Source organism: Saccostrea echinata, unplaced genomic scaffold, assembly GCF_033153115.1.
Source record: "Saccostrea echinata isolate AGI-Se365-2 ecotype Australia unplaced genomic scaffold, CSIRO_AGI_Sech_v1 ptg000029l, whole genome shotgun sequence".
Taxonomy (NCBI): domain Eukaryota; kingdom Metazoa; phylum Mollusca; class Bivalvia; order Ostreida; family Ostreidae; genus Saccostrea; species Saccostrea echinata.
Window position 1 is genome coordinate 16,863,362 of NW_026889778.1, and position 72,089 is coordinate 16,935,450.

Consider the following 72,089-nt stretch of genomic DNA (forward strand, 5'->3'; position numbering starts at 1 on the left):
CAGTTTTATCTAATGTTTTGATCCATGTTTGTGACGTCACAATGTGAAAAAGACGTCATTATGTAGGTTACTTGTGACAAAAAATGATTGACTCAGTCGTACTCTAGCAACGAGCTGCTGTAAAGTTTAACCCTTTCTACCCCGAATATAGTTACGTCTATAACGTCATGGATGCCGTACTATGACGTCAACTGAGACGTAAAATAATTTGCTTCAGAAAAAAAGCGTCAAATTGATAGTGAAACAAGCACCTGTTTAACCAATGTAATAGGATGTTCATAGTTTTAAAGGAAAATTCGTATAATAAAGTCATACTCATTCCAGTAGTTTTTAATCCCCATAAAGTAAATTTAGCCAATATTTATCCTGTAGCTAGCATATGCAAGGAAAGTCTTTAAATATAACAAAAGAGAGTTTAATCTTAAGCTTTTTCAAAAAAATAAATTAAATGTCATAAATATATGACTGCCGTCACGAGAAAAGCGTCCTTAAATAGCCTGGCCCTTTCTGAATGCAAATACATGTATAAATAACTTTTTTTAAAATATCTGATTTTTTTTTCAGTATTTTATAAGCATTTTAGTAAGGCACTTCAAAATTACGTTGACATTACTGACTAAAAACCTAATTATGTTGCGTGCGTCAAATTCAGTTTCTTAACATTCTTAGAATTATTTAAATAATTCTAATTGTTTTAACACATAAAAACTTGAGAAAATATTTTATTTTTTCTTCTAAGCTACTAGTATGTCCTAAGAAAAAGACGCCTTAGTTCGTACTTCTAGAGGCAGATGCAGTTATTTCGTAAGGGAGGAGGGGGGGGGGTTTCTAGAAATTTAGGATCTGGAATCGGTTTATTTTCAGTCGAAAAATAATAGAATTCAACAAAAGGTTTTTTTAATATTTAATACTCTAGCTCAATCAATAAAGTATATAAAGCACCTCTCCCCCCCCCCCCCCCCCCACACCAAAAAAAAAAAAAAGAATACACGGATGGCCCTTAGAGAAATAAGAAATCCAACCCAAACAAGGGCACCGCGCATAAAGCGGGTCATCCCCTCGCAAAAAAGCAAATTGATTCCGATATATATAAAAAAAAAATTAATTTCAGTTATAAGCATGCATCCACCCACCCACCACAAGCGTGTTTCTTTTTCCCCTCTAGCTTTGTTAAGAGAAGATAACAACACCCAAGTATCTCTGTATCACCGATGGGTTCTAACGGAAAAAAATAATTCAGATGAATTTATGATGCATGATTTTTTTTTTTCTTAAAGTTTATTCTGTTCATAAAAAGTCATAAATAAAAAATTAAATCTTTTTCTACTTCCAAGCGGATATTTTTTTTTAAATACGTTGATAAAATATTTTAAATAAGTTTCCATTGTTCATACAATTCAACTTCTTCGCCTGTCCTAGATATGGAATAAAAACATAAAAAAGAGGCGCATTTTGATGTCAAGACATTGTTTTGTGAAAGGTTATTCCATTCATGAAAATTGAAACTTTTAGTCAATTTCTTAGCTTTTTCCAAGTAAATCAAACTCTATCAAAAGTGGTCTTCTTTTCCTTTTACCTGTGCTCTCGACGCTTATCACTTGGACACAACTATCCTACATCATTTCTTAAAAGGGCCGAAACTGAAATCTCAGAAAGAAAACATGCAAATTGGTTTCTGTAAAATAGATTCCCTAGACCGCGGAACAGTTTCTGGAAAGATTGGAAATATATATCTTATGTCATTTCCATCTTATTTGATGATCGATAATGATACAATTCGACATGGACGTCTGAGAAAACAGTGGATTGAAATTCAAGTTTGAGGTTGGTTTTCAATCCACTTAAGCTGATTTCATAGACAAAGTATTAATGTATGCTTCAAAAGTCAAATAGGTTCAATTCCCGAATAGTTTGAAAATTATGTAGATAAGAATTTTCAATCCAATTTCAAACGTATAGATGTATTCTTTCATGGGGCGGCCATTTGATTATAAGGGGGGGGGGGGGGTAAATTTATTTATGTCCATGCCTTCAGAATACATCGTTTATTTATTTCAAGGATGTCAAGAGATTTTATCTTATTTCAGTCTTCTTCACAGAAAAACGGTTGACAAGCAAAAACGGGAAAAGGGGGAGGGGGCTTTCCAAGCTCAAAAACTTTTTGCTTATTTTTAAGGACTAGCTCCCCCCCCCCCCCCCCTTCGAAATCAAATGGTCGTCCTCTTATTATTTCTTAAATCAATTTCGAAATAGTTTGAAATTTATATAAATCAGAGTTTTCTGTCCAATGTTTTTTTATCATTGATTGATTATTATCGGCTTTAAACAATAATAATCAATCAATCATAAAACAAAAATATTGGACAGAAAACTCTACCTGATTTATATAAATGTCAAACTATTCCGAAATTGACATTATATGTCTTCTGGATCTATCATTAACACAGTGCGTACAAGAGTAGCTGAGGTGGATTGAAAATGAATTTCAATCCCATGTTTTCTCAGACCCATTCTCTATCATCAAAATGAATGTTTTGACGTACTCTAACAGATGGAAATGACGTAAGCAGCATATTTTCAATCTTGCCATTTAATGTTGTCGGAATGATTTGACCTTCGTGATCTAACTTCACCTGCTGGACATAGAAATATAGCCGTCAGTCACGTGTCATATTCAAGCTTTTTACAGCTCGTCATTTCAATCCTATGAGAAAAGGAATTCCTTGTAGCATTGCGCTTGATCCGATATTGACCTTTCTGCATGGATTCCTGGAATTAAAAAAATCTCGCGAGAGATTAATTACTAATATGTTTACAGCGATTGTCTGGTTTCCAACTCAGATTTACGAAAAGTTCTAAAATTAAAAAAAATTGATCAAAGAAATACTTGTACTGCTCTTGGTTCTTTCTATATAATTATGCACATTTAAAGGAGCTGGGCTTTTTTTGAGCAAAGTGAATTAATACAGTTGCATTAAATCTGAAATTGAAACTGAATATCTCGCGAGACTTGAATTTATGTTTACGCAATTATAGTCATCTATTCATCTTCCTCCGTGACATCAGCTAACCTGACATCTTAGCTTTTCATATTTCGATACAATAAAATGTACATATAATTAAATAATACGTCCAACACACGTTTATTTTTTTTTTATTTTTTTTGTATATGGCGACGCAGATAAGCAATATCCATTTAATGTTTGAAACCCCATCGGTGTACTCGACTCTCTTCATAGGCGACTTAGCCATTTTCATAGTTATTATTTTAAAAATATCACTTTCTCGGAATCTTGAAATTACAGAACATGAGTTGTATTTTTGGTTGTTACCACACGATTGGATTAGAAACGTTTTTTTTTTTTTCTCTAAAAGCAGAAAGGTGTGTGTGTAAGGGTGTGCGTGTGTCCTTTTCCCTAAAGGTCATGTACAAGTCAACGGAACTTTCAGAAAATGTCGAGATATCCGGGGTGTCGAGATATCAGAGTTGAAACTCGACGTCCAAGCGGGGCTAATTTATTACAAAAATCAGTTTAAAAAAAAAAAAAAAAAAAAAAAAAACTTTCTTACATATTATACGGTCATCAAAGTTTTGCACGAATCTTTTTCTCCTTTTTTTTTTTGTTTTTTTTTTTTTTTTTTGTTTTTTTGTTTTTTTGTTTTTTTTTGCTAAAAACATCACTGTTGCTTTAATTTTCATCTTTCCCATAATGTATAGATTTCTTGACTGACTTTGTGCCTTCCGATTGGTGTGACGTGGTTGTTGATTTTGAACATTTTTTTTTTATAATATCTGAATGACACCCATAACCACTTGTTACATGTAAAAGTATTTTTTTCCTTTTAGATCAGTGATTCATTCTCAAAAGATGTCGCATAAGAACTTTTATCAGAAGTTCAATCATACTTTCTTTACAGCGTAATCAATTGTTTCTTCTTTTTCATACATATTTTCAAGCATAATTAAAATCACTGACGATGTAAATGTTATTTTCTTATGCACACAGTATAATGCTCTTGAAGATCCATTATTCAAATTCTTTTATAGCAAAATTTATTTACTCATTTATTTATTTTTGCAAAAATTTGTGCCCCAATCCTCCGTTTAATTGTGTGTTAATTTAGTATAGAATTATTTATATAGGGGCTGTTTGTCCCATCCCCTCCTCATTTGTTGTTGTAGTAGCTTCAAATATCCCATGTTATCAGTATTTATATCCGAACAAAGTTGGGGTCTCTTTTTCAGGTTGAACCTTTCACGGTTGCTTTTTATTCGAATTTTTTTTGCTTGTCAATTATCTCTGCCCCCCCCCCTAAACAATCATTTGGAAATCGACGCTACACCTGAGCCTGTGTAATCGTGTATATCAATATGATTAACTAGGGAATGAAATGGCTCAATACATTTTATAAGTTGTTATTCAAAATAAAGAACCACTTATAATATAAAGAACACGTCTCTCCCCCCCCCCTCTCTCTCTCTCTCTCTCTCTCTCTCTCTCTCTCTCTCAAAAATATGTATGCAAGTAGGCACGGAGAAAATAAGTGTAAAACTTTCCGGCAACAATGAAACATAAACTTGCTAATTGAAAGTGCGCCATACTTTATTTACAATACTAGCGTACTACAAAACTGACGTCATTATTTAACGTCAACGTAAGAAATATGACGTCATATTTAGACCAGTACCTATGTAAAAATAAAGACCTATACTTGTGTCAAAATATAAATATCATTGTGTTTAATTACACGTAAGATATATGGTTAATAAAAGAAAATGTAAAACATCTATTAAAAACGACATTTTTGTCGGTTTGGCATTGACACAGTAAACGACATTTATGTCGCTTTGGCGTGGAAAGGGTTAATGTGTATCTTGGAAATCCCTTGGCAATAGCATATAATACTTTGTACAAAGTTTATGAAGACAAAACACTTGCCAGGAGTTTAATCAATAATTGGATTGATTGTTTTAGTGAAAGAAGGGAGATGGTTAAAAATGATGTTTGTTCTCTTGCCCAGTGAAAGCAAGCTGGGGAAGAGATGTGTCCACAGTTGAGCAATTTGATATGAAAGACCGCCAAGTTACAGTTAGAAAAAAAGTTGAATATCTTAACAATAATACAGTTATTAAATCCCTAAAATATCGTTTACTTTAGAATTTAATCATATCAGATATGATAAAAAGAAAGCGCCATGCCTTATATCCACATTGGATAAACGACGCTCCCAAGACGGAAAACTCGGGTTGCGATGGTCACCATGCTCATTCCGGGAAAGGATATCCTTATACACCCATCCTATTGCCGAGATTTGGCCATTTTTGACAAGTTGACTGTTCTTGTTATAAAAAATTACTTGCACGGTAAGAAATATAAGACTCGAAAAAATCTTTTACATCCTGTGAACGGAACGCTTCGGAGCATGTCACGTGACCGCCTGTATCACGTGATTTGCGCATGAGCAGAACTGTGGCAGATGTGCATTTAAATCGGAGAGGACTACTTTAAAAAATAATGAACACTAAAACCTAATTTCATTTCTTTTACGGAAGTTATTCAATTAGTTCGCGAACTTTTTGATCACCCCTCGTATATATGACCTAAGTCGATAAAAAATGGGTAGCAACTGTTCCTTCGCCATGCGCTCTGCACTTTGAAGTGAAAGTTGCGAGTCCTTCGGATGAGACCTTAAAAACCGATGCCCCGTGTCAGGGCATGCGTTGGCACGATAAAGATCCCTCACTGCTCAATGGCCCTGAGTGCCGAGTAAAGGTCAAAATTTGAAGCCCTTCACCGGTATATGGTGACGTCTCTATATGAGTGAAAAAATACTCGAATGGGGCGTAAAACAACATACAATCAATCGGAAGTTCGGTACGTAGGCACACCTCCATCATCGAGATCGTTGTCTAACAATGTAAGCTGTCGCCAGTGTCTCTGTGTTAAATCATAATAAATATGCCTTACTGAAACCGTAAATTTTATGTTTCGGATCAAATTTTATGCTTGACTTCAAGTTAACTGTTCCGGACAGGTGTTTCCATCCATCCCTTTCCGACCGAAATTCCTCCAATTTTTATTATCAAACATCAGACCTTGTTTCTTGTGCTTTTTAACATCGAATATGGGTTCGCATGAATAAAAAATTCCCAGACACCAATATCCTCACTATAATTCATCACAAGTAGCCTTTCACAGAATATTCCCTTAAAAACAAAATCCTTTGCCAGATGAATTTGAAGCGTAACCGCTTTTCAAGCCTTGCGTAATTTGTCAAAATCTACGACGAACAGTTAGTGCAATATTTATATTTGATTATTCGATTGTCCGTCTCAAATGTACATATAAGTAATAAATAACAAGTTTAAAAACTTCACTGGGAAATGAAGTGGGTCGGTGCGTGATTAAATCTTCTGAGAAGGCCTTCGGCCTTCACAGGATTTGATCACAGGGGACATGATGTAAATTATGTAAATTACAGTATTTTTGATAAAACAAATACCCGCGCTATAAAGAGCAGAGAAAATAAATCATACAAGTCGTGACCGATGACTGATGTTAGTGTTCTCAAAACATACACAACTTTTATCATTATCGAGATTTAAAACTATTTCATTCCAAAGGAAAGCAGCATTATATACGTACATGTACTTACCAATTAAACCATTCAATCCAGACAAGGATTTTAAAGTTGAAAAAAAAAACTTTATCATAAATAAGAAAAATTAACCCCAGATATCATTGATTTCAAAATTCAGATAAAAAAAGATTCTTTAAGTTCAGCCGTGTAATTAAATAACGAGTATAATGTAAAAAATGGAGAAAAATGTTTTAATTCTTATCACTGAGTTATTTGATAACAATCAATTTTTCAAATATTTAAAGAAATGATGGTATATTTTAAATTTCTTAAGAATTCCAAGCGTCTTTTTAAAACAGCTATTTCAATGAGTTCTTTTAAAAAGTATTTTGATATAACTTCGTTCCTGAGTTGCACTTCCAGAGAACTCCCTACAAATTACTTATCTAGCTTCCACACATATTTTATATTCTTTTGGAGAGTAACTTGCACCCTGCTCCCCTTCGAAATCGTATTTCTCATGTTCAGGTTTGTATAACTTACAATTTTGAAGCAAAGTGGTCACCAGGTAAAACTTTTTAAGGATTACCCCAGAACTCATCATACATAACCGAGAAAATGTTAAAGTAAACAACTGTCCCTTTTGCTATCTTGGTATTTTTTACGATTACGTCGGTAGTCGTTATATGTGGTAATCCCAGTGGAACAACTGGCGCTATTCTCATGATCTCCAAAATGACTGCCTCAGTATATGATAGAACGCGACGATCCTTCAGAGATATGATTTTGTTTCGTCCACACAAACCCAGCCACGTACAAATCTGAAGATTTAATACCATTGTCACTTCATAAAATACAGTGTATATATTGATAAGGTCTTAGTAATTTTAATAATTAGCCTATGCTGTTTTTAACATATATGTTATTACAATGAACAAATTTAAGTCACTTCCTACTTTTTTATCCAAGTCGTTGAACTTACTAAAGCAATATTATCAATATCTCGATATATCCTCCCAGCTCTAAAGCATACCCTGTCGACCGATCACACCTGTCGTTTGCTCCTTGTCATGATAATTAAAACGGAAGAATCTGAAGACAATGCAGTGAACATTATGACCTACCAATGGGACGCATCTTAACTGTGAAGATGGCTTGTGTTTATACACAGATTATTTTCACTACTTAATAGATAACTAATAAAAGACATGAGATTACTAATTTCTATCCAAAATTTTAAAATAAATCAAAATTATGAGAAATTGACACTGCAATTATAATTCTTCTTTATAAAGTTTGAGAAAAATTCATTCTTTTACATTCATTAACTTATTATAATGGTGGCGGAGATCAAGGTGGAAGTGAAAATATACTGTTTACATTTAGATACATCTGATAATGTTATAAAACTTGAGTCAAATGACATTGTATATTATATGTTCTACAAAAATAAGAAATTTAAGTTGCTCTTGTCAAAAAATATTTCAAGAAAGGATTTCTTAATTCTTTTAATTTATTCATATTTGACATTTTAGACCAGTTGACAAATGAAAAAAAAAAACCGTATTTTCCTTTGATTTCAAAGGCCGAACGAACTAAAAGCAGACATAATTCGTGGATTGCCTGATGCAAAAGTAATATTTTAAAAGTGCTGGAATTAATAGTAAGACTTAAAATATATAATTTTAAAAGAGATGTAAAAAGATTGGTTACCTGTTTGTGGTGGTTTATATTTTCTGCAAAGAAATCCGAACCTTTGCCGGTAAAAGTACCAAGTTATATAAACTGTTTTGATATGTCTCGTTGATTTCGTTCTAGATTTTCACCTAGGCTAATTAAACGAGTTTCCCAGAGCGTACAAAGCTTCACCATTAATATCTATATTCAGCGATTTTAGAGGATAAACAATTTTAGTTGAGAATTCAGTAAAATACGTATGAACAATAAATATACATGTAAGTATACAAACTGGTACAAATAAAGTTTGATTGTCGAATATGGAAAAAATGTAGAAAAAAATCATGCTAACGTGTGTACATGTATATTATTAAATTGTTTCCAGATACAGTGCATTCTCTCGTTGACGCTCGATCTTGGATTTCATTTTCTAATAATGATAATTCATACTTACAAAATCCTTTCTATGAATTCGACACCAAAATTGGACAAGCATAAAAACAAACTTCCATTAACTTTTTTCCAGGTTACTTAAATACAAAACGTCCAGGAGCAAGATAAAATTAAATAGGGGCATGAAAACAATTGATATTACTAGTATCGAGCTTTAAAGAAAGATCTACATATTGTAATTCAAATATTTTTTTTAACAGTGTTTAATTTTTGTGATTGCTTTTTTTTTAATGGCATTACTACATTAAAATTACAATATATATTGATTGAAATTCGAAGTTGGATTTTAATCTAAATAATTGTTACATTTTAGATCGGATACGTGTCTAATACTGTTTCATATATAAATATTTCATATTTCCAGATATATGTTGGAAATTACTCAATTTTAAGCAAACGCTGGCGATTAATATCCTTTAAAGATGCACATAATGTGTTAATTTAGTAACTTAAGTTAATTTTCATAGATACATGTACTTGCCATTTAGACAAATGATCAAATACAACGAGGTAAGAGCGAACAGAAATCTCTTGTATTTACTTACATTTGAAAATTCATACAAATAATGTATTTACATGTAATTACTTCATCATGTTTATCGTAGTAATATAAAGAGTACAATATTGTATACGAACTGCGTCTTTCGCTTTTTTTTTTTAAGAGCAGATCACCCCAAACTGCGTAAACTTTCCGTGGAGTCTTTAACTCAGTTAAAATCGATGAAATAATATATGCTTTATATGTAATCTAAAATGTACAATTTTTAAATTGACACCCTGCTGTAGTATGGGATTCATTTTTAAAAATATCCTGACATTTAAAAATACAAAATGTAGTTCTTTCTTTAGAAGATCATTCATAGAGCAAGTATGAGGAACAACATTCTTTCAATCTATTTTACTTTACACGTAACTGATTAAATCTTATACTTTTAGTTCAGAGTTGGCCAAAAAAAAACAAAAAAAAAAAAAAAAAAAAAAAAAAAACAGGAAATACTAATATTTCCCAGGACGATGGGAAATACTGGAAACCCCATGGTCCCGGAATGGAACTTGAGTTGTCAAGGAGGATCTTAATTATGACCAAAGCAATCAAAGAAACTGTAAGACACTTCAAGATGTCCGGATTTTGAATCACTGAGAACAGTTCCATATTGTATCTAAAGGTAAATATATAGGTATTTATTTTCACATTATATTGATCCTATTAAAATTTTGAGAAATCTTACTTACCTACGTTTTACTCTGGCATAAAATATATAAAGAAAGAGGATTCTATGTTTAAAAGTCGTGTATTTAGAACATAAAATCTATCATACGTTCAACCCACATATAAAACATCATACACATAAAGGGGAAAGTGTTAATCTTGAAACATGCACTCATTTTCTTAAAATAGCACATTATTTGTGTGTGTGCAATTATTACATATATCTGCTGTGTTTAAACTTTTGTATCTCATAAGTCAAATATTTGGCGCCAATCTACTCAGAGGAAAATGGAATTTGTATTGAAGCTAACCATCATCATCAAGCCTAAATAACGTCCTGTCAATATTCATCTGAATTATAATTTTTTTCTCAAATGAAAGACATTTGAATTAAGTCACGTGCACAGAAGACAGGCAAATAAAATTAAAAATAAAAAAAAAATTCTAAAAAAAAAATACAGAAATATATCAGCAAAACAAAGGATAAAAATCTTAAATAATTTCAGTGAGCGTGGAAGCAATAATTCAGAACATTAAAATAGGGTAATGTTATCTAGTTCAGTTCTATGTAAAGAAAAAAAGCATTTCGATAAAATCCCCTAAGACTTAAAATTTTAAAAAAGATAAGTTATAAGAGCCCTGAGAGAAACATTACACATTTGTGAAATATTTATGTCTGCACATGCATAGAGACCTGTGAAAACAAAACACATTTAACAGACACCAAATATCGGTAAATGGAAAGTTGAGTAAGAAATAAATTGTGTGAAATGGCAGTTAATGCTTCCCTCGACAACAATGAGATGATTAAGCGAGTTCTCAATAATTGGATTATAATGAATAGTAACTCAAACTCTAAATTATGATACGCAGTCACAATGCAGCATTTCCTAATTAAAACTCTTCTTGTAAGAAGTAAAGTATTTTTTGTGTTGATTATACCCGCACTTTTTAAAGAAAGTTCGGGTATATTGTTGTTACTCATGTCTGTCCGTCCGTCCGTCCGTCCGTCCGTCACACTCTTCTTTCTAAAACTCCTCTTACATTTTACACAGTAGCCTAATCATCTTTTGGGAGATGTTTGGTGGTGTCATGTAGATGTGCAGTAAGGTTTCAGAATTTTCATTTTCACCCTGGGGGTCAAATGGGGGTCGAAAAATGACGTTTTTTATGCAAAAAGCCCCTGGTTCCCTGAACTCCTCTTACATTTTACACAGTAGCCTAATCATCTTTTGGAAGATGGATGGTGGTGCCATGTAGATGTGCAGTAAGGTTTCGGAATTTTCATTTTCACCCTAGGGTCAAATGGGGGTCGAAAAATGACGTTTTTGATGCAAAAAGTCCCTAGTTCCCTTAACTCTAACATATTACACAGCAGCCTAATCATCTTTTGGGATATGGTTGGTGGTGTCATGTAGATGTGCAGTAAGGTTTCGGAATTTTCATTTTCACCCTAGGGTCAAATGGGGGTCGAAAAATGACGTTTTTTGATGCAAAAAGTCCCTAGTTCCCTTAACTCTTACATATTACACAGCAGCCTAATCATCTTTTGGGAGATGGTTGGTGGGGTCATGTAGATGTGCAGTAAGGTTTTGGAATTTTCATTTTCACCCTGGGGTCAAATGGGGGTCGAAAAATGACGTTTTTTATTCAAAAAGCCCCTTTTCACCCTGGGGGTCAAATGGGGGTTGAAAAATATATTGATGCCGTTCAATAGCTTACATCAATATGTATCAGCATATGAATTTTGACACAAATTCAAGAAAAGTGGGGTCAAGATCAGAGGAAAGGTCAATGTCAAAAAATATTGATGCAGTTGAATAGCTCTCATCAGTATGTATCAACATATGAAGTTTGATAAAAATATCTTGAATGATTTCATTAAAACTGAGCTTAACACTAATTTAAGAAAAGTGAGGTCAAGGTTAAAGGAAAGGTCAAGGTCAAAAAATGTTGATGCAGTTGAATAGCATACATCAGTATGTATCAATGTAAGAAGTTTAATTACACTATCTTGAATGGTATCTTTAAAATTGAGCAAAACACTAAATTAAGAAAAGTGAGGTCAAGGTCAAAGGAAAGGTCAAGGTCAAAGATGTTAATGCAGTTACATCGCTCTCATCAATATCTATCAGCATATGAAATTTGATAAAAATGTCTTTGATAGTTTCTTTGAAACTGAGCTTTGAACCGAGCTAAAAGCAAAGCGTGATGGAAAGACAGACGGAGGGATGGAAGGACGGAAGACAGACATGACAAACACTATATGCACCAGTCATATTCATGGCTGGGCATAAAAACAAGGTAAAAAATTTTGTTTGCATGCACCCTTTCTCCATACCACCTCTGCATGTTCCAAGATTGGAGTTTTGATGTCAAAAGGTTCTTAAGTTATGGTTTGAAGGTGTTTTCTCAATTTGACCTTGAATGAAGAAAGGAGTCAATGTCAACATTTTAGTGCAGTGCATCTTTTGTAAATGTCTTTTTTCTATGTTACAAATTTGAAATCCTAAAGTCAAAGGGTTCTCAGGCTATAGCATGGACTATATTTTTATATAAAGATTGACCTTGACCTTATCGAAAGGTCTAGGTAAAAACAGTTTGGTGGCCTCAACCCTAATTCCATACCATCTCTCCGTGTTTCATGTTTGAAGTCTTAATGTCAAAGGGTTGTCAAGTTAAGGCTTGGACAAAATTTGATTGAAGAAGAAAACTGACAAAAACAATATGTAGACTAGTATAGTCTACTTGTTCTACCAAACTTGTAAGAGGAGTAGTTTTGAAAGAACAAATTTGTTTCTACATTATGTAATGAAACTTTCACATAAGATTCAACTTTTCTTGCCTAGTGGTTCTTGAGAAGACTTTTTTTTCTTATACAGTAAAGCATACTTATAGCGAAACAAACCTATAATGAATTGACACTTACAGCAAAGCGATTTTCATTAATGGATATAAGCAATTACACTTATAACAAAGCAAAATCATCTGTGCCAGGCACTTTGTTATAAGTGTGTTTTACTGTACATTCCCATGTTCACAAAACGTTGATCCCCTATTGTGGCCGCACCCTACCCCTGAAAGTCATGATTTGGACAAAGTTGAATCTGCACTAAGTAATGAAGTTTCACATAATTTTAAACTTTTCTGGCCCAGTGGTTCTTCAGAAGAAGATTTTTGAAATAACAATAAATTTTCACTCATTCTTATCTCCCCTTAAAATAAGGTTTTGCCCTTCTTTAAACAAAGGTTTTGCCCTTCATTTGAACAACTGTTATGTTTTACACAAGAAAGAATATTTTGCATGAGAAATAAAACTCTTTGTGTTTCTAAATATTTCATCACACCTCTAGTGTGTTTCTTCTAATCTTAACTAAGATAATGATGATTTAATTATGTCTTCAATTTTGTACAGGTCTTTGTATGATAATTATACCCTGAGTGGTATGTATACCTGTCTTCAATAAGTCAGGTGATTGTTCACAGTGAGTACTTTTCAAGCATAATTGATCAGGTTCATTTCTGCCCACTGAAAATACTGATCTTGAGCAAATTAATAGGAGTTCCAAGTGAAATTTGTAATAAACAACGTTAAAAGACTTCTGGCCGTGTCCTTTTGTAATTATAGATATAGACCAAAGACAAGATAGTGAGTTAACTTATTTTTTTCTGGGAGGGATAACATTCTTGCTGCAGTATGAATTAGTGTTAAAATCCTAAAAAGTCCTTAATTAAAAAAAATTGTCTTATAATTCCACTTTAATTTTGACTCATGCAGATGTTAGAGAGAGAGAGAGATTACTCGAGGTACATAGTCCCATGCAAAATATATATATCTGTGATAGCAAATTCTCAGGAGACAATTTTTGAAAAGCAATTTTCCTCCATGCATTGTTTTCAGAAACCTCAAAGATGAAAATTTAAAATTTATACCCATGTCAACATAGTGCAACTTTTATCTATATTGATAAAAATGTACATAAAAAAAAGTATGATTAAATAGCTAAATCAAAGTGTTTTGAATAGCAAAACCAAGCTATACCAGTATAGCTAATTCAACTACAGAGCTTGATCAATTTTAAGACATTGTGCTAGACATGTTTTAAATCTTAATCATTCTTAAAATATTTATATCACCATTACTGATTCAAGGGAGAGCTAGGCATATGACCAAAAAGTCCATGATCTATTGATTAAATAAAGACACATGTATATTGTGAGAAGATCAGTAAATAATGATGACAAGTGGGAAATGGCTGGGTTAATGTTCACAAATTTTAGGAATTTTCAACATTTAAGAACATGCAGACATAACTCCTTCCCCTTTTCCTCCTTCCCAGCCTCAGGCTCATTTAATTATACAAATTATTTATAACTTGTTTTGTTATAAAATAAATTGTGAATAATACAAAAATGTACATGTACACAAAGTATAATGGCAGATCTCTGAATGATTTTCATTTTCTAATTCTAGGAGGGTGGACTGACCCTAGGGGGTCCTGAATAAAATGTCAAGCAGATTATCACTAACACACTTCTGACGCAGGCATAACGTTTATACCTTTAATGCATAATGCCTCGAGGGACAATATTATAAATATGGTTAAGGGGAGAGTTTTCAACCATTTTCAAGATACAATGTATATGATCATTTGAAGTTTTAGGGGTTGGGAATGACCTCTGGGGGGTCATGACCCCATATATCCTATTTAGTGTGTTATAATACAAAGATGACTTAGGGGCTTTTGCTTTAATGAAAGCTATCTTATTGTTTTCGGTTCCAAAGACCGAGTGGAATGACCCCAGGGACTTGGACTTGCCTCATGGTGTAATTTGTATAATTGTATAATTGTATAATTAGGAATTGTATAATTCCAATGACCTTTGACCCTTTTCCAACTATAGGCCCCCTAACCAATTTCATTTCCGATTATTTTACCCCGTTCTAGTCGCCCGTGTGGCGCAGTGGTTAGAACGTCTGCTCTAGAGTCGTGGAGTAAGGAGTTGATCCTTAAGTCGCGGGTTCCAGTGGAGACCAGTTCTTTGGATGAGACTGTATAAACCGAGGTCCCGAGTTGCAGTAGTTGTTGGCACGAAAAAAGATCCCTCACTGCTCAATGGCCTTAAGTGTCAACCATAAGTTAAAATTTGCAGCCCTCCACCGGCAAGTGGTGGCGTCTCCATATGAGTAAAAAATTCTCGAGAAGGACGTTAAACAACAAACAAACCCCGTTCTATACTAAACGTTTAAAATAATATATTCATAATTTACTTACCGCCTGTTATAGGTACTATTAACTTGATAGAATAATAAATCCATTTAAAACACACACTAAATATTAATAATCCCAGTGGTAATAATGATGTACATACACCGTGTGCAAAACAATAATGATAACAGTAAAAGAAGTGCTCTCAGTGTGACGTAATTTCACGCAAGAGTCTAGAAATTTTCCAAAAAGGTGTACATTTGTAAAATTTATATTATAATTACATACAACTTTTTTTCATAAGTTTGTGTTATCTATTCTAAATATGACAGGAAAACGGGTGAATCATGGGTGGGGTTGATTTTTGACAAAGTTGATTGGGTCAGGAGTTGGAAAGGAGTTCGAGTTCTACCCAAATACTGATAAAAATTTGCACGAGTTGGCATCTATTTTTTTTTTAAGTTCATTAAGAAAGCTATGCGCTAAAATAATAATATTTGTTGCTTTGACAATAAATTCAACAAGTTCCAATTATGAGTAGAAAATTACCCCCCCCCCCTTTTTTTTTTACACAAATCTTTCAAAAATTCTCTCGTTATCAGAATTTACATCATTACGTAATATCAGACTGGTAATGAAATATTTACATGCGCGGATCTAAAGGGGGGTGGGGGGGGGGGTCCGGAACCTATACACGAAATCTATATACGAAAGTAACTAAAAGTGACTTTGGAAACCCCCCTCCTAAGAAAACATGGACCCCTGTTAAGTTGAAAAGTTATACATATGAAGCTTAAAAAGTGAGCGGCCAAACCCCCTCCCTCCCCCCCCCCACCACCCCCACCACCATGAAATAGAATTTTTTTTTTGGTTGTCAAGAAATTTCTGGGTTGGATCCCCTTGGAAAAAATTCCTGGATCCGCACCTGATTTACATTAGAGGCCCATAGGGGCTACATGTTCACCTGAGCATTTTATGCTTGATTTAAATGTGTGCTTCTTAACTGGTTACCAGAATTTGAAGGAGAGCAATAAGAGCACATTTCATGGACGTAGCAACGTTTTTGAAAGTGGAGGGGGGGGGGTAGCCAGAGAAAAAAATTTCAACTTACCTGAAAAAATTTGACAAGCGAAATTTTTTTTTTTCAAAATTCAAAAATCCTATTTCGTGGGGTGGGTGGGGGTTAGGGGTGGGGATGGATTCCAACTTCTTTTAGTACTCCAAATTTATATAATTTATACACTACTACATTACCTTTATTTGACTATAATGCAACAAAAAGGGGGGGGGGGCACCGGTTCATGAACATTTTCAATAGTAAAAAGTTATGATTCGAAAAAAAAGGGGGGCAGGCCCCCTCTGCCCCCCCCCCCGATGCTCCGTGCCCGCATTTAGAGGCAACACATTGGTGCAGGTATTACTGTCTCATGACAGCATCTAGTTTTGTCCTGTGGATGTGTAAAATGGTTTTAAAATTTGCATTTCCATGTGGATACCAAATAGGGGCAGGAAAAAAAATGGCCCCTCCCTAACCCATGGGGTCATGATTTTTACAAACTTGAATCTACACTTCTTGGGAATATTTCTATATTAATCATGCTTTGTTGTTCTTAAAAAAAAGAATTTTGAAGATTTTTTTTCCTTTTATTCCTATATAAAACTTTAATCCCTTATTGTGGCCCCACCCTATCCTCGGGGGTCATGATTTGAAAACTAGAAATATGTCCATAGGACATAAATGCCCCGCCGAATGTATATTACTAATGCAACATGAAAATTTGTATGAGCGTATGAAGTTTGGTAAGAATATCTTGAACAGTTTCTTTAAAATTGAAACTAAAATCTAAAAAAAAAATGGATATAGATGAGAAATTCTCACCAAATTATGTATAAGTGCATGCTTACATAAAAATATCTTACTAGATGAAAATTTGTATGAGCGTATGAAGTTTGATGAGAATATCTTGTACAGTTTCTTTAAAATTGAAACTAAAATCTAAAAAAAAATGGATATAGATGAGAAATTTTCACCAAATTATGTATAAGTGCATGCTTACATAAAAATATCTTAGATTGTTTCTTTAAAACTACGCAAAATACAAATTAAAAAGAAAGGAGGTCAAGGTCACAGGAAAGTGCAAGGTGAAAAGTTTTTTGATGCAGTTGAATAGCTCTCACTAATACATATCAGCATATTAGGTTTGATAAAAATATCTTGAATGATTTATTTAAAACTGAGCTTAACACTTATTTGAGAAAAGAGAGGTCAAGGTCAAAGGAAAGGTTGAGGTCAAAATGTTGATGCAGTTGAAAAGCTTACATCAGTATGTATTTATTATTAGCATATGAAGTTCGATCAAAATATCATAAGTGGTTTATTTAAATCGTTGATAAACACTAATTTAAAAAAGTGAGGTCAAGGTCAAAAGAAAAGTCAAGGTAAAAAAAGGTGATGCAATTGATAGCTCTTAGCAGTATATATAAGCATATGAAGTTTGATAAATATATCTTGAATTGTTTATTCAAAACTGATCTAAACACTAATTTAAGAAAAGTAAGGTCAAGGTCAAAGGAAAGGTCAAGATCAAAAAGGTTGATGCAGTTGAAAAGATTACATCAGTATGTATCAGCATATCACGTTTGATTGAAGTCGGACATGACAAACACTATATGCCTCGGCGATATTTATGGCAGGGCATAAAAACTTGAATCTACGCTATATGAGGATGTTTCCATATCAAAATGACTAACAAGCAAATTCAAAGAATTGTGGTCCCCTGCTTTCTGTGTCCTAGTGGATAGGATGCCATTATTTATGACATATTGTTTCAAATATGCACACCCTATCATATCTCATCATATCTCATTCTAAAGTAATCACCAAAGTTAAAATTTTTGAAAACTAGGTAAAACATCAAGGTCAAGGGGTAAAAAGAAACATAGCATGCTCGAAAACATCTTGTTACAGGTAATGTACATGTCAAATATGAAAGTCCTATCTCTTCTCAATCAAAAGTTATGAGGAAATTTTTGAAAAGTAGGTTAAACTTCAAGGTCAATGTCACAGAGTCAAAAGTCATGATATATTTAGAAAGGTCTTGTCACAAGTAATATACATGTATAATATGAATGCCCTATCTTTTCTCTTTCAAAATCATCAATTTAAAATAATGTTAATTTTTTTTGAAAAGTAGGTCAAACTTCAAGGTCAAGGTCATGGGTTCAAAAATCATAGTATGTTTAGAAAGTTCTTGTAGGTAATGTACATGTGAAATATGAAAGCCCTATCTCTCATTATTCAAAAGTTATGACCAAGATTAAATTTATTGTGACAGACGGACAGACTGACAAACGGACAGACTGACAGACAAATGAGATTTAATGTCCCCTAGGTCCCTTTCGCGAAAACAGATGACAATAATGCCCTTGCTGTTCATGAGAAGATTTATGATGGAAAAAATCCCTGCATTTTTCTATGTAAATCATTGGATCCCCATATGTGGCCCCACCCTACCCCAGTTGGTCATAATTTGAACAAATTTGAATCTACACTAAGTCTATGTAAAGAAAGTTTCAACTTTTTGGGCCCAGTCAGTGGTTCTTGATAAGACTTTTTTTTAAATGATACCACCAAATTTTCACTAATTCTTGATTATCCCTCCACGAAAAAGGGTGTTACCCTTCACTTGAACAAACTTGAATCTCCTTTACCCGAAGATGCTTTGTGGCAGGGTTGGTTGAAATTGGCACAGCGGTTCTAGTGAAGAAGACAAAAATGTGAAAAGTTTACAGGCGGAGAGATGGATGACAAATAAAATGTGATGAGAAAACTAGGAAAACTCAAGTGAGCTAAAAACTTATGATCACAAGTACTTGGAAAGAGTTACAGTATTTGAAAGGCAGTTTTTTTTTTTTTCATGCATTGTTTTCAGAAGCTGAAAAGGCATGACTTGTATCCATGTTGAAAAAACTTCACATTTCAGAAAACAGTATGATTAGATATAGTTAATCAAGGTAATTTGAGTAGCAAAATAAGCTAATCTGGTATAGCTAATACAACCACAGAGCTTAGTCAATTTTAAAATGCACAACCTTTTCAACTCTTAATCAATCTTAAAATATTTATATCATCATTTCTGATTCAAGGGAGAACTAGAGATATGCCAGAAGTATATCCGTTGACTAATAAACATGTACATGTATATTGTGTTTTTAAGTCATTAATGTTTGTTTGTTGTTTAATGTCCCTCTCGGGAATTTTTCACTCATATGGAGACACCAACACTTTAAAATAATGAAGACGTACAAGTCGGATTTCAGGTTAACATTCATTTTAGGAGTTAACAATTAATATATAAAGAGATAACTCCTTCCCCTCTCCCTTCCCCTTCCCAGACCCCTGTTTGTTCATGTATGCAAACTAATACTTTGTTTTGACATAAAAAAAAATGTGAATATATACAAATAGTTTAATGGTCCATCCCTTTGAATGATTTTCATTCCTAATTCTAGAAGGGTACATGGGTTGACCCAAATTCATGAATGAAATGTCAAGTAATCTTATCATCGATGCACTTTTATTTAATTTGATGTAGTCATATTGTGAACATTTCCAGTTCGTTAAGAGAGTGGGGATGACCTCCAGGGGTTCATAACCTTAAACCATTAGATGTACATAACATAATAACACAAGAAACAAAATTATGTATAGTCAAATGGAAAAGTTTTCTACTATTTAGGAGTCACATGATCATTTGTCATTTCAGGGACAGGGAGCGGCTAGGGAGATTGGACCCCCCCCCCCCCTGGAATATGCAGAGTTATTTAAATAGGACTATATACTGATTAACAGAAGCAAATAGAAAATGACTTTGGATGCCCTATCCCTTTAAAAACATGGACCCCACCATCATTGTTTTATTTTGTTTGTTTGTTTGTTTTTGTTTTTGTTTTTTTTTTTTTTTTGCTCCTCAGGAAATTCTGGGCTGGAATTTTTTTTGACTGAGGGTGAACCCCCCCCCCCCCCCCCGCAGGAAAAAATTCCTGGATCTGTGCCTGCAACTGAATGTAATGTCGACAACGGGAGATAACTCTTCAGAATGTGAAATTCGTCTATTGTGGCATCCGATGATCCACCCTCTACCATCGGCTCATACATTCAGTGTCTGAGAGAGAAACGAACGACAACTCTGCATAGGAGATTGTCGATGATCTATGATCCTTTTTTAAACTTTAACCTAACCGTTTGCATTTCGGTTTATTTTACCCACAGGTGCTTGAGGATAGGACTCCCCCCCTCCCGATACAGACCCCCAGGTCTGTTCGACTCTTTTCTCATAAATTATATATTGATGACACATTTGGAATATAATATCTATATCATCAATTCGGAAAATTGACTTAAACAAACATTTTATAAAAATTACTACCCTACCCTATATATATAGATTTATATATAGAGAGAGGGGGTAGATTTTATAAAATGTTTGTTCTAGGTAATTTTTCGAATTGTTGGTATAGATTAAATCACAAATATGTCATTGAAAGATGATTTATGAGAAAAAAGTAGCAAAAGCCCGGGGGTCTATATCCGAGGGGGGGGGGGGGGGGTCCTGTCCTCAAGCACCTGTGATTTGACCCCAATCTATACTTAAACTTGTACTTACCGACTGTCATAGGTCCTGTCAACTTCATGAAATATAATCCATTTAAAACACGAAATGAATTAATTTCCACTGATATATACATGTAACACTGCACCATGTGCAATCTAAAAATGATAATGGTAAAACTAGTACTAGTACCGGTAGGGTGACGCAAGCCCAATGTGATGTAGAAATTTTCAAAAAGGTGTTCACATACACTGTACACGTACAGTACAAGAACAAATTTTAAGTCATCATAACAAACGATGTTTTAACTTAACTTTGCCATCTAGGCCTATTTCCAAAAACAGGCAAATTGTGTGTGTGTGTGTTTGGGGGGGGGGACAAAATTGATTGGGATGGCTTTTCAAGGAGATTTTTGCCTAATCAAATACTAAAAAATGTTTGCACATTTTGATAAATTCATTAAAAACGTTTTGTACTAAAATAATATTATTTGTTGTTGAGAAAATAAATTTAAAAAGTTCCAATTATGGGCCAAAAATTTATAACCCCCCCCCCCCTTTATCAAAACCTAATTTACATCATTAATTAAATTCTGTTTTTTCAGACTGGTAATGAATTAAGTATATGAAATGTGTATAAGAGGTTCATGGGTCACATGGTCACCTGAGCATTTTATGCTCGATTTGACGAATACATGTACTTTGTAAATTAAAGAATTATTTTGACTTTTTCCTTGGTAAGCCCAATATGAAGGAGTGTGTATTTAGAGGCAAACACCTTAGTGCGGGTATTACTGTCTCGTGACAGCATCTAGTTCCATTTTTTTTTTCTCAGATGTGAATTTACTCCTCCTTCACTTCTTAATCATACGATATAAATATTTTTAACTAAACATAATGAATAAAAGATCTGTTTTAATAAATGAGCGGAAAAGTTTATGGCATAATTGCCATTTCATTAATGATGCGTATAAAAATATATTTTAAAGTTTCAGAAAGCATTCCAAATATAAAATTATTGAGGCGATATGAAAAAGAATTAAGGTTTGCTTCTGTACTGAATCCATTAGCTCTCTGATAAACCGAAGGGCTATCATTGCAATTTGGAGTGGTGTATACATGTATATACTGAAAGGAAAAAGAAATGCATGAGAACATAATATGCCAAATATTTTTTACTGTTTCGCCGAAAATTATGAAAATTGGATATCTTCATTACTGTGCACTAAAATCAGTGTTCAAAACTACTCGACCTGAAATGTATGACGTCACGCAGGGAAAGTGGTAAAAAGCCACAAACAAGTTCATATTGATGATGACAGTTTTGTGAACACATTTTATAGTACCAAATGATGCACTGGAGGTATAGACATCGTTTTTGCATATTTGCAGTCAGTATGAATTATTTGCAATCATGGTACGGCTGACGGAAGTTTCAATAGGTCTAGTAATTGAATTGCATAAGTGAATAAGAAAGCAACAACATGTTGTTGTACAGTTTGTTTTTGACTTTTCCACCAAAGAACATTTTTTTAGTTGTCAGAGAGTAACTTGAAAGGTTTCCAACCAACCGTGACAACGTCACATCAAGATAACCTTTGTTATCGTCAAGGCATTACCACTGAAATCGATATTAATACAGTAGGCAATCATAATCGTAAACATTCGCCCTAAAACTGACAGAAACCATTGCTATATTTTGGTCCGTGAGCTCGGCAACTTTACGTCGGTATTACTCTCATTCGCGCACGTATGCGTTGTATTCCTAATTTTTTTTAGTATTTCACCCAGGGAAAATGTATTCAGCGTTTGTCAAGATTTTCTTACAAACATTCACAGTTACCAAATTAGCTGGATTCCGTAAATTTTATCGTTTTTCCTTAATCGAAAATCTATGGGATTACATGTATTTAGGCATAGTGCATGCAAAGTACAACATTATTATATAAATATTAATTTGATCAAAATATAATGTTCAAATTAGATGAAAAGAAATATAATTGCATTTACTTACATGTCAATTATCAGAATTAGATTAATTAAGAGAAATGGCATACACTACATTATGGCGGATGTCTATGAAAGGTTGTATTGAATATTACAATAAAAAAAAATAGCCGACACAGAAGCCTCACTGACGGCCTATATATAATTAATACAAATAACCGCGCATAGAAAGTGCGCGATGACCAAGGGAGATTTAACATAGTTCTGAAACGTATTTTCTAAGTTTAAAAGAAAGTTCCAAAGAATCGATACGAAATTGTCTATACGATGGTCTACGTATATTTTTGTGCGTGTCCGAGGTATTGGATAAGATGCAAGGATTCTGACCTTAGTGATCATGGCGAATGGTAAACAGTCAGGATATCTCTTAAGTAGATTGGATTTAAACTGTTGAGAAATTTGAAAGTAAAAAAGGGGATTCATAGTGGATTCTTTATTCAACTGGGAGTCATTGAAGATGGCTCAGAACTTCGATCTTTTGGACCTGTGATTAATCTTGCGGTTGTGATTGAAGTTAGAGATGATGTGTTGAGAATGTTATGCGTTGTCAGAGAATAGTTTGGATGTAGCTAAGGAATTGACTAGAGTTTTATAGGCTTCGTCGCTGATGATCGGACGGATACGGCCAATTCTGCGAATGTTCACATAAGCTGAACACGAAATTTTCAGAGATACATTGCTTTTCCATGGTAATTAAGAGATCTGTTTAATGATACGTCTAAATTCTTGACAAAAGCTGCGTCGCTATCATTACAGTCTCCGAACGCAAGCTCAGACTGTTCATATCTTCAAGTCTATGTTTCGGTGCGAAGACTATAAGTTCAGTTTTATCCTGGTTGGGTTTGAGGAGGTTGACAATCAGTCATAAACGCAGGTTTTCCTACAACATTTTAGTAAATTTTGATCTAATTTTACATTTTTGGTTGGTTTCATTTCGCTTATTTCAGCTTATATATTATTTATTGAAGTTATCAAACTATATATGAATATTCACTACAGCTGTTCATTTATCTTTTTTTAAAATCAAAATCATAATGCTAAGTATAAAGAACATTTTCATTAATCTGTTGGTATATTGCATCTTCTGTTAAGGATAGGGATATTCCACGTTGATCTTGATTCTTTCTCAACGAGTGCTTTCGTAATATCTTTTGAACGTTGTAAATCAAAACAACAGTAAGCATGAAGACAAACACGGATCCAACTATTATTACAATTATTGAATTTGAGAAATATTTCTTCTTTGGTTGAGGACCAGCATGCATTCGTGTTGTTTTTTCTATTATTGTTTGCAAGGATTGGTGTGTTTGCTCACCTGAAATGTAAATCAGGACGTTTTATGTACTTAAACTTCTAGTCCGTATTTCAAAAATTATACCACATTGTACAATTTTCATGTCAAGTGTTATAAAATCTTATTGATGTTCTCTGTTGAAATAAACTTTATCATTAATACACAGGGTTTGATTTTCATTTTTGAAAAATGAAATGTCCTGACCACTTGAAGGTAAAAAGATGTTGAAAGCGTTTTTTCTAAATTGGTATATTTTGTGATTCAGAAATGTATCAAATGCTGTAAACCAACTATTATTCGCAACATCTTTTATTAGTGATACTTCAGTTTGGAATCCATCGGCGACTATTAATTTTAGCGACAGGGCAACATTCTATATAAATACCGGTACATAAGTGAATAGTTGATTTGCGACGAGAAATATTTGCGAGTAAAAGAGAAGGTTGTGAGGCATGCGGATATTTCTAGATAGCGAATAAAAGTTGGTTTATAGTAACTTCTTAATCTATTAATATACAAATAAAGCCCATGCTCTGGAATATATATGTACGATTTTTATGGATCATCTAAGTTGCGCGAAACTCCCCATGGACTGGTACACCAGAAATACAGATTTATTTATATTTTCTTTTTACGAAAAGACATTATTGAAAAAAATTGTACCTTTTATTATTATTAATACAAGCAATAAACTCTGTATAACCATCACATACTTTTGAATTGGTATAACACTATACCCTAGACGTGACGTTTCCAGTATAATATTCAATTTTCATATAGATGAAGATTTGTACGATCAAATGAATTGATATTAAATTTATTGCTAATTAGTTTTATTTTAGTAGATGTATTTGTATGTTAAAGAAATATTTTTTCTTACAGTGGTCAAGTTTTTCTCCACGTCGATTTCCTGGTTGCAAGCATTTTCCTGTTATAAAATTACATGTGTTTCGGCATGTTCCTGGACAGAGAGACTGACATCCATTTCCGTTATTTCCTTGAGGACATGGCGTTAAACAGTTGATTCCAAAGTACCCAAGAGGACATGCTAATACATTGGAAACAATAAACTATAAAATTGCACTCTCAAAGAAAGTATCAAACACATTTTGTATTCGTATCATTTTGTCTTCAGGAGAAATGAAAAAAACTAGAATGTTTTAAAGGCTACTTAGTGTTGTTACAAATGTTCAAAAGCTTTACCGATATGACTAACGACTGAAATTTGATTATATATATATATATATATATATATATATATATATATATATATATATATATATATATATATATATATACAAGGAAGCGAACACTCCAGGAAAAACTATATTCCGTGCAAAAATAGACTGCGTTTTGTTACATAAACTGTAATGTTCAAAACACACTTAACAATTAAAAATCGATAGCAAATCAATGTAAAAATAGCTGAGAAAGGTAAGAATTTTCTTTCCTTTAATCAAAATCTCAATCCTCTCTTAAGCAGTGGAAGAAGCAAAGAATTTAAACCACAGACTGAAGATAGTTTAAAAAAAATTAAAAATATCTTTTGGTGGACTTAATATTCTAGATTTATTACATACTTTAATTCCAAATATAAAATAAGATGAATTTTTAAACAAGAAGTATTTACTTACGTATACATGAATTTGCCTTCTTGTCAAACATTTCGCTAGCTATGCAATCAGCACTATCTCTACAAAAGTAACTTCAAATCAAACAACATTCACTTGTCTTAACAGAGAATAAACTCTATTACGCAATGTAGCTTACTTTTCTCTGCCACATCTAATAACTGTCACAAAGAGGTAAATTAAAAAGGTGACCTCAAAGCTAATTCGGAACATTTTTCCCTCGATCATCGAGAACGTATATAACATTCATAGATTATTTTCATTTCCTTGATAATAATTCATAAATGAACAAAATTACATTTGATACGTTTCCTTCTATTCCATATATCCTTCTTGATTATATATTTATATACATATATCATAGGAAGCAATTCAGATCAGGTACTTTAATAATATTTTAATATTCATCGCAGATAATATTACGGACAATTTTCTTCCGGGAAATATGATACGATATTAAGATTTACCATCCAACTCATATTTGATAAAAATTGTTCGGTATGTTTGTTAAGGTCAGGCGACACGTTCCTCAAATATGTTTTGTTTTTTTTTTACTTGGTATTATTTTAAAAAAATATTCATAATTTTCATATTCTTTTGATTTCGAAATTGTTTTCAATGTTGTTACTATTGTTGTTTGCAAGGATTGTGTTGTTTGCAGCCCGATTTTAGTTCACCTGAGCCGAAGGCCCAATTGAGCTTTTCTGATCAAAGAGTGTCCGTCGTCAGTCTGCCGTCTGTCGTTTGTAAACTTTTCAAATTTTCGACTTCTTCTCAAGAACAACTGCGCTAATTTCAACCAAACTTGCCACAAAGCATCATTGAGTGAAGGGGATTCAAGTTTCTTCACAAGAAGTGCCGCACCCTCTTTCAAGGGTTGATAACTAAGAATTCGTGAAAATTAAGTGGCATCTTTTAAAAATCTTCTTCTCAAGAACCATTGGGCAAAAAAGATTATGCTCATGTGAAAGCTTCATTACATACTCTAGATTCAAATTTGTTCATCTCATAACCCCCGGGGGTAGGGTGGGACCACAAGAAGGGGTCAAAGTTTTACATAGGAAAATATAAGAAATGCCTTTAAAATTCTTGAGTTTTTCTTGATATTCTTGAGAATAGCAAAGCCATGATCAGTCATATTATTACAGAAGTATCCCCCGTTAGTGTAGATTCAGGTTTGTTACAATGATGACCCCTGGAGATAGGGCACGACCACAGCATGAGGTCAAAGTTAACTATAGCAATATATAGGAAATATCTTTAATGAAATATATGGAGATAACGAACAGTATTCAAGCACAAAAGTCCATTAAACAATAAAAATAGGAGCAGAGCAAATACAGACCTCCAAACATCAGAGGTGGGATCAGGTGCCATGGAGGAGTGAGCATCCCCTGCCGACCGGTCACACCCGCCGTGTGCTCCTTGTCATGATCGGGAAATAACGGAAAAATCCGTCGACAATTCAGTGTGTAAAAAATGGCCTAACAATTAGTGTGAAAAACGTCAGTCAGCATTTGACTCAATGATAAATTGTATTTGCTGACAAGGTCATTGTATCGACCATAGAACTTACGAAATGATGACTTTAAACGAGACAGCTGATATTCTTGTTTCATCAACTTATTTGTCAATAATTTACCTCGTTTTAGAAATTGTACATACGTAGAGCATGCTCTTGCGTATCGAATCAACTGAGAGATATATACCCCGTATGCAGGTGATGAAGGTATATTGCTGCATAAGTAAGGGAAGACGATTGAAAAGTTAAAGTCATCACGTTTATCATAAAGCGTGGTTGTTAGATAACCATTAACGTCTTTTTCAAGTAAAATATCCAAATATGAAACACATGTGTCAGACTCTGTGGTATCTTTTATCTCAAGCTCACCGGGATATATCGTATCGACATAAGAATGGAAAGAGCCATTGTTAATTGACAATACGTCGTCGATATATTTGAATGTCGAGTTGAAAACCACAGCAGGTGTTTTCTTCTTTTCACGTACAAATTTTTGGACAATTTCTGTTTCATATGAATACAAAAAAAGGTCTGCTAATAACGGGGTTCAATTGGTACCAATGGGAATTCCAATAGATTGTTGGAAAACCTGGTCTCCAAAAACCTCATAAATATTGTCAATCAGAAACTCAGGCATCTTTTTAATGTCAACTTCAGAGTACTTGTGTGTACAATCAGAATGTTTTTTAACAAAATAATTTTGCAAATGACCAATGACAAAGTAAGTAAATCTACGAGTTCCATTGTTATTGAAAAAGCAGCTGTCAATGATATCAAAAAGCCTGGATTTTAATTTATCGTGGGGAATGGTTGTGTATAAAGTTGAAAAGTCGTAAGTTTTTAAGCTGTTGATTTTGGTAAAATCTTGTGATTTGAAATTTCCCAAAAGTTCCTTGGAATTTTTAAGTATCCACATCTGATATACACCACTTCTCGATTATATTGTTGCATAGTACTCTAGAAGTTTCTCCTTCACTACTGTTAATATCTTAGTGAGGAGTAAAGAAAGAGGCTTGGTTTAACATTTACTGGAACCCGCTATGTATTGTTGTTTGAAATAATTTTTATGAAGTTTAAAAATCTTCTTCTCAAGAAAACCTAAGCCATTATTAGACATATCAATACAGAAGTATCCTCAGGTAGTGCAGATTCAAGTTTGTTCAAATCAGGACCCCAGAGGGAAGGGCGAGGCCACAACAGTGGATCAAGGTTTACATGTACATAGAAATATAGGTGTGATGGTTAAGGGGCATTTGAATAAAACGCATTGAAGACTTCAAATAGTGGAATAGTTCCTCAAATATGGGTTTTATTTTTTCACTTGGAATTATATTAAAAAAAACTATTCATAATTTTCATATTCTTTTGATTTCTAAATTTTTTCAATGTTTTTTACAAATATAAATAGCACCCCCTGGTATCTTACATAAATGCCCGGTAATGTACCATAATATCAAGCAATATTTCAGCGACAAATTCTTGGGAAAATTATATATTTTTGAGGAACGTGTCGTCTGACCTTAAGTTACATCATTCGTATTTTGAATTATATCACGGATTTTTTAGAAGTATATTTTAGACTTTTCATAAAGTAGGACTCTAAATTGCAAGGAAAATTATTATTAATGTGCATGAAAAAAGTGGATAGATTTTAATCTAACTCTGTGGTGGAGAGGCCATAACCAGAGTTTATATGCCTCCCATATACCTGCAATGAAGCGCAAAATTGCAAAATCTCTCTGAAAAATTTTTGACACAAATTTTGAAGAAAAAGTAAAACTAACAGTTCTTTTACCCTTCGTTCAGTGTGCAGTCACCATTGTTAAGCATTTATTTGCCATGCGCTCAAAGTTTATAGTTTTGTATTCACCTTTAATTAACCGGTCTTCACAAAGCGTTAGCGTTCGCACTCTGTTTGTTTACTTTGTATTTACCGTGCGTTCAGCGTCACTCATTGTTCATTCTTTTTAGTCTTTGTTTCATTTAGAACTCCAATAGAACTTTTGGATTGGATTGATCATAGATTTTTAAAGGAAAAAGAGAACGTCTGCACAATACTTTACAGGTTTTGAAAATGAAATTATATGGGAAATTGTAAAAAAAAAAAAAAAAAAAAAAAAAACATTGTAAATATATATATATATATATATATATATATATATATATATATATATATATATATATATATATATATATATATATATCGTCAACAAAGAAGTGCTGGGCGTAGTATCTGCGCAAATAGTTAAATCTGCCGGGTGCCTCGTATGGAATCATATGTGCCGAAGCCGATTACAACAACATTGAAAGGGGTGTTACAATATACTACATATTTTGTGTACAAGACAAGTAGGACGTAGATTTACTTGCATAAAAAAATTATGTTCGACAAAATTAAATACATACCTAACACAATTTTTCCAAATATTTAAAAAAGAATGCACAATCTAATTTGATTTTTAAAACATGCATTTACTAAGAGTCAACAAAGACAATTAAAACAACACTCTACTGAATCTTGAAAAGTTTTGTGAGTGACAGAATGACAAGAATTTCCGTTAGCCTATATTTAAGGAGAAAGTATTGAGTAATTACTACTGAAAGAGTTTACAGATGACTACAGCAAATCAAAAATATAAGTTACGGGATTTTGCTTTACAATTTCGTTACAATGCCACCATGGTATTCAATACGCAAGCTTCAAGATTATCTCCCTTGGTGCGCTCTTTCGTTAAGGAGTGGTGGGGTGGTGTTTCCGCGAACCCGGCAGGTGGGAGAGTTATTTATAATGGATACTTGTATCATGCCGGTCTATCATAAACTGTAATAATTAGTAGGAATGCACTCATCAACTCGAAAATAACCAAATTTAAGAAGGGGACGTCAATTTTTTCCTACCAAAAAAATCGGAACAAAAGAAATCAGCAGTGGATAAGACTTAATTAGACGAGGGAAAAGACATGGTTCTCTGATAAATCACTCGCAACTGATCATTGCACGACGACATTCTGAATGACACACCGACTATTTTCCATATAATAATTTCAAAGAGTCCACAAACTTTTTAGAAAAGGTTTGTACAATCAAGGAAGCGTCGTTTTCACCCTAACAAAAAATACTTTAGTAAACTATAGTTTACTAAAGATAACTATAGTAAATCAAAGTGTCAAAATTATCACTATAGTAAATCAAAGTTTTCAAAGTGATCACTATAGTGTCATAGTTATCACTATAGTAAATCAAAGTTTTCAGAGTTATTACTATAGTAAATCAAAGTTTCCACCATGGTAAATTAAAGTTTTCACAGTGATCACTATAGTAAATCAAAGTTGTCATAGTTATCACTATAGTCAACAATAGTTAACTATGGTAAACTATAGTTAACTATAGTATTTTTTGTTAGGGCACAACGACTATGAATTTTGACGGTTGTTTCGTTTTCAAGTATCCTAATTGAAAGATTTTGTAATGCATATTCAGTATACGTAGAGCTCAATAAAATAGTCAAAATCATCACTGCTTACATTAAAAATTTTCTATAACGTTAAATGAATTTCTAAATCCCTAGCCATCGTTCATTTAATTATGCACCTGTGTTTACATCGACATTCTATCCCACTTTCATGCTGATATGGATACTTTTTGTGCCTCTATCGTTTGAGAGGTACAATCTCGACACTAGCTTTGACGTATTTTTTTGAAATCGCAGATTTTTCTAAGAAAGCCATTTATTTTATGCTCATCGATCTCTTTCTACTTACATGTGAACATGTACACATGCTCAACATAATATACCAAGTTATTCAAGGGGCGAATCCAGCAATTTTTTAAAGGGAAGGGGGTCCAGACTGGTGCCCTTAAACCTCAAACATAGAAACCGGGAGAGGGGTAAATGCATGCTCTCTTTCAGAGGTGCTGCTCCAGATCTAGAATTTCTTTCAAGGGAGTCCACACTAAATCTAACAAAGGAAGGACTCTGTGGTTTTAATTAAAAAGAAAGAAAGAAATTATAACAACCTAAAATTGGTTAAAGCAGAAAGAAACTAATTACGTTGGGTTGGGGGATAGGGTGATGTACACACTTCCCCTAGTGAATTTCTTCAGATACATGACTATCCTTTTCATTCAGATTTTTTCCCATGTTTTTCATAGAAACGTTATAACTCATATCCCGGGGGAGTGGAGTTAAGACCCACATTTCCACTTCTTCTAGATTAATGCATGCAAGTAAATAACTTTCATGATTTTTTAAGTTAGTTTCTTCAGAAGACGCCCCCAATGACATAACCAAGGAATCATCTGATGATTTATGAAGTCCCTTTTTCACCTACGTACCATAAGTTCGTTTCCACCAAATATCGTTTTCCGTATGTTAGGTGCCGTTTTTACCAAGTACCGTTTTCACTCGGTAGCGTTTGATCCATAATTCCCTATCGGATATAAAGCGAATTAGGTAAACCATTTCATTTCATTCACTCATAAATCAAAAAGCTTCATAAAGCATAGTAATTTTTTATCTTAGAGGTGTGAGTGGTCAGGGGGAGGGGGTAGCGAAAACAGATGAAAACAGATACGCGAGAATCTATCTAGCGAGTAGATTGTTTAAAAATTGTTGAATTATTTTGAAGTACTTTATTTATTTTATTTAAAACGTATTAGCCGTAAAAATATCTATTCCAGGAAACTCTCTCTCTCTCTCTCTCTCTCTCTCTCTCTCTCTCTCTGAGCAAAAACAAAGCTGTAAGTGGTGAATTATGTGCGTATTTTAAAGAAACCCCAATTTCTTGAACATCATTCTCAATGCTTTATCACTAACAGTAATAGTTCTGATTTACTATGCAATTTTTGAATAAATACATTAATGTTTAAAAATAATGAAACTGCTTCAAAAAATTTAAAAACCCTCTTTAGGCTGATGACTTTTTTTTTCTGGAAAAATTTTTAGCGTAAAGAAGGGTATTTTGAAATTGATTAATCCTATTCAACATAGGGAGCGTGCTATTTTTACCCAGGAAATAGCTAACAAGACAATAAAATAACGATAAGAATAAATCGCATTTGCTCTCTTAAATAAATGAAATACATGCAAATAAAACTCAACTGCTGTTTCTTAGTCCAATATAATGTTTAGAATACTTGGATATATTTTAAGTTATGTAACAGTGCTGATTTTTTTTTCTTCTATTTTATGTCATGATCAATGAGGGGTTTGTCTAACTGCTCAAAAGTACAAGGTAATCAGGGTGCAGTGTAGAAATAGTTCTTAATTATTTTGTCATATTCAAGCCAAACCATTCAATACATAAAAATAATTATTACTTGGAGATAAAGTTGTAAAGTATGTAACAACATTTTCTTTGTTTGTAATGCTCATTATATAAATTCTATTTTAGAGAAACTGGGATTTACTTCTACAAGTGGTAATCAAACTTTTACCCATAGCTCCCTTTCTACTGAGGAAATGCTTCAAAATCATGTGTCGTTTTGAATTTTTTTAATATTCCCAACAACCAAGTTGAATTACCATACCAAAACTGGGTTCCGAAACTTCATGAAATCCTTAAAAACAAAGATAATATAAGGGTTACAGTAAATGTTCTACTAGGCCGTTTTCTTTAGTCTTCACTTAAATATTAACAACAGCGAAGGAAAAAACTTAAAGTCATATTCAGACTAACTAAGATTAAACAGATCTTTCTCTTTGTTTTATTACTTTATATAAAGATAGGACTTTCCTGTAAATTACTAGTACGCAATTTAAATCAATCACGTTTCAAAGATAGTTTAATATTTTTATTAGATTAGCATTTTAATAATAGACACAGTTAAAAGTCAATTTAACCAAGGAAACAAGAGGTTATTCAAGTTCAAAATCTGTGGAAAATTTTCATTTGAACGTAAATAACATATATCATGTTTATCTGCACTCAGTCTTGTATATTTTTTTTTAGCTCAGATGCGCATTACACAGCTTTAAGGGGTACTGTGTAACAATGTAATCGAAAATCGGTGTAAATCAGATGTAAATGTTTAACTAAAAAATCCATGGAACTTTTGAAAAATTCAAAATCACAAAACTTTACCAAAATCAATAACATCAAAACTTACGACATTTCAACTCTATATACTAACATTCTGATGATAAATTAGAGTCCAGGCTTTTTGACATCATTGACAGCTGCTTTTTCAATAATGATGGAATTTGTAAAATCACTTAACTTGTCATCGCTCATTTGCAAAATTATTTTGCTAAAAAACATTCTGATTGTACACTCAAGTACTCTAAAATTGATATTGAAGAGATGTTTGTGTTTCTAATTGAAAAATCTATGTGGTTTTTGGAGATCGGGTCATCCAACAATATCTCGGAATTCGCCTATATTTTGATATATCCTCGAAATGTTAATATATATTTATATAAATATGCAGTTTAAGTGTATCATTTTGGGAGTTTGCAAGATTCCAGTTCCCAAAGGCCAGGATTATTTCCCGAGGCGCAAAAGTAAATAAAAAATTAAAGATTACAAATGAACGGAAATTAGCTTTCGAAACGGGGATAAGCTCATTTGACTAACGCAAAGGGCTAAGTGCAGTCACAACGAATTTTAGGGAATTATTCACATTTAATGATCTAATTCTTACATAAGAAAAAACTCACTAGAGGTAAAATACACTGCTGGACGAAAAAAGTGCTGAAGGTCACAAATTTTACTGATAATGTTTGATAATTACTGATGCTGTGCTGTTCCTGCTGATAAATACTGATATTTACTGTTATTATTACTGTTGTTGCTGATAATTCTAGTTGTTTCTGATAAATACTGATAATTACTGTCGTCTTTACTGTTGGGTCTGATATACTGTTGCTGTGCTGTCGATGCTGAGATTTATTGATAATTACTGTGGTCATTGTTCTTGAGCAGAGAGGGTGCTAAAAATCCTGAGTGATAATTGTTTTAAAGAAAGTATTCTAAAATTAATATTCATAATATACATGAATAAAATATTTTAGAGAGTCAAGGAACAATACAAAATTCAGTGATGACAATTATTCATGAGTGCGATCAGCATGGTACTGACATTCAAAATTCATAACATATTTTTTTTTCTCGGATTCAGCGATGTGCAGTTTTCGCGTATCTGAATTATGAACAGTTGGTACTAATATCATTACATTGCTTTTACTAACCATCTTTTAAAAAAAAGAATATTGTATACATTTTACAAAATTATTTAATTACTAGATAAACTCGAAATCTTTCTTATCAATTTCTCGTCTCCGTTTCACAGGCCCTTAGCCACTCTTAACAGAGAATCAAATTAAATTACATGTTGTACCCCGTTCTGCCAAAGTGCCTAGGATATGTACACAATAAAGGCAAATCACGGGTTGATGTTCAATTTCTGATCAATGCAAATCAATTTAAACGAGAATTCCATTCAGATCTTTGACATTACACTATTAAAATCGAACAATTTATTCATCCTTTATTTACATATTGGGGATCTCATTTCTTATTTCCCATTCCATAAAATTAATATATTTGAATGAGATTTTTAAGATTTATTGAATAAAAATGTTTTGTGTGGTGACCTGTGAATTTGTAAGAGACCAACATCAAAATTTCATGTACCGGTACACGTGTATAACATTGCACTTACACTATATTTCTGACAAATAGTTTTTGATCAGCCCCCCCCCCCCCCATCTGCCGGTTTCACACTTATGAACATGTAGCAGAGTTATATTCTAGTAATATATGGGACGATCTATGATCTATGAACACTTACATTACGTTCAAAAAATTAAAAATGTACCCCCAGACTGAACATATTCACCCGTTTTCATCTCTCAATTTATTTTCTTTCTTTCTTTCTTTTTTTTTTTTTTTACCATAAAATTTATCAGTTTCGGGCAGATTTTCAGGGGGAAAAAAGATCAGGAAGATCGAAAATTAAATGAAAAACCATGCATGTCTTTGGGAAATTTTTTTTAAAAATGCTATCATGTAAGGCCATCTTTAAAAAGAAAATGATTGTCCTCTCTTGACCGAGTGAAAAAAAGGTCCGAATCATTTTTTTCTATTCTATAGGAAACTTTTTGTCCCGATTTTTTCCCACCCATTAATAACTACATATATTTCCACTTCAGTGTTTTTGAATGAAAATTTCGGCGACATCCTTACCCAAATTTCTTTAGCCGGCGATCAATTCTTTTTTTTTTTTTTAAAGAGCCTTAATGTTATAGATTACAGTGACTGTATGTTAAAATGCAAAAGGAAAAATGCAAAAAATTCCATTCTCCTTACGAACATACATATACTATTTTCAGAGATTCTTGGAAAACAATTGCCTTTAGGCTGACGATTTTATTTAATGGTAAACTTTAATTATAATTGTAAAGATTTTCACAACCGTATTGTAACTGAGATCAGTGTCATAATTTTTTCACAAGCAGTTAATGTAAAGAAATATGAAAATGTTGTTGAGATAATTAAATAGAAAAAAAGTAATGATTGAAGAAGGTTTTAATAGCCCTAAGCTCTATTTTAGCACCTTTTCAGCTAAAGGACAATGACCACAGGAATTATCAGTTAATCTCAGCATCGACAGCAACGCAACAGTATTTATCAGACACAACAGTAAAGATGACAGTAATTATTAGTATTTATCAGCAATAACAGCTCAGTATCAGTAATTATCAAACATCAGTAAAATTTGGGATTCTCAGCACTTTTTTTGTCTAGCAGTGTATAACAATAGTTCTTTCCATTCAAATATCGGCATGATATATCCCAGTGAGCTTGAAATAAAATATAACAGACAGTCTGACACATCTGTTTCATATTGGATATTTTACCTAAGGGTTAATGTACGAGTAGCGCTCCATTCCTTGAAAGTAATGGAGCAGAGGCCCTGATGGGCCCGAGGCCAATTGCTTTCAAGGAATGGAGCGCTACGAGTATATTAACCAGCGTAAAATCCACCACTTTTAAATGCCTGTAATTATTGTTTGTTAATATATAATAAAGGATATTTATAAGATATACTGTAAATAAACATTTAACATAGTATTTATTTACATAGAGAGAGAAAGTAAGGCTAAAAAAAAGTGTACTTAAGTTATTTAAATCCACTGACATTCAACAGCTTTGATAGCGTAGTGAGATGAGTACCTGACTCCGAAGGTGAAGGTATCGGGTTCGATTCTCAACAGTGTAACGTTTATTTTCTTTATGTGAAAATAAGCTTGTTAGAGATACGGGGAGGAGAATATGAACATAACACATTCTGTTTTCAGTGTAATTTGCAACTCTGCATTCCTGAAAAATAATGGAGCACTCAAACAAGAGTGACATCAAAGGTGGATTTTACTAGAATAGGATGTCAGCAAATACAATTTATCATTGAGTCAAATGCTGACTGACGTTTTTCATACTAATTGTTAGGCTATTATTTACACACTGAATTGTAGACGGACTTTTCCGTTATTTCCCGATCATGACAAGGAGCACACGGCGAATGTGACCGGTCGGCAGGGGATGCTCACTCCTCCATGGCACCTGATCCCACCTCTGATGTTTGGAGGTCTGTGTTTGCTCTGCTCCTATTTTTATTGTTTAATGGACTTTTGAGCTTGAATACTGTTCGTTATTCCCATATATTTCATGTTAATGCATATGGTAATCTAATTAAAAAGGTTTATGATAAACGTTAGGATTTCAACTTTTCAACCGTTGCCTGCCATTGTTTATGTAGCAATATTCCCTTATCATCTACGAGGTTTATTACTCTCAGTTGACTCTATACGTAAGAGCATTCTCTACGTATGAACAATTTCTAAAACGAGGTAATTAATTGACAACAAGTTGATGAAACAAGAATATCAACAGTATCATTCAAAGTAATCATTGCGGAAGTTCTATGGTCGATACAATGACCTTGTTTGTCGGTAAATACAACCTATCATTACGTCAAATGCTGACTGACGTTTTATATGCTATTAGTTAGGCCATTATTTACACAATGAATTGTCTACGGATTTTCCCGTTATTTTCCGATCATGAAAAGAAGCACACGGTTTGTGTGACCGGTCGACAGGGGACGCTTACTCCTCCATGGCACCTGATCCCACCTCTGATCGATGTTTTAAAGGTCCGTGTTTGCTCTGTTCCTGATTTGTATTGTTTGGACTTTTGTGATTAAGTACTGTTCATTATCTCTGCATCTTTCATAGGTATCTTTTATGCTTTTTGTGACAAAGTCCAAATTAAAATTAATGGAGTCTCAACTAATTTTTTATTTGTCTAAACTATTTTTTATTCAAAAATAATCTTTTCAGTGGTTAAATATAAAAGGTTCATTCTTCAAGTTTGAAAAAAGTGTCATATGGCACAAAATTGAAAGGATAAAAATCCACAATTATAATTTGTGGGAAATGTGGCTAGAATGGTAAGAGAAAAGAAATTAATTTCCACTTTGAGGTGTTTCTATTGAAAACATTTTTGCATTTTTCACTATCAAGATCAGCATTCTTGCAATGCCATATAAATAGGTAAATCTGTATTTGGATGCAGGCAATACACACTTAACATCTTAAAATTCCTCAATGCAGGGAATTATTGGTTTTGAAGAATGAATGCAAAGCTTTGGTCAACAATTAATCTCCCAATGCTGGCATTATCTGACTGGTTTATCAATGCAGGCATTGACCCACTTCAGTATCTCTCAATGCAGGCATTGGCTGACTTCAATGTTTCTCAATGCAGGCATTGGCCAACTTAATGAGTTATGCAGGCATTGGCCAACTTCGGTGTCTCTCAATGCAGGCATTGGCCGACTTCATGAAATCTCAGTGCAGGCATTGGCCGGCTTCAGTGTCTCTCAATGCAGGCATTGGCCGACTTATATAGTATATACGGGCTTACAGGGACACAAATACCTCCTTTGTAAAACAGGTTCTAGTATTAAAATCAGTTGCATTCTTGTAACGAAATTGAAGATAACAGAAAATATTGCAGTCATAATTTCATTTTTCTTACATAAACATTTATTTAAAAGAATATTATTTAAGTGTAGTATTTAATATTTACAATATTAAAATGGACAGACTTTATCATGTACTTCACCACAACCCCTAGCCCTACACTTAGTCGGGGAAAACAGCATGTCTCAAATGGACATTGATCATCTCAACGGATACTCATACATCGGCTTAAGAGGCAATCACCAAAGGTAAGTAAAACTGCAAATTCCATTTATAAAATAATGGTACAAAAGTTAATGATTTCCATAATATTCCACCTGTGAAACTGATAATTATTTCTCAAAATTGAAATGAACTAAATATTATTAAATAACAATTATTTTTTGCTTTTTTCAGATCACAGTATTATACCAATATTTTCTTAACATCACAGCTAGTTGATCTTTAATTATACTGGAATTTAAGCTAACACTTGTAATTTTTTACAGGTTGGCAGCAAATGAAAATCATATCCTGTACCCAAACTTGCCACAATATTTGTCACTTCCGTCTCTCATCTTTGTGGACCTGACTCCTGAGAAAGAGAATTTTGTATTAGCAAATCATAATATTATTGGGCATAACATTTACAAGCTCTCTCACAAAGACATGGTAATTGTTTTCATCCACTTAGAAACAATCTGTATTTATCATTCCTTATCAAGAATACAAATATCTTATTTTGACTTTTGTTTGTAAGGAACAGTGCATTAAGGACTTTGCAACTTGTATTGCACAAAAAATTATTATGAGAATAAAAAAAAATCATCATAAAATGATAATTCACAAGTTGATCCCCTTTAATAAAAGTGAAACTGTTTCGCTCCTTGAAACCAGAGGAAATAGACATAGAGTCCAGCAGGTGAGAAAATACCAAAGTTTGGCGATTAAAGTGCCAACAACATCTTCCTCCTGGCTGTGTAAGTTTTATAGAAATTATACAATCAACTAAAAATAGCATATGTAAGTTATCAGCACCTAACAATTATTAACATGAAATTTTTTAGCTTTTATATGCATATAATTACATAACTATAAACTTGGTACATTTATATACCCTGCTCTGAAGAAGAGGGGAGTATACTGTATTTACCTTGTCTGTCTGTCTGTCCGTCTGTGTGTCTGCCCGTAACAAATTTTTCTCTCAGTTTTCTCAGCGACTACTCATCACAGATGCTTGAAATTTTAGCACAGGTTAGAGTGGGGGTATTTCTAGTGATTCTTTGCTCACAGACTTCTTGTTTATTTATTTATTTACATTTTAGGACTTATCCAGCTATCAGGCATTGTTTTGGATTGCGTGTTCCAGCAAACAAGTTTTCGAAAAAATTCTCCCTATATTTGAGCTTTTTGAACAAGGAAAGCTAAAAAAAATCAGAAGATAAAAGTAAGAATTCAGTGTTTTAAAATTTCATTAGATACAAATCATCTGATTTAAAATTGCAGTAAAAAAATATTTTAATAGATTAAAAGATTACTGTACATGTGCATTTACAAATTAGCTACATAGAAAGAGTCCAAATTATATTTCAGAAACATGCTTCCCTGGAATCTCCAAAGTTGCAGGTAACAAGACCATGGAAAGCCCTCATGACCTTACCAGACGAAACAGTCATGGAACTGTTGTTAAAAGTTTCCAACATCAACTGCGATTTAGAAGAACTGACTAAGGTACCTATCATTTCCCTAACATTGTAATCTATTTGTATTTGGGCAAATAACTTTCTTCTTTTACATAAATTTGAAAACGGAAAAAAATAAATGTTTTTTCCAGCATTTTTTTAACAGAATTACTAATTTTCAGAAGGATAATATTCATTAAAATACAATCAATATTTAGAGTAAATTGCATTATACCCTACAGTGATGTATGATGTTCTAATTAAAACAGTTCTCAGATTTATTTGCATCCTTGTTGTGTAACTCTAACCTTCAAAAATTAACTTTCCAGGAGAAGCATTGGGAGCCGCCCAGAAACGAAAGATTTCAGTAAATGGAGTTGAAAAGAGAAAAGAAATGTTCCGTCAGTGCAACCGGGTTGTTCATGACAAATTTTTTTCATCAATCTCTCTCTTTTAAAATACATCTTATGTTCAATTCTTAATTTTCTGCATCTTCTCATTTGATTAAGTATAAAATATAAATAACAAGCCAAGGATGATATTCGTATCCTTCATGATTGCAGATAAGAAGAATTCAATTTATAATATTATTACCATCTTTTGTATTTTGCGAGAAAATAATGTGCAATATTGATGTTCTAAAATTAATTCATATCAGTACTAATGTAATAACAATAAATGTTAAAGCATAAAGAATGATTACCAACATTAAAAGATTTTTCTCTATTTCTGGAATGAATGTCCTTCTCTGACAAAGTTTACATACATATATTTGAAGGAGATGCAATGCATATGTTAATTTTGCCGTATTGAAAGTCTTCTGATGCCTTCATTAGCTATGTCAAGGGACTTTTATGCCTGCATTCATTGTATTGAAGAAAAAAAAAAGGAATGCCTGCATTGTCTGTAGAGACTGTATTGATCCTTAAAGGAGTCTCTCAGTGCCTGAGTTAGCCCTTATGACAGTCACGAATGTGCATTGGTCATATTGACAGTCTCTCAATCCCTGCATTGGCTCTTAAAAAAGTCTGTCAGTGCCTGTGTTGGCTCTTCAAAAGAGACTTTCAATGCCTGCATTGGCTCTTAAAAAAGTTTTTCAATGCCTGCATTGGCTCTTAAAAGAGTCTTTCAACGCCTGCATTGGTCATTTTGAGAGTCTTTCAATGCCTGCATTGGCCCTTATGACAGTCTCTCAATGCCTGCATTGGCTTTTAAGAAAGTCTTTTAATGGTGCATTGGCTCTTAAAAGATGAAAGTCCCTCAATGCCTGCATTGGCTTTTAAGAAAGTGGTCATTTTGAGAGTCTCTCACTGCCTGCATTGGTCCATATGACAATCTCTCAATGCCTGCATTGGCTTTAAGAAAGCCTTTCAATGCCTGCATTGGCTCTTGGTAGAAGCAAGCAATGCCTGCACATAAAGTTGGGCAATGCCTGCACTGGACTTTGAGAGATTACTTAATGCCTGCATTGGGTCTTAAAGGTCATATGAAAAGGTTAAAACAGTAGGATTTTACTTTTTAAACATAAAGACTTGTATGAAAGAATGTCAAATTACGTTTAGTACAAAATTGTTTGCCTCTGCTTAACTGAAAAATGGAGGCCTAAATTTGTCCACTTAATAAATTTGTTTACCCGCTTATCGTTCTTGATTTTGTGTTTTTATGACGTCACAAAGACCCATTGATATAAATAACGCATTAGATATAGTGTAATTTTAGCGTATTTTATTGAGTTAATTTTAGCCATTTTTTGGGGATATAAATGTGATTATGTTTTTAGATGAGCTATCTGATTCTAAAGTACAATTTACTCTATTTAAACTAATCGTTAATTAGGCCAACAACTGAAAACGAGAGCTTTTCATCGTAGGATGATCCTGATGAATATTCCGTTGAAATCAAGATTTTTATCCTCCAACTATGATTATTTATTTTAAATTAGTACTTTAGAAACAAAAATCTTCTTATTTCTATATGATTCATGATGTTCTTTTCATTCCTAGTGAAAGTGTATAATTAACAACAAAAAACAGCGTAATTAATTAACATTGACCTGAAGCTTCTTACAATAATATATATTGAGTGGGAAAAATATCCAGCTCAAGGGTACCCCTTATTCCCAAATAAACACGGGGATATTGAAGTTCATGATGAACATGGATCAATGAAAAGTCGGCGTATTTGAATGCACGCTTTCTGCAATCTGAAACACGAGGACTAATGTAAAACGATATAGAAACAGGGGTTTATGACGACATCATCGTAATTTTGCTGTCACAAGAAACATGATTTTAAAAAAAATGGCGCAAAATTACCGGCATCACGATCTCGAGTATGTACACGTACATGTATACTTGTACATGTATATACATGCACTGTAATGTTACGGTACTGATACTTTTAACAGTTTGACTGAGCAATTGCAGTTTGAAAATACTCATACAATTCGTGCATAAATTGATCAGTTAAAAAAATCCATACCCCCCATTATTTGCGCGATTGAACCTGAACAATTTTTAAAATTAATATTTTTACAGTTAAACATTTTTTTATATCAGACTATATACTCTGTGTTGAAATAATCTGATACAAATTTAAACAATTCGGTCTGTAAATATATTCACACAGAAAAGTAGAATTGCATAGATAGAATTGTGTTTGATGTCTGACTTTTTAAAAGTTATTACGATATTAAATATAGTTACAGTGTTATCTGTATACATGTACTGACTTTTTGGTTAGAAAAATATACGGGAAGAGAGAGAGAGAGAGAGAGACAGGGAAAGCCAAAGAGAGAAAAGGGAAAGCGATTGAGAGAGGGGGAAAGCGAGAAAGCGATAGAATCATTTCATTTCCCATGAATAAATGAAATAATTTATTTGCAGGTTTAGTTTCACTTTCACACACCGCGGTCAATCGAATTCAGCTTTACTTATTGATTTTAATCAGAAAACAAATCATCAATATTCTTGTGTTAGAAATTTATTCAATTGTAAATTACTTGACAGCGTCTATATTCACTTACTCTAGTACAGACTCCCTCTCTCTGTTTTCTCTCTCTCTCTCTCTCCGTCTCTCTCTCTCGATTGAAGTGTCGAAGGATGACAATAAATTACAAAGATAAAACATGCTAAAATCTTGCAAATATGCAATAGGATGTTAAAAGACAAATACTGTCTTGTTTGAACATCGTATATTTATGCGATATTTTAGCCAAGATGATGATATTTCTTAAAAATTACGCTGCAAAAGACATGATCGGTTGTATAAATGTTAGTACTGAATGTAGCGAGTGGGTCTTACTGACGTCATAAGCAAAGGGAAATAAACCGCGCTAGTTGAAGTTCATTTTCGCAGTCAAGTAATTTTGATCGACTCTGCTGCCGCTAACTTGCATAAAAAATCCAAAATGTAATTTCAGGCTTATTAAAGTTGCTCAGATGAACTCATTTCCGTATACAACCCAAAATGCTCAGGGCATTGTTTCATATGACCTTTAAGAGAGGCTTTCAATGCCTGCATTGAACCTTGAAGTAGTCTTCATGCCTGCACTGATTTTTAAGTGGCATGCATTGGTTCTTGAGAGTCGGACAATGCCTGCTTTGATTTTGGAGTGTCATTAAATGCCTGCATTAGCCCTCAAAAGAATTGTCTTATATCTGCATAGGGCAACAATAAAAATATTGCCTCACAATTGACTATGGATTTCTGGCATTTTCAAACATTTTCTGACATTGATCATTCTTATTTGGGACACCCCCTTAAATTTTATTTAAGGGAGGTACGTTCTGCATTACAAGTTTATTCATTTTCCTCTTGTCCAATTAGAATATGTATTCATTTATTACTACATTTAATTACACGACTACATTTACGCCTCTTTCAACTGCATATGTGATTCCAATATACACAAATCTAATTGAGAACAAAAATTGCAAGAAATATAATGGACAGTGTGTCGACGATTCTGTTAATACTAATACTGTGAGATTTTGGAAATAAGCAAGTCATACCATAACACTTATATCTGGATGTTTTTGTGATCAATGACACCTTTCTTGATATATTGATAAAATTTCATTCATTCTGGCAATAGAAGCCGAAATTTCTTTCCATAGCTCCCAAAATATTGACCTTTAATTAAAAAAAAAATAATTAACACAAAAAAAATTAGTTGAGTGTCCATTAACAACAGAAGTTCAACATGCGGGTAAGTAAAAATAAAGTTCAAATAATAAGCATTTATTTTGACTAAAAATAACATTTACATGACATTATATTTATAAAACATTAAACATTAAATAGGAAAATGTCTTCTTAATTAAATAAGAAAATTGATTTAGTTTAATTCTAATTCTTTTTTTTTTTTTTTTTAAATGATATATCGTCTTCAGAATACATGTAACTGATAAACAGAGACCAGTTTTATATTATTTGGATCGAAAATAGACATAATTTAACTGTCACTAAATGTGACAATGTTAAAATAGAAAAAATAAACTTTGCGATGTTAGAACACATTTTAAAATCGTACAAAATATCAGATAATAATGAAATAACAATTCAAATCTTAATAAATGAGAATAACACTAAGTCTTATAGTAATATTTTAAAAACGAACACATTTGATTTTACAAGCACTATCAAAACTAGTTAACAAATAAAAATGAACACAGTTTGTCTGACAACATTGACTTAACAATTAAACACAGTGTAAATAAAAAAAATGCCTTTACAATCAAATGTAAAAATAAGGTGAATTTTACAGCCCGTAAGAGAGAAAAGTTTTGTTTAAAAAAACGAACACATTGTGGCTTATCAACATCTTCGCAACATTTCTCAACAATATGAAAAAACTAGAGGTACTGTGAGCACTGAGCTCACTAAATGATACCCCGCCTCCCATATGATTATAATGGCAAAGTCCACGTTTTGCTCTGGGAGACCCGAAATATGTGTCAGATAAAAAGGTAAAATAGGAGGTGCACAATGGCATATGTGATAAAGAATCTGTGCAAGTATCATTAAATTTTATTCAGTGGTATAGGAGGAGTTGTGGATAAGAGATGGGTACCTTCAATATTATAGAAAGAATGGCAGTGTCCATGTTTTGATATGGGAAACCCTAAATATGTGTCTGATCAAAAAGTAATGTAGGAGGTGCACAATGGCACTATGTAACAAGGATTCTGTGAAATTATTGTTAAATTTCATTCAGTGGTATAAGAGGAGTTGCGGATAAGAGATGGGAACCCCAAAGCGTAACAGACGGAAGGACGTCCAGATAGACGGACGGACGTACAGACAGACGGACGGATGTACAGACAGACGGACGGACGTACAGACAGACAGACTCCATAATGATGCATATATATAGTATGTTTTCTGGAAGGTTTTAGATTTTTTTTCTAAAGTCAGAGTCTTTTTAAAAATATAACCTTTTAATTTGGAACACCCTGACTGAATGAATAGATAGAATTATTGAATGAAAAGATATAATCATAGAATCATTATAACTTGTTACAGAAATTGTTTCAAAGACCAGACTAACATCAGTCAACTACATCAATCTCATTTCATTGCCATTTTCCATGCCCTGCTTCCTGTCATGTCTCCTGTTTGGACCTTTTCCTGTCAAATACAAAGTATGTTTTGATAGAAAAAATGCAAAATATAATCGGATTTATGTAGTGAATGCGTTATAAATCCATTTATCACAGCGCCCCACGTGGAAGGATGCGCGCGCAATATATGCGCAAGCATTTGTACATTCCATTCTCACACCATTTCCAAATGTTGCACGTTTAGGGTTTGCTGTGAATTTTTAAGAAAATTTAGAATATTGCACAATGACATTGTCAAAAGACTGTGGTGTACAAAGACGAGGTTTTACTGATTGTTTGCACTAATTGTACCGTTAGTGTACTTCAACATGCTAGAGTTTTCGACTTCGCGCTGAAGGGCTGTAAAGAGCGTATGGACGTAAGCCGCGGCTCTTACTTGTAGGAGTATTGTTGCTGTAAATATTGACCAAGATGTCCACAACATCTATAGTCGCCAAAGCCAAACAAGGCATTACAAAATGGAGAGAGAGAATAACGTCAATACCAGCGCTAGCAATGAGGAGGACATGCATAATACTACTACACACAGCACAAACGGTATGTCATCTTGTATGCCTACATCAATTATTAGTATAATGTTTTCACTGTTGTATCAATTACATTTTTAAAAAATGCACAAGAAAATACTAAATGTTCAGTTAATCGATAATTCTGTTAAAATCAGTGGGAAAAGGCAAAGAATAAGCTAGTCATTACAATTCGTTTTATTGTATTTAGTAGACTCTAAATTTAAGCACACCCCCTTCAACCACAGAGTTTAGAGCAATATAAATATAATTATGCACACGTTAAGATTGGGTTCCATAAAACTCCCATTGACTTGAATTAATTTAACCTCATACTCTTAAGATCACGCACTCGGCATCGTCGGTCATTGTTCCGATGTTGTAAGCGCCCGAGTATATACTTCATGGAGCCTTAATGTTATCAATATATGAGGCTATAATAATAAGACTTATTTATCTATTCACCAATCAATGAGCTTTGAAAGGGGGGCATATATATATATATATATAATTTATAAAAACAATACAATTACGTTTATAGCAAGTAATGGCTGCATTACGTGCAATATTAACCTGATCCTCACTTGTAATATTTAACTGTCCTCGCTAGCATCCCTCATACAATTGAAAGACTAGTGTTTTGATGCCAAATATCGTTACTTATTGTGTATATATGTGCACATTGTTATAAATATGTATTTCAAGCTTGTTCTCCCTTCGATTAACATCTTCGTGTCCGTCCTCAACAAATCAGCAACCCCGGCCTGGGGAAACACTTTTTGAAACAGAAAACCTTAAATTTCGTTACTCCTAGGCATTCAATTAATAAACATCGGTCATTCTTAAGTAAATATTAAACTACTTCCAATATTTATGCATGTCATGTTCCACCAAAGCAAGAATTAGGCGATCAGTTGAGAAATGGTTTTAATTTAATTTAGGGCGCATGGAGTGAAGAGCAAATTAATTAATTAATTAATTGAAATTAATTTCAGTAGATCTGTATCAAGACAAATTCAGTATATGTTGCTGAGTTAAATAGCTATGGGCGAATAGCTGTTCCTTTTTCCTTAACACCTCTATCAAAACTAGGCCCATAAATCATGGAGGGGGATCAATATCCACATAAAAATAAACCCAAAATTTTATAGATTGAGGGCCATAATCGGTATGATAGCACCATTGATAAGATCTTTACCTGGCAAAATGGATACAAAAAATCGTTTTTAGACTATTGTCTAGAAAACCAGATGATTTTTTGCTTACTTGGCTTCGAATAACTACTATGTCAAACGCCTTCCATTTGTTGTTATACATCGTCACAAATAAATAAATAAATAAAGTGATTAATAAATTAATTAAACACAAATGAAATATTATCTTTTTTCAATGGGTCGTCAGGTCACAACCTGGTTCGAAATATGAAACGCATTTATTTATCTTGATGTCTTTCTGTTTTGCAAGTTCAGCTCACGCCAACATTTGCTCAAAATTGATGACACGTTTGGCGATTTTGGTCAGCATTGGGAATTCTTCAATGCGTTGAACATTTGTTCCCGTCACAAAAATTAATTCATCTGGGTTTGGAAATTGATACATGTCAAGCTTGTATTCTGACGAAAAGCTAATTAAACCTAAGATTTTGCTGATAGGAAGGGCCAATAAATCTTAAAAGTCACTTCAAATGAAATGCAATTCTTTCAGTGCCGTCTTACCGCGCTGTTACCAGCGTTCCCACGATGCAATGATTGGCATAAAAAATGCAGCAACTTTTCATTTGTATAAAGACCATTTGTTTTTATGTCATTTAAATTTTGAATCACTTTACATTTATTTCTTTACGATATGGCTGATTAAGCAGTAATATTCTTTAGCTGAGCACGGTAAGCGCAGACGGAAGGCATACTGGCTGCGGGAGAGCCAGCATATGGTTATACACCTATAATTGTAGTAAAGTTATTTTGGTTACGATTAGATCACACAACTTTATAAACAGACGTCAAAATATGTAAGATCTATACAATTTGATTTGATGTTTAGTATATTTAGAAATGACTTATACACGTTTTTAGATTTTACCTTATTAAATTGAGATCTCCATCTTAGAATTACTTGATCACACTTCACATGTTATCATCACGGAAGTACTATTTCATTTATCAACATTACTTGCATATACAGTGTAAAATTTTACAATATACAAATACATGTACAGATTATTTAGTATGTATACACATAAATTGTTTGTACTGTTTGTAATTGTAGAAATCATGCTTGTTGTTTGTGATGCCTGAAAGGGCCCTGATTTGGAAATAAAGAATCTTATCTACCATACTATCGTCATCAACAAATAAATAAATAAATAAATAATGTATTCCATCTCATGTTCTCATTAATGTTAATACGTAACCAACAGTAGATAATTAACTATCTTTAGTAAGAAAACCTTTTTATACTAAGCACTTTAAGTTTAAACTCGGCATTGCATAAGTAGAACCTCGTTATAAACGAGTACTTTCATCACGTAGACGTTAAACTGCAGGAGGGGGGGGGGCAGTAGGTAAAGAGACACAGTTACTCTCTGTATTGTTAATTATTAGTCATGCACCATTGTTTACGAATCAGAGCAAACATTCCTGGTAATTTATTATTTATATTAACCTTAAACTAGATGTGTTGCGTCTCAATATAAATATATCCACTATACATGTAAATTATATTCTTTTAGAACTTGAAAAGCTACTTACTTTCATGCGAATCAATTCAATTATTTGGAAGAGAACAATTTAAATGTTATCATTCATAGATTATAAACCCTGCAGTTCAATAGAATAAGAAAGACATTTGAACTTTTTCTCTAGATACTTGGTTCATCTGTTCATTTTAATCACAGGCTTCTATAGCAGTAAATTTTAGTATGTTGTAACAAAGCAAGAGAGGAATGTGCTAGAATGGGGTTCCTAATCCGATATTCTATTGCGGGGCAAATGACCTTGGCTGTGTAAAGATATGCACTGCCGAATCCTTAAATAGTTCAGTAAAGTTAACTATAGGGTCGTTTCCAGATGTGATGGGAAGTTCGATCAGGAAAAAGATCGCAAAAGTAATTAACTCAGTTACCAAGCATAATTAATCTAGTTACAACAGAGGATATTTTATATATACAATTCGTCTGGCAGTAAGCTAAAATTTTTAAAAGCGGGCTTAAAAATAGTGAACTGCCAACTTGATTTAATATTATCATTTATAGTAGTAGTAGTATCATTGATATATATTGTGGGGGTCACGGCTGGTTTTGTGAGTAGAGTGTTAAGCTACCCCCACGTTTGTGGCGGCGTGCATATTACATGAGTAACTATGCACGTTTGGCGGATTTAGCTTAACACAATTCGTCTCGACTAGCGCCGCTGTGAACAGGGCGCGGCTGCAACATAATTATTTTGACAACTGGTCAATGGAAAACAATTGACAGAACATTGATTAATTGAAATATTGTTTGGCTTAAACATAAACTTACTACAATTCATTGAATTGAGTGAGTATTGATTGATTGAACATTGATTGATTGAACATTGATTGATTGAACATTGATTGATTGAATATTGAAACATTGATTGATTGAACATTGATTGAATATTGATTGATTGATTTAATATTGATTGATATTATTGAAAATGGATTGATTCATTTGACTGAAACTTTTTGATTGATTCAACTGAATATTCATTAATTGATTGGATATTCATTAATTGAATTGATAAATTTATTGATTGATTGATTGAACTTGATATTGATTGATTCAATTGAATATTGATTGATTGATTGAATATTGTTTTATAAGGCTGGCGCACCGCAAAATTTGGAAAGCAAACGCCAGTCTTATAGTGTAAAAATGACATGTGTACAGTTAATATTGATTGATTGATTGTTTGCTTTGATTGGAGGTGTGCCAAAAACCAATTGGGTCGGCACCCACTGAACACATGTACCTTAAATAATTGATCTGCAACCAGCCGTGGCCATATGATGCCAAACTTAATAAATAAATAATTAAGAAATGGTGTCACTTGTTTTTTAGTGGTAGTCTGTGATAATCGGATTTATGTAGTGAATGCGTTATAAATCCATTTATCACAGCGCCCCACGTGGAAGGATGCGCGCGCAATATATGCGCAAGCATTTGTACATTCCATTCTCACACCATTTCCAAATGTTGCACGTTTAGGGTTTGCTGTGAATTTTTAAGAAAATTTACCCGCCCTTCCACACCCCATATTACTTTGAGTTGTTTTCTGCGCCGAGTTCTTTTCATTTCAGAGAAAGAAGCCTAAGGAGCCAAGCTGTCAATCATTCTAAGACCTTGCCTTAGTCACGACCGGCCAAAGCTGCCATTCCTCGCCATACAGTGATGAATGCTATCGCGATGGACACTTCCAAGTACCAGAAGGAAGGATTTCGCTCACCCAATCGTATTGGCTTATTGACTCTAAACAGGGTGAAGCTGCAACACGATAACTATCGATCAAGGACTAGACAACACCCATCGTCACGGCTGGTCATCTTATTATGCGGACAGTATTGTCTCTGTAATTGACAGAGCGAAGAGCCAGTTGGAGAGATACATCGTATAGCGCTTAACACAAATCATCTTGACACGCGTCGCTGTTAACAGGGCGCAGCTGCAACTTGATTATGTGGATAACTTATCGATGGAAAACAATTAATTGACTTGATAATTAACACAGAACATTGAATAATTTATTGAAATATTGTTTGGCTTAAACATAAACTTACTACAATTCATTGAATTGAGTGAGTATTGATTGATTGAACATTGATTGATTGAACATTGATTGATTGAACATTGATTGATTGAATATTGAAACATTGATTGATTGAACATTGATTGATTGAATATTGATTGATTGATTTAATATTGATTGATATTATTGAAAATGGATTGATTCATTTGACTGAAACTTTTTGATTGATTCAACTGAATATTCATTAATTGATTGGATATTCATTAATTGAATTGATAAATTTATTGATTGATTGATTGAACTTGATATTGATTGATTCAATTGAATATTGATTGATTGATTGAATATTGTTTTATAAGGCTGGCGCACCGCAAAATTTGGAAAGCAAACGCCAGTCTTATAGTGTAAAAATGACATGTGTACAGTTAATATTGATTGATTGATTGTTTGCTTTGATTGGAGGTGTGCCAAAAACCAATTGGGTCGGCACCCACTGAACACATGTACCTTAAATAATTGATCTGCAACCAGCCGTGGCCATATGATGCCAAACTTAATAAATAAATAATTAAGAAATGGTGTCACTTGTTTTTTAGTGGTAGTCTGTGATAATTATGATTTACACCTAAGAACACCTAAGAACAAAGCTCTATTTCCTCTTCCAACGGTAATCAATCAGCTGAAGGTGAGACTAATTGATAAAAAAAACTCCTGGATAACACATTTCAAATTAAAATAATCTCTGTTTCAAATTTTTATGTCTTCTTAAGCATCATATGGATATCTGTTTCACGTACTTGCACACAGTGGACAGCTGCATTTTTGTTTCCTTACACAACAGAATGTTAGCCCTGATACAAGTCCTGCTATCAGTGTAGCAACGATTACACATATGATAATGGTACTTCCATTATTTGATGTCTTATGGATCCTGAAATTAAAGTAAAAGTTGTCCATAATTGCCTATAAACAGAAGCTTTCCTTAAAACTCTAAGGGAATGATTTTTCTTGCACTTTCTGACACAACTTTTTACAATGTTTTAAATAATTTTGATTGATTTTTACCCATCATTTCTATGTGTTGGTGAAGTTTCCTGCAGATTTTGTGATGAAATTACTGTGCGAAGGGTAGTAACTCTTCCTTTTGTGATGTTAGAGAAACAGCCAAAATCTTTTTTTAAAAAAAGTCGACAATCTTTTATAGTATTTATATATAAATAAGAAAATTTGTAAACCTTGTTAAATCAAACACCATACATTTTTTCTCTTTATGTTTTGCTATTATTGAATAACACTGTATGCATTTCATAATTAAAACATGAATGACTCTTAAATTACAATTAAGATAGATAAAAGTTTGAAATGATGTCAAATCTAGTCCTAATACATTTGCATTAAAAGCTAATGAAAGGATAGGGAAGGACTACTTAAATATTAAGTCAATAATATAAAAAAAAAAGTAATGAGTGATTACTACCTACTGTAATAAAGCTTATTGCTTAGGAAAAATTCTATAAATTATTACATTTATATGATGTTGTCGAGTTGTAGGATTCCGGACATGGTAGAAGATTTGCAATCTGTCAAAAAGTTGCCACGAATACTTGCTTTATCGGTGTTGAATTCAGCACACCTTCCACCTTTAACATTAAAAAGAAGATATATATAGTTTTATATATATATTTTTTTTCTTTTTTCCAAGTAAATAACAATTAAAATTCAAACTTATTAATGGAATATGAAGATAAAGAACAATAATCCAGCTCAATTTCTACTGGAACAGTATACGTTATTAATTAATGTTAAAAGTACATTGTTAAAATAATTAATTAACTATAGCTTATTTACAAATTATATTTTTTTTATTTTGCATTTTTGTTAATTTGTTTTGAATTATCCTCTGCACAAATAATATAATCATACATGTACCTACGGTTCTGTGTATCTTTGTGCAGTAAAAACATTTTCTTTTAACAAACCATTTATGAACTATCTGTGGTCAGTTTGACAGCTTAAATATAAGTGTGTTTACTCCGCACAAAACACGAATATTTATTATAAGATTGTCTTTCAAAATTAGATTAATATTTGGCATTTAGTGTCACAACACTAAATTAAGTCAAAACAAAGATTCTCAAATTATTTCGTTCATTGTTAGTAAGCTGGACATCCTTAATTGCAGATTTTGACCATTTTTTATAAATAACTCTTGTGCTTAATATATGAGTTACAGAATGCATTCCTAAAAACCTGCACAGATGTTAAATAATGGCTGATTCGAAGATTTTCATTTCTTAAAGCTAGGGGTGCTTTAACATATCTAAAGGTTATATTTTTGATGGTAAATAAGTATGCTTTGTTTTGATTGCATCTTTTTCCATCTTTATTCCCAAAATATTGATGAAACATTGATTGAGGATATGTTTCATAACAAAATAGAAATTTGGTAAAAACCAAAATAAATAAATGTGAATGTTATGAAGATATTAAAATATAAATAACATCAAATCAAAACTTGTTATTTACGTTTTGATTAGACATTATATTACCCGGCTTTGATGTTATAAGGTACCAAATCTTACATAGTTTTTCAAGAATTTTAAAAGGAGATGTTCAGAGAGGCCAACAGACAGATTCACCATGCCCCTTTAGAAAAAAACATATAAAATTTTGAGTTTTGTAGCCATTTTAGACCTGACGAACAGCATTAATCTCTCTATTTTTCTAGCATTGTATGAAATTATCTTTCATGTACATGTACAAGTAAGATTAATTCAGGGAAGAGCAGAACAGAGAGCATTGAAAATATAAATTTCTTTTTCATTATTGTATTTTATTACATTATTTTTTCTTGCACAAGTTAGTTTAAATAAGGGAAAACACAACAGAGCACACTCAAAATATAAACAAGGTTCCAATTAAAAAAAATTAAAAGTTTAATAGATCTTACCAATAATAAGTAAAGATGGAGCGCATACTTCTATCGTTTCATTCATCCAATCGTTAATTACACAGTGATACTCAAAAGACTTGCATGAATGCTTTATATCGTGACATTTCTTCCTTTCAACTGCTTTTCTTAGTTCTGATGTATTTTTTGGACAGGACCATACTCTTGAAACTGTGTCAAGAGAGTCTTTGCAGGGTATCACGAAGCCAAATGCAAATCTTTGGATATAATGCAAAACCTGTGGATAAATGATTTTTTTTTTTAATTTAGCATTTACATGACAATGATTAACTTTAAATACTACATATTTAGATTTAAATCAATGAAAGTTTTGGAAATGAGGTTATCTTTCTCTTCTTTTCTTGCATTTATCAAACTCAAATATTTTAGATAATGACATCCTGATGCCATCTTACTTGAAATGTATGCTGTATTAATAATTAATATATACAAGGTTTAGCTTGTTATTTATAATTCTATTTACAACTGTTTTTATTATCTTTGTTCTCTTTCTTATTGAAACCATACCATTACTTGCAGCATGTACGTGACTAGATATTCCTTGGTGTTGATTAACCTACAACAATGTCAAAATGATAACATTTATTTAAAAGTCAGTTAATCATTAGTAAAAGATCAGCGTTTGTACATATTTCACCGGAGAGCGTTGTGCAAAGAAGAAAGTACGTTACGGACCAAAATCGGCCCTGTCCCCAAATCTGATGAAGATATTTTTGAAACATGCCTAAGATGTCATCTTTTTAATTCAGCTTAATTTTTGTAATTATCTCAACTCAATTTTCCTACAACGCTATCTGAATATAGATAGTTTCTTTGGAAAATAACACTATGACGTTATGACGTCAACCTAGCGACGCTACGCAAATACGAGGGTTGTTGGAAAGTTTGTTATATTACTTTCATGAAATATTAAAAAAGAACACATTTTCTCATATAAAATATTTATTTGAAGTTTCATTCCATTCGATTTAACTGAAATCAATTTACTTAATTTTTAAAATCAGCATGTTTGGTATCCCTGGAGCTACATTATAACGTCAAAAAACATTGCGTCATGGTGTTTTCAAAAAAAAAAATCTCCCTTTACATTTCACTCAGTTTGGTCCAATATCCACTTATTAAAAACGTTTCTCCATCAATTTTATTTTATATTGCTAACAATCGTATAATTTAATTTTGTTTGTCCATGTTTTATTTCTTTTTTATTTTACCGCGTAACTGTGCATTTACAAGATCAGCAACTGTGAAGCGCCTCTCTCTTTCCATGACTTTAGCAACTCAAAGTTTCTGTTCAGATATTTACAGATAATCCATTTTCTCACAGACCGCCCTTGTCTGATACAAAATTTTAATCATTCGAATACAGCCTCTATCATTTATACACATATGCACAAATCGCTTTTGACATTTGCTTCCTACAATATTTCAGAGTTTATTCTGAAAATTTCCAGAGTACAACACAAAATTTTAATATATATACCTTTAAAATTGGTTTCTATATAAATTTATACGCATTCCTAATGTTGTACTGAGCGGTCATAAAAAAAATCGATGTTTGGCCGCGGAGTAAGATATTTGACCTGTCGATGAGAAATTGGACCGCTTACGTTAGTTTGCAATCGTTGGTGTTCGACAGTGACGAAATTGACCAATTTTAACCGCAGTGTAATTTAAGTAAATTTACATCATGGAAGCCTGCACAAGATACAAAGGTATAACAAAACATTTATTGACTAGGTTCTCGGGCAAAATGCGTTTTGTTGACCCATCGAATGGTTAAATAAAGGCCCCAGAGTGAGACAAACAGTTTGGTTTTTGGGTCCGACAATATACGTACAAATAAAAGATTAATTTATATGATTTTAAAACGAGAGAGAGAGAGGGGGGGGGCAGAGTGAGAGAGAAATGCGTAACGTATATTTAATAGTACGTTTATTATAAGTATCCGATTATTCTAATTCAAGCAAGAGTTTGATTTTTAAAAGCTAGACTATTTTTTATGCGAATTACTTGGTTTGTTTTTAAGATTGCATTAAAACTTTTAACACTATTTTATAAATGTCAGATTCCCTATAAAATTTTATGAGAAAGCATTAAAGATATTTTCAAAATGTATTTGAAATTTTAATTAATAGATAACATTGAAAGGGCAAATTCCCCGGCCCATTCTCGCGACGCCATTCACGAATTTATCTAAGCAAAGTGTGTTTAAAACGTTTCTGTCTTGTCATCTTAAAAAGTTTCCAAAAAAAAAAAACTGAAAAAGTACTGTCATTCGATTAATAATTTTATATTTCTCCAGATGGTTCTGTTCAAATGCAAGAATCAAGTATCCCCCCCCCCCCCAAACAAGCTGTAGCACTTCTCTTGGATAGTTGGCATGGGCAACCTTCTATCGAATTTTCTTTAGCAACTTTCACCAACTTAGTATAGCTTCTCAAAAAAAAAAAAGGGAATAAATTAAAAAATAAATAAATAAAAAAAATAAATAAATAAATATAATAAAAATAAACATGTATAAACATTTACTCTTTTGAAGAACACTTTTACGATCTTTTTTTTTAAATACGTAAATATAATTATAAATAACTACTGTTGCTTGAAGTTTCGACTTTGTTGCTTGAAGTTTTGCTCAATATGAGCCTATCTTTAAGTAAGTATTGTGAGCCTTTGATACCAAACCTATGGAGAAAATGAATATAGGCACTTTCAATCCATTTCAGGTAGAGCTCTCGCGCCGTGATCGGAAGGTCGTGTGTTCAAATCACGGCTGCGACCGACCTAAGTCGATAAAAAATAGGTAGCAACTTTTCCTTCGTCAAGCGCTCGGCACTTTGAAGTGAAAGTTGCGGGTCTTTCGGATGAGACCTAAAAACCGAGGCCCCGTGTCACGGTAGGTTCAAACTTTTTTTCATTTTTTTTTTTCACAACCAATTTTCCCCCAATTCACTAAATTCCTAAACTTTACCTATGCTACAGCAAATAGATGGGGGGTGGCTAGTCTTTTAATGAACATTTTTAAAATTCGGAAAAAAGTGGGAATTAAGGGGCCCTGCGTCCCTGATTCTTCGTGCCTGATAAATAACTTGTTTTCAGACTTGTCCACACTGACAAATAATTTTGTTCCACAGTACTTATATTGTGTGATACACTTACACTGCCGTAATGGGGTGAAAGAATTTTCTATACAGGTAACATTGTGAAAAGTGAACCCATCATCCGATACAGCTTTTTTTTTTTTTTTGTCCGAAATTCCTTTTTGGACCTTTCTGTCGCTTTCTCATTCCAGTCTTCTTTTAACTTCACTGGATCCTCGACAGATAAGAAATTACAACTCTGGTATATGTGGAATGATCTCAAGTAGAATATACGGGTAAAAAATAAAGAGCCATAGCTGCCTCTCAGACGACACGGCTGACTCAAGAATGTAAAAGGAAATCACCTGATTCTATTTATAGATATACCTTTTCAATTCAAGATCAAACTATGTAATATGATTTGAGGACGAGTGTTATATTTTCGTAGTTGCACGTATGTCAAATGACAATCATTTCATTTGTTCAGTACTCAAATTCTGAGACAAAAGATTTATAAAATCAATAAAAATAAAACAAGTAGCTTTGAATTTGCAAACTTTGATAAAATAGTTTAGGACCGAGCTGTTTTTTCCGAGCTACTTTCAAAGTGTATATTGTGTATATTATAACTTTCTGAACTTATGTATATCATAAAACGTAATAAAGAAAAACGTAGAAAAGATACACAAAGAAAAACAAATTTAAGAAAGCATAAATGGAAAAAATGTGGGACTTGAACTCGCTATCACCATATTTCCATTCCAGCAATCATACCATTGCGCCAACGAAGTCAATGACGTTGAATGAATAAATTTAAGACAGATTGCTAAATCTTACGATTATATGAGAAGAAAAATTGAATATATATTTTCATCATTTTCAATATGAAGACCACCTTTTAACCAAAATTAGAAGTGCAGTCATATCCGAATAAAATCCTTCAAAAGTTTTTTTTTTTTTTTCTTTTTTTTTTTTTCCTGGTTAAGGGTGGTCTTTGACAACAGTTTGTCATCTTTAGGTGGATACCTCAATATTTACTATATACTCCATACAAACTGGATAATTTTCATATTTATCATATGAGGAAACTATTAATATTGAAATATCATTAATGTGTGGTATGGTTTTACGCATGTATAAACTAAGATTGTATGACAAAATTTTGGTTAAACAATGAATTTAAGGATTCACCAGTAGAGTAGGCGAAAATACCTATCAAATGCGCTGTGGCTCTTTTACTAGGTGAAATATGAGCCTTTGTTTTTTATATTGCTTTGCATAATATTAACGGCAATGTCTACAATATACAGATGCAGATGCAACACGCTTATATTGTGCGTGTATTATAAAATCTAAAAATATATTGAAACATCAACCGTGCACTTGTATAAATGACTGAAAATACAAGACTTCAGAATATTAATTAATCTAATCAGTCCTGACCAACAGCATCCAAAAGATTGGGAATTTATCCCCCCCCCCCTTTCCAAAAAGAATGTGTTGCAAGGGGACCTATTGTGACGTCATCGTTGAGTTTCTTGCGTAATTTATTTACATACATGCAGACGTCAACTAGACCGTTTCAGTAGCAAGATGAAATAAAGGCTAGGATTTAAGCATTTTCTTTTCTGCAATAATACTTTTAGTGATTTCATTTGTCAGCTGAACATTTTATTGCTTTAGTATATTAAATTGATCTCTTCCCTTCTTGCTGGCAACATTTAGCAAGTGTAAGGCTTAGTTGTTTAAAAAAATATCGTAATTTGTCATTTCTATAAAACATTTTTTTTAGTTTTTATGCTATTTTCATGACAAATATATTTGTATGAGCAATATAAATATGGTCAATCAATGATAAATTTATTTCTTTAACATTATTACACGAAATACACCATTATTATTGCTCCTAGATAAGAACTCGCCTCTCGACTAACTTGGTATCCGCCACCGGAAATAGTCATGAAATGTCAAAATTAACATACTGCACATTCCTCGAGCAAATTCTTAGCATTATTTTTGCTTGTCTTTTATCAAATTATTTTCAAATATATATGTTTTATTTTGCTCGAGGGGTGTGCACTACTTCAATTTTGGGAATTTGTTGTAAAAATAGTGGAAAAAATAGCAATTTCCGGAAAGAACGGATGTTTAAATCCTATGAATACCTCTAATCAACGTACTTGCGAAATTTTGTTATGCATATATCAAAACTACCAATCTTCTTCTACATGTACATAGTAGTTATATTTTTGCAAACTTGTATATCAAAATACGAAAAATTGTGGGCCTTCGAATAATACGTAACGTACTTAGTTCTTTGCAGTACTGCTTCACTAAAATCATACTTTTGGCTACATAAAATACTGATTCAGGTGCACAGTTTTCAAAGAAGCACTATTACAGCTCGACCAGTCCTGGATTAGCCTTTTTTTATTTATTACCAACCTTGTTCAAACATATTTGGGTGGAAAAAGAGGTGTGGTGTATCTGGGGTCTTGTGAAGAACCTCTATCTTAACTGTGATGGATACTCAACACATACATGTCCTTTTATAAATAGTAAAGTTTATATTTTTTGTAAATATTTAATTGAATTAAAGATAAAAATATATGTTTTAAATTTTATTTCACTTCACACACAGTTGTATCACTTCAAATAATTTAGATGTTCATGGTAAACGTGTCTTATTAGCGAAGAGTTTTCCAGCAATCTTTATTTCATGCACTGGGAGACCATTGATTTACAGCTTCAACAATCTGAACCATAGAGAAATTAAAACATATATGCTGCAAGCATAGAAAACATGAAATTTAATGTTCAAAGTAACGAACATTTACTCTCTGAAAAAACAAAAACAGTTCAATGACAAAAGGGACGAATTTATATCTATTTAATCAATTTTTGTCTCAATACCAACATGAAAATTGTGTATTTTTACATAAATATACATACCTTGAATTTAAGATGGTTTTAAAGTAGAGTCAACAACACTTTTCAGTTAAAAGTTTTAAAGTAGAGTCAACAACACTTTTCAGATATAAAATGCATCATATTAATATTAACAATATTTTGTCTAGGTCTTATTCGTTGTTTCTTTCTTTGCTATTCACTTAACCTATCTGTCTTAGTTGAAAATAATGTTATATATTTAATAGATCAGTCATTTCAGATTACACGTACCTCATTTTTACAGATACAGAGTTGTTTGTTGCATTCCCTCTCTTTTTTTAAAAAATAACCAATCAAATTCATGAGTAAAGGTCAAAGGGTAAATTAAATATTTGCTGCTTAAATGCCTCATAATTATTCTAGTGTTTCTTTCTTAAGTTGCAAAATTCAACAGCTGAAAAAACAACAATTATGTAAATAATTTCATTTATGTGTTGAATGCTGTTTAGTTTTCTTTTGTTTAAATGTAAGTAAGTAAATATTGTATTTTGTATTGTTTTAAATCTCAATATTTTGATTTTTCTTCATTGGCTTGAATTCTCCCATGCCTTGCAGGTGTCAGGTGCACGTTATGCAATTTTCCCCATTTCTTCAGTTTCGGCTACTTGTTACACAACTCCAAAATTTTCCATGGTCAAACCTTACCCCTATGTAAGCTAATAGCCAATCAGAAATGACCATCATGGTCACGTGTTTTGATGCTGTCGGTAGCTGACCAGTCAGCGTTGGGTCATTCTCGCCTCATCTATGCTACTGATAACAACAAAAAATTTGGCACAGTAAGAAGAAAGATTCCTGCTTTTATCCTGAGTAGAAGGTGTGTTGCAACGCATTTTTGTTGTTTTTAGTGAATGCGATTATCTATCATTTTGAGCTGGTTCCGGTTGGGGTACAGTGTGTTTTGTAAACATGACCGCAATGAACGTTTTTGTTATCGGACACTCTTACATCAGAAGACTAAAGGAATATTGTGTTCAAAAGGGGACAGAAAATTTGGGTTTGGATCCAAAACAATATCATGTTACATTCAGAGGGAAAGGAGGACTGAAATTGAGTAAATGTGATTCCCGCTCCGAATTTCTGTGTTTTGACACTGTCCCGGATGTTGTGTTTTTACAAATCGGCGAGAATGATATTTCCACTTCCACGAATAGCAGAAAATTAGCCATGGATATTATTTCGGTTGCACAATATCTTCGTGACGGAGTAGGTGTGAAATTGATTATTATAGGTCAATTAATTCGCCGTATGCAGTTCGCATCATGCAGAGATTTCAATGCCACAGTGGTTGAAATCAATTTACATGTGAAACAGATGAGCGACCCCCTATGTGGTATTCATTATTGGGGACATAGAGGGTTCTGGAATGACCTGCAATATCTAGGACCAGATGGTGTCCATCTGCTCTGTACCCCTACTGAGGACCAGCCTATGAGGAAATATCGCCGCAGTGTCAGGAATGCGGTGATCCTGCTTTCTAAATTACTAAGGCCAGTATAATTTTTGCCTTGCATATTGTTCATTATTTTATGAGCACTAAAGTATTTCTATGTCACAATTTAAACAACAAACATACACGATAATATTGTGTTGGATTGAGACATGCCCTCAATGTGACATTCGAAGATGAAGAGTTAAATATCAATTGTGCCTCAGTTTGCACACAAAAGGCAGGTATAATAGGTAGTCGAATATATAACAATCAAGTATGACACATGTTTTAATTTTAGTTGTTGTTATTGCCCTGTAAAACCAGTTAGATAGTTCTTGATGCCTTCTAGGTCAGAATCAGAGAATTACACATACTATTCATAAAATGATCTGAGTTCATTATGTAATTAGGAGTCAGTGTATCTCTTTTATTTACATGTTGGGGGAGTTTTAGTAAAACCCAATATATATTTAGTCTCATGTCAACAGGTGTGGGTCAGAGTGTACCCATTTATTTTGTTTGAATAAAGTGAACATGTAATTAGGAGTCTGAGTTACTCTGTTATTTACATGTTTGTGTGGGTCGGAGTTACCCATATATTTTTTGATTAATGTAACATGTAATTAGGAGTCAGAGTTACTCTGTTATTTACATGTTTGTGTGGGTCGGAGTTACCCATATATTTTTTGATTAATGTAACATGTAATTAGGAGTCAGAGTTACTCTGTTATTTACATGTTTGTGTGGGTCGGAGTTACCCATATATTTTTTGATTAATGTAACATGTAATTAGGAGTCAGAGTTACTCTGTTATTTACATGTTTGTGTGGGTCGGAGTTACCCATATAATTTTTGATTAATGTAACATGTAATTAGGAGTCTGAGTTACTCTGTTATTTACATGTTTAGTGTGGGTTAGAGTTACCCAGATATTTTGGGGTCAGATTTCTTTACATAATTTTATTTAGTTTAATTTGAATATGTAATAGGAGTCAAAGTTACTCTGTTATTTACATAGTTTTGGTTATAGGAGTTATTCAATACAGGGATTTTGTGGGGAGTTAAACTATAGACATTTGGTAAATGATTTTCATCATGTAATAGAGTACAGCTGTTAGCTAGGTACTCAGATGTCGTCAATTAGACTCTCTGTAATTGTGCCATAATGTGTCTAACCTGTTTTGGATAACTATTTTGTCTTTGCTTAGGAATCAGTATTCCCCACTCTATTTAAAAAATTGCAAGTTCACAATCTCACAGCTGGCATTCATATACTTGAAATATGTATTGCCATTATCATTGTGAGATGAAACTAAATCTGTAGAGTTTTGTTTTTTAATAATATTCTCTTCTTCAGAAGCAATGCCACCAAAGAAAAGAAGCAAAAAAGGGGAACTCGCAGCAGATGAGCAGTCCAGTTCCTCCAGCACAGGGAGAAAGCGAAAGCGAGTGACTCCTACTCAACAGACAGAGACTGTGATGCAGAGTGCTCTGCCAACCATTGACTACACACTACTGGCAAAACACATATTAACTGAACAACAGAAATTAACATCCAGTGAGGGGAATGGACTTGCTGAGGCAACCGCGAGCCAACATGGGGAAGCATCCCCATCAGTTATCCAAAACAAGGAGCCACAGTCCAGCAGTGAGCTAGTTAACCCTGCAGCAACTACGAGTGTTACAGATGGTACCCCACAAGCTAGTGCCATGGTCCCAGCCTCTGCACTTGGTGCACTTCTGGACAATGTTTTTACAGGTGAGCCAGCAGGCAGTAATTCTGACACTAATCCACAAATTCAATTAACAGATTGCGTGCCTCTTGGGGCTACAGTTTCCTCCAAATTAAAACTTAAAATTTGGAATAATGAATTTGTTGACCTGAAACTTCTTTTACCCAACTCAAACGAAGAGCCCCTTTCAATTATGGTAAAAGCTGGTAAAATTGAACTGCAGCAAACATCATCAAATAAAAATCCAATAACAATCCATCAATGGACAGATGCATTTTTGATATTTAGTACCATATATCTACAGAAATTCCCTCAGGAGGCAAGCAATCTGTTGAAATATATGTTTACTATTCGTGACATAAGCAAGCTCCATGGTGAGCAAGCATGGAGGACTTATGATGAGTCTTTTAGGAAAATTAGGGAGACATCCCTCTTACCATGGGAAAGAGTAGTAACAGAGTTACGGTTAAAGGCAGCCTCTGTGGGAATTAGGTCTCCAAACAAATTGCAAGGGAGTAGTGGCAAACGACAGCCTTTTCGTCCCAAATACTGCTTCGCGTACAACAAAGGGCAAAAGTGTAACTCCCACCCTTGTAGATTTTCCCATACCTGCCAAGACTGTCATGGTCCCCACCCCCGAGTTCAATGTACAGGCATACGGTCCAACTCATCCTCCTCAATTAGAAATGGCAGTAGCCCTTCCAACTCCAGTAAACCCAGTACAACTCAAAAGTGAGTTAGAAGGTTATGAAAAAGAAAAACTGAATTTTCTAGTTTCAGGGTTCACATTTGGTTTCCGTTTAGGGTGTGTCAAGACCCCTTCCATTCACCCTCCTCATAATCACAAATCAACCTATGAACACCCAGATATTGTAGATGACTATATTAATGCAGGTTTAAGTAGGCAAAGAATTTCAGGCCCATTTACACATCCACCCCTACCACTTTTTAAAACTTCTCCATTGGGGGTTGTCCCTAAATCTGAACCAAATAAATACAGAATTATTCATGATCTTTCTTTTCCAGCCCAGGATTCAGTCAATTCAAATATTCCTAAAGAATGTTCTGAAGTTCATTATGATTCAGTTGACACTGTTGTAGCACTGGTACGTCAGTTTGGGAAAGGTTCTCTTATGGCAAAATCAGATATTAAAGATGCCTTTCGAATTATACCAGTACATCCGTCTGATTATCATCTTTTGGGTTTTACATGGCAAGGTCAATTTTATTATGAGCGTTGTCTGCCAATGGGGGCAAGCAGTTCTTGTCAATTATTTGAACAGTTAAGTACAGCTCTTCAATGGGTAATGTTAAACAAACTGAAGGCTTCAGGCATGTCTCATATTTTGGATGATTTCTTTTTCATTGGTCCTCCAAACTCACAGAAATGCAAACATGATTTGAACAACTTTTTGTCGTTATGTGGAAGAATTAACATTCCAATGAATATGGAAAAAACCTTCGGGCCAGTGACATGCATTACTATTTATGGTATTGAGGTAGATTCCGTTGATATGGTGAGCCGCCTTCCACTTGACAAACTCGAGAAATGTAGAAATTTAGTGCGTCAGTTTATAAACAGGAAGAAGGTTGCATTACGGGAACTTCAGTCATTAATTGGAGTGTTAAACTTTGCATGTTTGGTAGTGGTTCCTGGTAGGGCTTTTTTACGCCGGTTAATTGATTTGACAATAGGGATTGTGAAACCTCATTACCTTATCCGTTTTAATAAGGAGGTAAGAGCAGATTTGGCAATGTCGCTGCACTTCCTAGAAAATTTTAATGGAAAATCAGTTCTTTTTCCAGAGGAATGGGAATCATCAGATATCACCCGATTATTTACAGATGCTTCTGGTTTATTAGGGTTTGCTGCTGTGTTTGGATGTAAATGGTTTGCAGCTGAATGGACAGAGTCTCTTTTTCCCATGCAAATTGCAGTGAAGGAGTTGTTTCCAATTGTATTAGCTCTAGAAATTTGGGGGTCAGAAATGGCAAATAGAAAAATTCTTTTTATGTCAGACAATATGGCTGTGGTGGAGGTGATAAATAAACAGTCGAGTAAAGAAAAAAATCTTATGCATCTACTTCGCCGTTTGGTATTGGTTTGTCTATCAAATAATATCTTCTTTAAAGCTAAGCATATTCCAGGCAAATACAATGTGGTAGCTGACAGTTTGTCACGTTTGCAATTTCAGAAAGCACGGCAGGTAGCACCATACTTAGAACAACAGGCAACTGTCATTCCGGCACACCTATTACAGATTTGACCTCTTCAACTCGTTCAGTCCTTGTGGCAGCTTTATCACCCCCTGCACGATATGCTTATAGACATTCGTGGCAACTTTTCCTCAATTACAGAAAAGATCCAGTATCTCTACCATTGCCTATTACAGACATATGTAACTTCATTGGTTTTCTTTTTGAGAAACAATACAGTTCTAGCAGCATTGCCTCACATATATCGGCATTAGGTTATGTTCACAAAATTCTCAATTTGCCAGATCCAACTCAAACTTTTATTGTGCGCAAACTACTGAAAGGTTGTCACAAGCTACTACCCACTCGGGATGCTAGATTGCCAATAACAAAAAATATCATGCACAAAATTTTGGCTGCACTAGTCTTTACTGTTCCACAAGCTTTAAATCAGGTTCTTTTGCAAGCCCTTTTCCTTTTATGTTTTAATGCATTTCTGCGTTTAGGGGAAGTTATCTCAAAAACTCTAGCAGATAAGGACAAAGTTCTGCAAATACAAGACATTATTTTCAGTGGAGAAAAATGCAGTCCTTCAGCAGTTCAAATTGTTCTTAGGCACCATAAATCTCAACAGAAAAATGAGCCCATCATAATATCTATTCAAGCCAACCCTAGTTCACAATTTTGTCCAGTGCATAATCTTTATAAGTATAAATCATTATTTCCACATGTGTCAGGCCCCTTCTTCCAGTTTGTCAATGGTACTCCAGTCACATATTCTTATGTCAGTAGTGAACTTTCAAAAACAATAGCATTTGCAGGTCTGGATCCCAAACGTTATAAGGGGCACAGTTTTCGTATAGGTGCAGCAACGCATGCTGCACAGTTAGGGTATTCTGAGACTTTCATTCAACATTTAGGCAGATGGAACTCGAATGTTTTGCACAGATATATTAGAATTAAATCGTTTCAGTTGTAATAAAATATAGGATTCCCTCCTCCCTCCCCCCCCCCCTTTTTTTTTTTTTTTTTTTTTTTTTTTTTTTTTTTTTTTTTCTATATCAGTCCATCCCAGGGCAGGTCAGTGTCTAACTGCTGCTACTACTGGTTACGTGTAAGTTTGCAGGTCAGTGTTTAACTGCTGCTATTAAGTTTGTTGCAGGACAGTGTTTAACTGCTGCTATTAAGTTTGTTGCAGGCCAGTGTTTAACTGCTGCTATTAAGTTAGGTTGCAGGTCAGTGTGTAAATGCTGCTTAAATTTTATTTAGAGATGTTACAAGTATTAAGGAGGGATGTCTCTCTCTTTTGATCTCAGTACCTGTCTTATAAGGTGTATATATGTAGATGTAGTTACATTTCCACAGTACAGGTCAGTGTTTAACTGCTGTATTGTTAAGTTGCTTTAATTATTTGTCTTTGTGAAATGATTATTTTCATTATTTGTATATGTAAGCTGTTAGGTGCATGTTGACAATCATTTTCTTTTCGAATTAATATAACCACTGCCTGCTGGTTACATCCACCGGATGACTTTCATGTTTATATGTATTTCATATGCACAATCTTTTTGTGTAAAGCAATTCTTGCAGAAACAGATGCCAGGTCAGTGTTTAACTGCTGGTATAGCTTAATGTGCATTTTCATCATGTATAAACCAGTGAAATATTGTTTACATTTGCATTTTTGTGCGCAACCTCACCTTGAATGGCACAATGTGATTGCCAATTATGTTTGGCAATCACATTTGGTGGCATATTTATTTTTGATGTGCCATCTTTTTGCTGTATACTTACTGTTTTTTATATTTTTTGCAAATATTGTTTATCTGTAAATTTAGGGGATCAGCATATTGACATGTATTGTGTGAATACCTTTTGGTCTGATCCCCTATCATGTTTATGTATATATATTTCTTATTTTCGTCATTTTTAATAAATGACATATTTCATCTCAACATGGTGTTGATTTCATTGATTATAACTCAGCAAAAACAGAGCTGCGGTGAGTTTGTGCAGCATGAGGAAACATAAAACAACAATTATGTAAATAATTTCATTTATGTGTTGAATGCTGTTTAGTTTTCTTTTGTTTAAATGTAAGTAAGTAAATATTGTATTTTGTATTGTTTTAAATCTCAATATTTTGATTTTTCTTCATTGGCTTGAATTCTCCCATGCCTTGCAGGTGTCAGGTGCACGTTATGCAATTTTCCCCATTTCTTCAGTTTCGGCTACTTGTTACACAACTCCAAAATTTTCCATGGTCAAACCTTACCCCTATGTAAGCTAATAGCCAATCAGAAATGACCATCATGGTCACGTGTTTTGATGCTGTCGGTAGCTGACCAGTCAGCGTTGGGTCATTCTCGCCTCATCTATGCTACTGATAACAACAAAAAATTTGGCACACCCACCACCACCCCAGTCTTTCCTACCTTATTTTGCATTTATATATTTTAATTTTACTGGCATATTTATTTTTGATGTGCCATCTTTTTGCTGTATACTTACTGTTTTTTATATTTTTTGCAAATATTGTTTATCTGTAAATTTAGGGGATCAGCATATTGACATGTATTGTGTGAATACCTTTTGGTCTGATCCCCTATCATGTTTATGTATATATATTTCTTATTTTCGTCATTTTTAATAAATGACATATTTCATCTCAACATGGTGTTGATTTCATTGATTATAACTCAGCAAAAACAGAGCTGCGGTGAGTTTGTGCAGCATGAGGAAACATAAAAATAATTCTATGAATTAGAAAAAAATGACTAATTGTTTTTCTTTTAATATCGAAAAGGAATGGGAAATAGGAAAAGTCGTTGTGCACGATTAAATTTACACATCCGCTTCTTTGCGCGGCCGATTTACCTATTTCATTCATTAACCAGAAAATTCTCAATGATCTTGTACAGCAGACGCATAGGACAAATACAACCTCATAGTTCAAATCTTAAAATTTTGGCTCCAACAGAAAAAAAATACAACAAAAAATGAAATCTTTTAAATTTTAAACGCACATAGTATGCCCTTTCTATGAGTGCAATGCATATGGACGTATGATTACGCATCTTAGATTTCGCTGTTCAAGGATTATTTTTTCTAATTTAAAAAAAAGTGTGTTGCCCTTATTCAGTTTAGGAATATTTTGCTTGAACTAATATTTACAAACCAATCTACAAATCAGATCGAGTGTATTGGGGTCAAAACAATGAAAAAGTGTCCAATTTAAATGAACTGACTTGAGTCCTTCTTGTCTATTCATGTGTAACAATGACACAAATTCGAGGATTAAGACAAGTTCTTTTAATTCACATTAAACATGTTCTTTGTTAACCACAACATAGAAATCTATAGTAACCATAATTTTTAAATCCTGACACAGAATTACTTTGAGATATCTTCAATCAGGTCAAGAGTTTTCTTCTTATATTTACATTTATGACCGACTTATTACGAACACGTGACTCAACTATCAACTTTGACAACCATTTTCCGTTGTTTGTTTTTATTTTTGTTTCTGTAAGCACTTAAAATATAGATATTTTAATCAACGTATAGGGAAACATTAAATGCTTAGAAGGTCTTTTAAATAAACATTTATCTTACTTTTGGTTCTAACCGCCATACGTACAGTTAGCCTGATGACACACAGATAATTCTATCGAAAGCGAAAGTACAAAATAATATCATCGTTTATTATAATCAGGCGAGGATCCAGGAATTGAAGTTAGGGGGTTCAAAAAGTGGACAGGGGGGTCCAGGGCGAAGCTCTGGTGGGGGCCCATTGGGGGAAGGCCCCGGAAGCTCCTGGATTCTAGAGATTTTGTAGGGTAAAAATGAGGTCTGCCGAGTAGATATTTTTACATTTTCTCGACGACACTATGATTTTCCTAACTTTTACAATTTAAAGGGGGAGGGGGGGGGGGCGCTGGGTGCGCCCCCTAAATCTGCCACTGATAATATGCAAAGGAAGTAGCATTCGCAGTAGCATCCAGGAATTGAAGTTAGTGGGTTCAAAAAGTGGACAGGGGGTCCAGGGCGAAGCTCTGGTGGGGGCCCATTGGGCGAAGGCCCCGTAAGCTCCTGCATTCTAGAGATTTTGTAGGGTAAAAATGAGGTCTGCCGAGTAGATATTTTTACATTTTCTCGACGAAACTATGATTTTCCTAACTTTTACAATTTAAAGGGGAGGGGGGGGGGGCGCTGGGGCCGCCCCCTAAATCTGCCACTGATAATATGCAAAGGAAGTAGCATTCGCATTTATAAGTGTCTTTCTTTCGTAGATAATCAACTTACCTGACTTTGTTTTAAAAAATAATGCGTAATTACGAAAATTAATCAATAAACCATGACATTTTTGAAAAAGTGACCTATTTAAACACATGTTATCATGTTTTTGTACTTCTGTTACATTAAGAGATTACGCATTTAAATTTATCTACACGTAACACTTCTTACGAATCTCAAACGGATTCCAAAACAAGTTGATTTTTTATTTAAAAGAACCTCTGGAAGTCGGAATAGATATACGGGGTAAATAAATCTACTAATATGGTTGTAGAGGATAGCATTGTAACGGGGCACATCTATTTTCTATGTAATTTACTACTGAAAGGGAACATAACTCTTATCATTTTAGTAAATTTCGGGTGATATATATACAGTAAAACACGCTTATTTTGCATTCAAGCTTACAGCGAAGTGATGTTTTAATCCCCGTCGTTATAAAACATATTGAAATCTTAAGGATTATAACGAATTGTTTATAAAGAATCAAAATTGCAGTCCCTGGCATTTCGCTATAAGCGTGTTTTACTGTAATTACATTTTTCTACATTGAAAAAAAGGGGATATCAATATTACCTAATTTTGTAGAATCACATATATAGATGAAGTGAAAATAATCCATATCCATAAAAAAAGATGACTGGCATATTTATGTCCATTTCAGAGTGAAAATTGCTCCTGTCCTCTAATGATAAAATTTAGGTTGATGTATCCAATGCGTAAAGTGTTGTGGAAATTTATTTTTTTTTTCTTCGAAGCCTTAAGTTGTATTCAGTGTTCATCATGTTAAAATCTAACATTCCCAAAATGACAAAATGTAGTCAGTAAACATAATTTCAAAATGTCCAATTCAAATTGATACAGTGTTATCTTTTTGAATAAATTATGTGTTTAATGAGATCAAACTTTTCAAACAAGATAAAACTATTGCGAAATAAAGGCATTTTTTCTGCTCTTAGTAAAACATCAATTGGATTTATGTATCATGGAAAATTAGAAAAGATAAATAACTCCTCGAAAAAAATCACATATCTGAGGCTGAATTTTGTTTGATTGACTAGACAAGAGTATAATTCAATCCTAATATCCGTATATATTTTTTTTCTTAAAAATTATAAAAGAGAAGTTCTTAGTTTGTTTAAATGTTTTATATAAACCGTCATACTAATTATTATATCAGCCCCTTTCATTACGGGCTACATCGCTAAAAACGCTGGGCAAAATAAGTTTTTAATTTTGCAATTAACAAGGTGCTTGTTTATCTTTGCAGGAGATAACAAGTCCTAGAGCCAATCATAACAATTGTTTATATGAGTAAAATCATGATGTTTTTGTGATCATCGAACTATTCATCACATTCGTATAAGATTGAAATGCTGTTATGGTAATAAGTTGTTTGTGGAGTACATCAATATAGAAGGGTTGTATACTTGTGAGCAATATCACATACATGTACATGCATTGCCTTAAATACATGTAATTAATTTACGCAAATATGTTTATATTTCCCTCGACTGTTCAAAGACCAGAACATGCATCGGTAAAGTACTAGTATTCGTACATAGTAGGTTATCCCTGTGTGTGTATACTTAATTGTAAAAAATAAAAAAAAAATTCCCCTCAAGGGATGCTCAATTTTCACCTTTATAAAATGTGAAGAAAACGAACAGAGTATGCTTAAAAAGTCCAATTGAACAAAAGAAATTGTAAGCGGAGCAAACACAGATCTCTGAAAACCTCTGGGGAAGGATTAGGTGCAATGGAGTAAGCATCCCATGTCCACCAGTCATACATGTACTCGACATGCACGTGAGTCCCTTATCATGATCTGGTAAGGGAAGAAATCCTTAAACAATTCAATATGAAAATAGTGGCCTAACATTTGGTATGAAAATTGACAAATATTCGACCTAAAGCCAAATATATTACAAACAGGTCATTGTCTTATTTATAAAATATGCAAAATGTTCACTTAAAACGAGATTGTTCAAATTTTTGTACCATCAACTTATTTGTCAATAGCTTGCCTCACTTTAGAAACTATTCGTTCGAAGAACATGCTCTTGCAAACGTATCAACTGTGAGTCAGATTATCCACATTTAGGTGATAGTGGTATATAGCTATGTAAACAAAATCACGAAGTAATTTGGTAGGCGTATGTAATTGACTGTTTAAGCTTGAAGAAAAACTTGGTATTGTAAAAAAAATGAATAAGGCAGCTGTAGGTTCCATAATTTTATTTACATGAAATAAGCTAATATACGGTGATTCTACAAATAAATAAGAAAACAAATAAATATACAATCATGTATATACCAATAATGCATTACATATACGTTTTCTGGCAATAACTTATACCTTTAAATATCAATAATCTTTAGAAATTGTAATTTAAATATTCTACAAAAGGGTATATTTATGAGTACTAAATAAAGTATCAAATACCATTATATTTAGCGCGATGATGAAAGTCTAGAATTAAGTACTAAGTATGGTGTCGTTTCTCTAAATAATTCCAGACCCGAGTAGTAACTATTTTATAAATTCCAGCCAATGAAATTATAACCACTGAGAAAGCTTAGAAAATGTTCACTAACGTAATCCATCTGCCCACACAAAACAAACACTCGTAATAGATACTTTGGGCATTGTGTATAAAACATATTTGCTTTACGTATCATTATAATTCAAAAAAA

At 33.3% G+C, this 72,089-nt stretch overlaps 3 protein-coding genes, 1 long non-coding RNA gene and 1 pseudogene across 4 annotated transcripts; 3 read left to right on the forward strand and 2 right to left on the reverse strand.

Annotated features, from left to right (window-relative positions):
- Positions 1-23,662: 23,662 nt before the first annotated feature.
- On the reverse strand, positions 23,663-25,733 carry LOC133194556 (multiple epidermal growth factor-like domains protein 10). Its single transcript, XM_061330501.1, has 3 exons — positions 25,679-25,733; positions 24,925-25,092; positions 23,663-24,065 (listed from the first exon to the last, which is right to left on the reverse strand). Exons 1-3 carry the CDS (start codon positions 25,707-25,709, stop codon positions 23,788-23,790), a joined length of 477 nt encoding a protein of 158 aa, XP_061186485.1. The 5' UTR covers positions 25,710-25,733; the 3' UTR covers positions 23,663-23,787.
- An 11,902-nt stretch (positions 25,734-37,635) lies between these two features.
- On the forward strand, positions 37,636-40,216 carry LOC133194236 (uncharacterized; annotated as a pseudogene).
- A 5,214-nt stretch (positions 40,217-45,430) lies between these two features.
- On the reverse strand, positions 45,431-54,270 carry LOC133194557 (uncharacterized). Its single transcript, XR_009722114.1, has 6 exons — positions 54,217-54,270; positions 53,689-53,926; positions 52,264-52,378; positions 51,804-51,909; positions 51,536-51,669; positions 45,431-45,476 (listed from the first exon to the last, which is right to left on the reverse strand). It is a non-coding gene; the product is annotated as an uncharacterized LOC133194557 (long non-coding RNA).
- Positions 54,271-60,622: 6,352 nt separating this feature from the next.
- Positions 60,623-61,337, forward strand: LOC133195650 (uncharacterized). The gene has a single exon (XM_061331539.1). The coding sequence runs from the start codon at positions 60,645-60,647 to the stop codon at positions 61,233-61,235; it is 591 nt and encodes a 196-aa protein (XP_061187523.1). The 5' UTR covers positions 60,623-60,644; the 3' UTR covers positions 61,236-61,337.
- Positions 61,338-61,691: 354 nt separating this feature from the next.
- LOC133195649 (integrase/recombinase xerD homolog) lies at positions 61,692-66,102 on the forward strand. Its single transcript, XM_061331538.1, has 2 exons — positions 61,692-62,926; positions 65,096-66,102. The coding sequence occupies exons 1-2, from the start codon at positions 62,530-62,532 to the stop codon at positions 66,073-66,075; spliced, it is 1,377 nt and encodes a 458-aa protein (XP_061187522.1). The 5' UTR covers positions 61,692-62,529; the 3' UTR covers positions 66,076-66,102.
- The last annotated feature ends 5,987 nt before the right edge of the window (positions 66,103-72,089 follow it).

What these genes read in the sequence shown, in the direction of transcription:
- LOC133194556 (XM_061330501.1), bottom strand. Translation starts at nt 25,709, where the DNA reads ATGTTTGACAAGAAGGCAAATTCATGTATAC. An exon ending in GAAGGCAAATTCATGTATAC is followed by an intron (nt 25,093 to 25,678) that starts GTAAGTAAATAC and finishes CCAATGTATTAG; the next exon opens with CATGTCCTCTTGGGTACTTT. An exon ending in TGGAGAAAAACTTGACCACT is followed by an intron (nt 24,066 to 24,924) that starts GTAAGAAAAAAT and finishes TTTACATTTCAG; the next exon opens with GTGAGCAAACACACCAATCC.
- LOC133195650 (XM_061331539.1), top strand. Translation starts at nt 60,645, where the DNA reads ATGACCGCAATGAACGTTTTTGTTATCGGACACTCTTACATCAGAAGA.
- LOC133195649 (XM_061331538.1), top strand. Translation starts at nt 62,530, where the DNA reads ATGCCACCAAAGAAAAGAAGCAAAAAAGGGGAACTCGCAGCAGATGAG. An exon ending in TCTGGACAATGTTTTTACAG is followed by an intron (nt 62,927 to 65,095) that starts GTGAGCCAGCAG and finishes TTGCAATTTCAG; the next exon opens with AAAGCACGGCAGGTAGCACC.